The sequence below is a fragment of the Zingiber officinale genome, chromosome 5A (assembly GCF_018446385.1).
Source record: "Zingiber officinale cultivar Zhangliang chromosome 5A, Zo_v1.1, whole genome shotgun sequence".
Classification (NCBI taxonomy): Eukaryota; Viridiplantae; Streptophyta; class Magnoliopsida; order Zingiberales; family Zingiberaceae; genus Zingiber; species Zingiber officinale.
Genome location: NC_055994.1, coordinates 122,695,321 through 122,767,409, shown reverse-complemented (window position 1 = coordinate 122,767,409; position 72,089 = coordinate 122,695,321). Strand labels below are relative to the sequence as shown.

At 35.6% G+C, this 72,089-nt stretch overlaps 4 protein-coding genes and 1 pseudogene across 22 annotated transcripts in view; 3 read left to right on the top strand and 2 right to left on the bottom strand.

The window, feature by feature from the left end:
• Window positions 1–16,709: 16,709 nt before the first annotated feature.
• On the top strand, window positions 16,710–35,379 carry LOC121981543 (non-lysosomal glucosylceramidase-like). 5 transcript variants are annotated; one of them, XR_006111851.1, is made up of 21 exons: window positions 16,710–16,808; window positions 19,156–19,287; window positions 19,389–19,499; window positions 21,297–21,353; window positions 21,430–21,500; window positions 21,638–21,737; window positions 23,568–23,638; window positions 23,785–23,885; window positions 23,977–24,080; window positions 24,163–24,216; window positions 24,392–24,447; window positions 24,559–24,597; window positions 24,674–24,818; window positions 30,416–30,594; window positions 30,662–30,729; window positions 30,872–30,944; window positions 31,014–31,075; window positions 31,155–32,079; window positions 32,481–32,771; window positions 34,509–34,877; window positions 34,966–35,379. XR_006111851.1 is itself a non-coding variant. In XM_042534116.1 (20 exons), the coding sequence occupies exons 2-20, from the start codon at window positions 19,171–19,173 to the stop codon at window positions 34,783–34,785; spliced, it is 2,901 nt and encodes a 966-aa protein (XP_042390050.1). In that variant the 5' UTR covers window positions 16,710–16,808; window positions 19,156–19,170; the 3' UTR covers window positions 34,786–35,379. The 5 variants fall into 5 exon arrangements, 2 of the variants coding, with proteins under 2 accessions (XP_042390050.1, XP_042390051.1); XR_006111852.1 differs by lacking the exon at window positions 16,710–16,808 and adding an exon at window positions 16,843–16,915; XR_006111853.1 differs by lacking the exons at window positions 34,509–34,877; window positions 34,966–35,379 and adding an exon at window positions 32,400–32,480 and having other exon boundaries at window positions 32,578–32,714.
• Window positions 35,380–35,901: 522 nt separating this feature from the next.
• On the top strand, window positions 35,902–36,078 carry LOC121983409 (annotated as a pseudogene).
• Window positions 36,079–43,136: 7,058 nt separating this feature from the next.
• On the bottom strand, window positions 43,137–44,604 carry LOC121983189. 5 transcript variants are annotated; one of them, XR_006112421.1, is made up of 3 exons: window positions 44,238–44,604; window positions 43,584–44,151; window positions 43,137–43,484 (listed from the first exon to the last, which is right to left on the bottom strand). XR_006112421.1 is itself a non-coding variant. In XM_042536144.1 (3 exons), the coding sequence occupies exons 1-3, from the start codon at window positions 44,533–44,535 to the stop codon at window positions 43,737–43,739; spliced, it is 444 nt and encodes a 147-aa protein (XP_042392078.1). In that variant the 5' UTR covers window positions 44,536–44,604; the 3' UTR covers window positions 43,137–43,736. The 5 variants fall into 5 exon arrangements, 4 of the variants coding, with proteins under 4 accessions (XP_042392078.1, XP_042392079.1, XP_042392080.1 ...); XM_042536144.1 differs by having other exon boundaries at window positions 43,137–43,765; window positions 44,035–44,151; XM_042536145.1 differs by having other exon boundaries at window positions 43,137–43,756; window positions 44,035–44,151.
• Window positions 44,605–45,719: 1,115 nt separating this feature from the next.
• On the bottom strand, window positions 45,720–61,006 carry LOC121981542 (single-stranded DNA-binding protein WHY2, mitochondrial-like). Of its 3 annotated transcripts, none has more exons than XM_042534113.1 (8): window positions 60,867–61,006; window positions 51,887–51,975; window positions 51,711–51,811; window positions 51,534–51,626; window positions 51,273–51,367; window positions 51,131–51,204; window positions 49,625–49,713; window positions 45,720–46,107 (listed from the first exon to the last, which is right to left on the bottom strand). In XM_042534113.1, the coding sequence occupies exons 1-8, from the start codon at window positions 60,902–60,904 to the stop codon at window positions 45,985–45,987; spliced, it is 702 nt and encodes a 233-aa protein (XP_042390047.1). In that variant the 5' UTR covers window positions 60,905–61,006; the 3' UTR covers window positions 45,720–45,984. The 3 variants fall into 3 exon arrangements, with proteins under 3 accessions (XP_042390047.1, XP_042390049.1, XP_042390048.1); XM_042534115.1 differs by having other exon boundaries at window positions 45,720–46,085; XM_042534114.1 differs by having other exon boundaries at window positions 45,720–46,074.
• Window positions 61,007–70,603: 9,597 nt separating this feature from the next.
• The window catches only part of LOC121981541 (auxin response factor 7-like), a 12,225-nt gene continuing 10,739 nt past the window's right edge, over window positions 70,604–72,089 (top strand). For 5 of the 9 annotated variants that reach the window (XR_006111848.1, XR_006111850.1, XR_006111842.1 and 2 more), the window contains exons 1-3: window positions 70,604–70,996; window positions 71,072–71,553; window positions 71,645–71,710. The gene's annotated coding sequence lies outside the window, so the exon portion shown is untranslated. The remainder of the gene's footprint in view (window positions 70,997–71,071; window positions 71,554–71,644; window positions 71,711–72,089) is intronic. The other 4 variants (XR_006111849.1, XR_006111845.1, XR_006111844.1 and 1 more) reach the window with 3 other exon arrangements.

Here is a 72,089-nt window from a genome sequence, read left to right as displayed (position 1 = left end):
TTTTTCCCCTTTCTTCTCTTCATCACCACCACTTGCGACGGAGCCCTCCACCGGTCTCTGAGACCTGACCAGGCACCACCTCATGTGGGTGATTCCTCTGAGGGTGTCGTGATCGGATGTAGAGGTCTTCAGTCATCTCACTGGTGATGCGAAATGGCTAGGCGAGGGCTTTTGTCGGAAAAACGAAGAAGGGAAGGTAAGTACTCTCCATTATGTAGGGGTGAGATATGTGAGGTAAGGATTTGATGCTAGGATGCCGAGTAGAATATATATATTATTCTGGGATGTGAAGTTACAGAGGGATTAATAAGAAAACAAGAGAGAAGTAACACAAAAAAGGAATAGCCTAAATTAAGCTTAAACTTATTATGAAATTAAGAGCGCAAAGAAAAAGAGATGTAACTGTAACGTGACTTAAACGAAATCAATTGATTCAATATCAAAATAACTTATCCTAAATATCATCTAAGCATAGGTTTATATAGTTCTCAAAACTCTAAAAAAAAATTAAATGAAAAAAAACTCAACTAGACTCATTCCCTAAAATTTATGATAAATTAACTAACAAGACTTATTTTCTAAGATTAGGATAAATTAACTAGCAAGACTTATTCTATAAGATTTAGGATAAATTAACTAACAAGACTTGGTTTCCTAAAATTTAGGATAAAATTAAATATAATTAAAAAAATAAACTAAACTTAATTAAGGGATAACTATTTTAAAAAATCTAATTTGGATCCCCTCCTACATCAGTCGCCTGGAGTTGAAGAAAACTCGTCCTCGAGTTTAAGGTGGGTGTATCCAGCTCCAGAGCACAATGACTTAGGTGCCTTACATTAAAAATATTAGAAGTTTTTAAATGACTAGGAAATTGCAACCTATAGGTATAGTCATTAATCTTTTCTAATATCTCGCAAGGTCCAATTTTCTGATCTTTGAGCTTGTTGTATTCACCAATAGGGAAATAATCACGAGTTAATACTGCCCAAACCATATCACCAATGTCAACAAGAACCCGACATCGATGTTAATCTGGCCTGATCTTATACTCAGTGTTGCTTTCTTGAATAGCCTGGTTAACCTGCTCATGAATGACCCGAAGATGCTCAGTCATCTCCTTAACCTTAGGGTTAGCTTGTCTTAGACGTGAAATAGGGACTAAATCTAGTACCCCGGATGGGGTTTTATCGATAAACAACTTCGGAAGGATTCAAACCAGTGGTCTTATTCTTTGATCTAATGTATGCGAATTCTACTTGAGGTAAAGCTAGATTCCATTGCTTTGGTTTGGTTCCTGTGAGACATCTCAGAAGATTTCCTAAGTTTCGGTTCACTACCTCGGTCCAACCATCCGTCTGAGCATGATAGGCGATGCTGAAGTTTAGCTTTGTCCCTAGCTTTTCTCATAAAGTCTTCTAAAATTGACTAACAAATTTAGTATCATAATCTGAAGTAATAGTTTGAGGAATAATGTGTAAACACACAATCTCTTTGAAAAAGAGGATGGCAATCCGAACAGCATCCATAGTTTTTCTACATCCCACAAAGTGAGTCATCTTGGAGAATCGGTCCACTATCACTAGAATAGAATCTGCGATCCGTTGGATGCAGGATAAACCAAATACAAAATCTATGCTAACCTCACACCAAGAGGCTTCAGAAATTAATAAGGGAGTGTAAATCAACATTGGTGAGGGTTCTGTTAGATTGTTGACAAACAAATCAACTATCCACGAAATGAGCTATGTCACTGGTTAGCTGGGGCTAATAGAAGTCGAAAGAGATGAGGGCTAATTTCCTATCTCAACCGAAGTGTCCTTCATTATGCAATTCACTGATAATGTGGGGCATTAAGCAACAGTCTGAAATGCATAATCATAGTGTACGAAATCGAAAACCATTGCGTAGAATCAATCATTGCGAAGCCCATTAGTTACCTCCTGAAGTATCTTGCCGAAGGAGGGATCAACAATATATATATCTAAAAAAGATCCAAAGTCGACAACCCTAATAGTCATGGTAGTAAGTAGGGAGGAATAACGGCTTAGAGCATCTACAACACGATTGAGACTCCCAAATTGATGCTTCAGCTTGATGGTGAACTCCTGCAAGTAGTTTACCCACTTAATGTGTTGACTACTCAGCTTGTGTTAGTCGTTGATGTATTTTAAAGCCTCATAATCAGTAAATAAGATAAATTTCTTCTGCACAAGATAATGACACCAATGCTTCAAGGATTACACAATAGCGTAAAATTCCAGGTCATAAGTAATTTTTCTTGGCACCGGATAGTTTTTCACTGAAAAGGCAATAGGGTGTCCCGATTGACTTAGAACATTACCAATGTCAATGCTAAATGATTCATAGTTTACTTCGAATAGTTTGTCAAAATCGGGAAGTGTTAGAATTGGTGCTTCGGTCATCTTTTGCTTCACCAATTGAAAATTAGTCGTAGCCGCTTCAATTCACTTGAACTCACTCCCCTTGAGACACTCAGTGATAGGAGCGATTAAGGCGCTGAAATTTCAAATAAATCGATGGTAGAAAGAGGCCAATCCATGAAAACTTCAGACTTCATGAATGATTTTTTCCTTCGACCACTCTAAAATTGCATCTATATTTGATGGATTTTCACGAACACCATCAGTAGACACTATAAATCCAAGAAACGAAATTGATGTCGTGAAAAAAGAACACTTCTTGTTGTTGATGAACAAGTGTCCAACCTTTAGCTTCTCAAAAATAATGCGGAGGTGATCAAGGTGCAAAGCTCATGTTGGACTATAAATGAGGATGTCGTCAAAGCATACAACCACAAATCTTCCCATAAAAGGTCACAAGATCTGATGTATGAATCTCATGAATGAGCTAGGTGCTTGGACAGTCTGAAACTCATGACCATCCACTCGTACAACCTATGTTGTGTCTTAAAGATGGTCTTTCATTCATCTCCAGACTTGATTCAAATTTGCCGGTATCCACTCCTAAGATCGATCTTGGAGAAGATCTTTGAACCTAAAAGTTGATCTAACATGTCATCTAAGCGAGGAATCGGAAATCTATACTTCTCCGTGATTTTATTGATGGCTCTGTTATAATACACATATGCCACAAACCATCTTTCTTTGGCACGAGTAGTGTAGAGACTACACAAGGGCTCATACTCTCACGAATATAACTTCGTCTCAATAGCTCCACAACTTGTTGTTGTAGTTCTTCGGCATCTTTAGGGCTAAGATGGTATGCCGGCCGGTTAGGTAAGATTGACCCCGAGATGAGGTCAATCTGGTGTTGAATGTCTCTAAGAAAGGGAAGTTTTGGAAGAAGGTCTTTAGCCATCAAATCAATAAAGTCAAATAGGAGTTGTTGTACCTCAGCTGGTAGATCCGAGTCTAGCTCTATTTCATCGCCTTTATAAGGAAGCAAAACATAGACCATGTCTTCGTTCTTCATCTCGTTCAAAAATCTGGACATAGAAAGTAGTATAGAGTTATTGCTTACTAAATTTAAAAGGCTCGTCGATGAGCCAATACAATGTTCCTCCCTTTGATGTTGAGGGTGTAGGTGTTCTTTCGTCCATCGTGGATGATGCTATGAGCATATTGCCAAGGTCATCCCAACAATAAATGTCATTCATCTATTAAATAGAAAAAGTTAAAAGGCACCTCCTATCTATAGTTACCTTGCTCCCTTTGCTCAACCATAACAACTTGTAGGGTTTTGGATAGAGCTGTAAATTTGGGTTGTGCCCATCGGGTTGGCTTGCCCCCACCAAATAATTTAAGCAAATTGGGTTGTAATTATTGGATCGAGACACACATGAGAGGGAGGTGAATCACATGGTTCTAAAAAACTTATCTTTTTCATTTTACAAACAAGAGTACGCAGCGGAAAAAAGTAGACAGAAACAAAAAAGACACAAACACAAGAATTTTTATTTGGTTTGGAGCCTTCAATAACTCCTACTTCAAGGCCCAGGTCTCGTAGACTTATTGACAGGTAATCCACTAAATATCTCTTCCAAAATTATCAAAAGAGGGGATCGAGTATAAAAAGAGTAGAGAAGTGTAACACACTACACTTCCCATTTGTAGAAATTAAGTACATTTATTAATTTCATTACCAAACACTGTTTGTAGTTGGTCGGCTTGAGCTTGGTGTTTGGGTGGCTTCTTGGTGGCAGTCGAACGTTGCAGAGTTGTAGCAAGGCAGCAACAACAAGTCAGAGCAGTCGGAAAGTCGATTGGATGTGTAGAAGCTCGTATAGAAGTTGATAATGAAGTCTTGGACGAAACATCCTTTTACTGAGCATGGAAGGCACCTTCCATAGCTTTGAAGGCACATCTAATGTGGGGAATTTGATCTTGAACCACCCCGCTCATTATCTACGATAAAGTCTAAATTTTATCCTGTAGAAGGCACCTTCCATGAACAGTGCGAAGATGCTTTCTATATCATGGAAGGCGTCTCGGGCATTGTTCAGCCGAGGCCTTTTGGTTTTTTTTTTGCCCTGCTACAAGTGTTAATCCAATAACCTGTAAGACAATGTTAGTACAATAATAATAAAAAGTAGTAATTAGATCCTATCTCCCTGGATCTAGCCAAGGTCTCAATTTAGGTTTCTAAAATGAACCTAAATTGGACCGACGCCTACTGTCCTTTCGAACGGGGACGCGTCCTCACTTCGTCACTCTCCTCCTACAACTTACCTCTGCTTACCAGGTGTAGAGTTATCTCTGAAATCATACATCCAGACTTCAAGAATCAAACATCATAATCTATTGGAATCACACATCTAGTCTTCTCCAATCGGGAATTACACATCTCAACCTATCGGAATCGCACATTCGGTCTTCTTTAATCGGGAATCGCATATCCCGACCCTTGCCAGAATCCCATATCTGGACTTCAACCTGTTAGGAATCGAACATTCCGACTTGTCGGAATCACACATCTAATCTTCAACCAATCAGGAATTGAACATTCTGATTGGGATTAGTCAACCTTGCATACTCAATAACAAGGTTAGACTATGACAATACCTAACTTAACTCACTTGCTTATCAAAACTTAAGTTAGACTGTTAGTGTAAATTACATCAATAAAAATTTTATCAACCCAAACCCATTGTGGGCCAACCTGCCTAAGCCCGTGACCCGCGCGGGTCAGCCCGCGATGGACTTGGGTTGACCTACGGGTTGAAAATCACATGTAAGTTAAGTTTTATGTTAATTTATTATCTTTCTTTATTATAATTTTAAAATAAAAATAATTTTTTAATCAAATATGTGTATTCGTTTGTGCTCATTTACATTTAAAATATATGTTTTTTGATATATTTGATTGATGAAATTATTTTGAAGTAAAACATGAAGATATTAAACTTTTTAATTTTTTTTTAAAAATTGATGGACCCGCAAGTTGGCCAGCCTAACTCACAACACACCTTGGATTGTGTTGGATTAGTGATTTTCTAACGGGCTAAGATGACGAATCAGCCCACCCCACCCCGCCAAATGGCTGACCCGCCCCGCCATGAGTTGGCACATCTGACAGCTCTAGTTTTAGATGATGATTCGTCTTCAATTATAGCTTTTGTACAACTTCTTTAGATACAATATTTTTACAGCTTCCACTATCAATAATCATCTTGTAAACTTTGTCTGCAACTCTGTAAATTGTGTGAAAGATGTTAGTTCTTAGCCAATCATCTTCTGATTCTTCCTTGAGGACCAGTAAGCTCTTGCGTACAATGAGAGTCTCATGACTATCCTCATAAAGAATCTCGTCATCAATATCGTCATTGTAAATCAGCTCATCAATCTGTTTGGGTTCATCCTCCATGTCTTCCTCAATAGTAGGATTTTGTTTTTTCTAATTTAGGGATCTTTTACAATCTGAAGCTCGATACCCCTGTTCACCACATCAAAAACATTTGATAGAGGTCTTAGAGTTACCTTGTGACAGCTCCTAGGAAGGGCGCAACTCCTGAGGGCGAACAACTCGATTGTTTTAATTGCTCTTTTTTGTTGGTCTACGGTTTAACTATTTTTCAACAGTCAGAGCTTACTGATAAACCTCTGAAACAATCCAGAGTGAGTGGAGGCTTAAGGAATCTTGTAAGGACTATCATAATCCCCTTAAATATCGTGCTGTCATTTGCTCCTCAGTCTCAGATAGATTGTTTCTAGCAATAAGGTGATAGAATTCCTCCGTATAGTCGTTGACGATTCTAGCTCTTGCCTCAATGTATGGAGTCATTGAAATAACGTTTGTGCATAGCTAATGGGAAGAAAGTGGATTCTCATAAGGTTTTTCAATATTTCTCAATCGGTGATTTTGGATTTGCTTGTCTCTCTCGTGATCACCGAAGTTGCTCCTACTATGCTGAGGCTCGACCTTTGAACTTGATAACGATCAATTTTACTTTGACATGATCAAGTACTTCCTTGTACTAAAAAATCCTTTCTACTTCGTTAAGTCAATCAATGAAGCCTTCCGCTTGTAATGTGCAAAAAAATTCAGGAAGATCAACTTGGAAACCAAAGTCTCCATATGATTTCTCTCGACCATGGTGTTCCCGGTATGTAGTACAATGGTGATATAAATTCTCAAAAGTAGACTCAGAGTTATGATTAAAGATCTCACGATCTTCCAAATCTCATGCTGCTAGATGCTGGGTTAATTCCGTAATTTGTTTATGCAAATCTTTAATTATCATTACATCTTGGATATTACGATCACGGTGTTGGGCTTCCTCATTCGGAACCTACTTGTTGCCACCATGACCATGTCCACGATGACCCTCTATTAAATTTTAATAAGCTCTAATACCAACTAATGCCAAGTAGAATATGTATATTATTCTAGGGCATGAAGTTGCAAAGGGATTAACAAGAAAATAAGACAGAAGTAACACAAAAAAAAGGAATAGCATAAATTAAGCTTAAACCTATTATGAAATCAAGAGCATAAAGAAAAAGAGATGTAATTGTAACGTGGCTTAAACAAAACCAATTGATTCAATATCACAATAACTTATTATAAATATCATCTAAGCATAGGTTTATATAGCTCTCAAAACTCTCAAAAAAATCTAAACGGAAAAAAATAACCAACTAGACTTACTCGCTAAGATTTAAGATAAATTAACTAACAAGACTTATTATCTAAGATATAGGATAAATTAACTAACAAGACTTGGTTCCCTAAGATTTAGGAGAAATGAAATATAATTAAAAAAATAAACTAAACTTAATTACAGATAACTATTTTAAAAAAATCTAATTTGGATCCCCTCCTGCATTACCTACTTAATAGAGTTCCTGGTAGTGCGGTAACGAAAACCACATACGAGTTGTGGATATATAGAGCACCTAGTCTTATGCATTTACACGCCTGAGGTTGTCCAGCTGAGGTTAGGTTTTATAGACCTAATGAAAGAAAATTGAACTCAAGAACCATTAGCTGCCATTTTGTAGGATATTCTGAAAACACAAGAGGTTCAAGATTTTCAACTCCTTAAGTAAATTCTTTTCCGAGATGGGAAATGTCAAATTTATTGAGAATGGTGGGAGTGATAAAATTAGAGAAATATTATTTCAAGAGAACATTGATGATCCTAATATACTAATTATCGATGTAGCTAATAGTAAAATAATTACCATTCCACATATAGTTGAAGTTGTACAACTGGAAGGGGTAGTTGACCACGATATTTTCATGTCCCCTCCAATTCAATTGGAAGGTAAAATCACCTCAAATAGAGGAATTCTTTCCTATTGTTGAGAATGGCTCCCAACTACCTCAAAATCAAGTGATACTAAGGAGATCCATTAGAGAAAGAAGATCTAAAATGTCTTGTGATTATATATATCTCTAAGAGCATGAGTTTGATATTGGGTTGGAAGATGATCACATATCCTTCCAAGAAGTTAAACAATGCTCTCATCTAGAAAAATAGATCAAAACCATGAAGGAAGAGATGAAGTCTATGTGGACAATGTCGTTTAAAAACTTGTCGAATTGCCTAAAGGTGTGAAACATGTTGGTTTTAAATAGATATTTAAAACCAAATGGGATTCACATGGCAATATCGAAAAGTATATGGCACGCCTAGTCGCTAAGGGATTCACTCAAAAGGAGGATATTGATTATAAGGAGACTTTTTCATTGGTTTCAATGAAAAACTTTCTTAGGGTAATCATGACACTTGTAGCTCATTATGACCTAGAGTTACAGCAAATGGACGTTAAGACTGAGTTTCTCAATGGAAACATTGAGAAAACTATATACATAGTGCAACTGGAGAACTTTGAGTCGGGAGATTCAAAGTACCTAGTGTGTAAACTAAGGAAGTTCATTTACGGTTTAAAACAGATATCTCATCAATGGTACCGAAAGTTTAATCAAGTGATTTCTGTTGGAACCTTGACGTCCGCTAGAGGGGGGGTGAATAGCGTCTCACCCAAATCGTCACTTCCTACACTTGTTAGTACGCAGCGGAATACAAAAACAAACTAACAAATACGAAAGTTAACCTAAAACAAGAAGGAAGAAGACAACACACCAACCACAAACCCTAACACAAGGCGTTTACGTGGTTCGGAGATAAAGCTCCTACTCCACGGCTGTCCGTAAGGTGGACGATCCCGATCCGTCGGTGGATGATTCCCCGGAGAACTTCCGGCTAGCTCACGTAGCTCCTTGTGGGTGGAGAAACCTCGCCACAACCTCGTACAAGCACGCTAGATCACTTGGGCACTTGGAGACTCTAATTAGGGTTAACCACCACTAATTTCGTCAACTCAAACCAAGCTCCCAAGCTTTGGTTTTATAGCCCGCGGGTTGAAAACCCCGCCTACCAGTCGACTGCTAAAACATACAGTCGACTGCCCTCTGTGGAAATTCGACCGTTACACCCCAACGGCTCGATTTCACACATTCTGTTCGCTGCCAGTCGACTGCTAAAACATGCAGTCGACTGCTACAGTGCTGCTACAGTAACGCTACAGTAAACCCTAATTCTTATATTTTACTCCGAGTACAATCTCTCAGCACTCGTCCCTGCCCGACCAACCTAGACCTAGCCTTCTAGCCTCCTCCATCAGCCTTGCGTCCCTCGGATGCCTCCCCATCCTTCACGTCTTGCCTTCTGGAGCTTCCATCGGCCTTGTCATTGTTGTCGGGTCTTCCTTTGCCAAGAGGTCGCGCCTCCGGGACTTCATCCATTGCCAAGTCACACTTGGACTTACGTTGCCAAGACTACATGCTTGGACTTACACCGCCAAGACTCATCCTTGGACTTTCCTCCTTTGCCAAGATCACACTTGGACTTACGTTGCCAAGACTACATGATTGGACTTACACCGCCAAGACTCACCCTTGGACTTTCCTTGTTGTACCTGTATCCTGCACACTCACAATACATATCAAATACAACAATAAACCTAACTTAAACCTTTGCCCAAACATCAAAACCTAGGGTACCCAGATTGCTCCAACAATTTCTTCATATGATTTTAAGGAGAATTCAATTGATCATGATTTATATATCAAGTTCAGTAGAAGTAAGTTCATTATACTTGTTCGATATGTGGATGATATATTATTGGCAGGTAATGATAAGAGTTTGCTGGTAGAAATCAAGTCATTTTTGTCAAGTGAATTTGAAATGAAGGATCTTGGTGATGCATCTTTTATCTTTGGCATATAGAGTGTACGTGATCATTCAAGATACACACTTGGAATATTACAAAAGATCTATATAGAAATGATGCTCATTTGGTATAACATGCAGAATTGTGCTCTCAGTGACATTCTTGTGGCAAAGGGTGATAGACTTAGCTTGCAACAATATCCACATAATGATATAGGAAATGCAACAATTTTTCTATGCATTAGTAGTAGGGAGTTTGATATATGCTCAAGTATGTACACATCCGGATCTTACGTATATTGTGGGGATGTTGGATAGAAATTTGAGAAACCTTAGACCAGAGCATTGGAAAGTTGCAAGGAGGGTTATGTGATATTTGCAAAGAACGAAAGATTATATGCTCACATATTGGAGATTTGGTTATCTGGAGATCATTGGATATTCAGACTTCGATTTTACTGAGGGGGCGTTTGGTTCATTCCTAGGAATAGGAATCGGAATGGGAATCATTGTATTGTGGAATGGGAATGGGTATGAATATGGATATCACTCTTAAAAGCAATGTTTGGTTAGTTGCATATCTTCTATCGGAATAAATCAAAATTTCCTTTTTTACCCTTAAAGGAAAATAAGAGAAAAAATTAGATTTGAGATAAAGATAAATGTAAGAGAAAAATATGATGAAAGAGAATGATGAGAGAGAAAGTATGATGAGAGAGAAAGTGTGAAAGAAAGAATGAAGAGAGAAAAAGTGTAATGAGAGAAAATGAGAAAAGAGAGTATGATGGGAGAAAGCATGATGAGAGAAGATGAGAGAGAAAATATGATGTAAGAGAAAGTATGATGGGAGAGGATGAAGAGAGAGAAAATATAATGAGAAAAATTGAGGAGAGAGAGTGTGATGAGAGAGATTAAGGAGAGAGAAAGTATGGTGAGAGAGAAAGTATGATGAGAGAGAAAGTGTGATGAGAGAGAAAGTGTGATGAGAAAAAAAGAAAACAGTGAGTATGATGGGAGAGCTTGAGGAGAGAGAAAGAATGATGAGAGAGAGAGAAAGTGTGTTGAGGAAAAAGGAGGGAGTGTGACAAGAGAAATTGAGGAAAGAGAAAGTGTGATGAGAGAGAAAGTGTGCTGAGAAAAAAGAGAAAAGAGAGTGTGATGAGAGAGATTGAGGAGAGAGAAAGTGTGATGAGAGAGAAAAGAGAGTGTGATGAAAAAGATTGAGGAGAGAGAATGTGTGATGAGAGAGAAAGTGTGATGAGGAAAAAAGAAGAAAGAGAGTGCGATAGAAGAGATTGAGGAGAGAGAAAGTATGATGAGAGAGAAAGTGTAATGAGAAAAAAGGAAAGAGAGTGTGAAATGAGAGATTAAGGAGAGAGAAAGTATGTGATAAAATGATGAGAGAGAAAATATGATGAGAGAGAACAAGGAGAGAGAAGTGATATAAAAGAAAAAATAAATAAATATATTTTGATATTGGATATTAATGGAGAAAATTTTAGTTTTAAGTGAAGGGTATTTTGGGAATAAGGGAATATTTTGATTGATGAAAATAGGGTAATGGCTCATTGAAGGAGAGGTACATGGGAATGAGTCATTACCCAATTTTAAGGATTCATTCCCTTATTGGTATTCCTATTCCTATAATCCAAACATTAACAATGACAATCAATGATTCTCATTCCCATTCCCCACTCCTATTCCCCTAAACCAAACGCCCCCTGAATGCTTAGATAGCAGGAGGTCCATCTCAGGTTATGTCTTCATGATGATAGGAGGGGTTGTATCATGGAAAAGCGTTAAATAGACGCTAATAACCACTTTCACTATAGAGGCAGAGTTTATAGCCTGCTATGAAACTTCCAACCATGAGATATAGATACAGAACCTTATCACAGGTTTACAGATCATTGGGGGCATTGACAGACCATTAAGGATCAACTGTGATAATAAAGCTATAAAATTGTATTCCATGAACAACCATAGTTCATCGAAGTTTAAACACATCGACATAAAATTTCTTGCGGTTAAAGACAGAGTTTATAATGGTTAAATAATGATAGAGCATATAAAGATAAATTCCATTTTAGCAGATCCACTTACCAAGAGCTTGTCGCCTAAGGTGTTTTATCAGCATGTGTTGAACATGAGGTTCTTCCTTTTGATGAAGTACCTATTCTGTAGGAATTTGTATTTTGTATGATGCGCTATATTCATGAACATATATTTTAGCTCATTATATATATTGCAGATTTTCTATATGTGTTCATGGTTTTGACTTTCTCTGACATATGGATATCATATTTACTATTACGGTTTTGCATTTTGTTATTATAAATATGATATGAACTCCATTTAGAGTCATAAGGTTGAATCATTATTTACCACTATGATTTAGTATAAAGATTTGGTAAATATGACTTGGACCCAGTTTGGATCATAATGAGGACTTATTGAGAATATACATTTATAGATCACATTTCGTGTCATTCTTATACTACACGCCCACATTTGATCTATATCATTAATGAATTAGTACTGTGATTACTGTTGGATTTTGTTATAATTATAGTAGCTATGACTTCTTTAGTCCTGTACCAATTAATTTAATGGAGCAGATTATTTAAAGGGGTATTTAACCCATAAAGTTTTGGCATGTTGAGCTCAATTAAGGGATTGTGTGGTGTATAAGGAATCAATCAATATAACCCAAGTGGGAAATTATAAAATTAAGTCCACATGGGTGTAAAATTAAGTCCACATGGGTGGACTAAATCTAATTAAATTCACATGAGTGAGCTTATAATATCTATAAGGTGGACTTACATTTGATTAACATATACACAACTAATTATCATTAAAATAAAATAAATCTCAATTAAGTGATCTAATGCTTAATTTCATATAAAGGGAGTTTGGATTAAATGGATGTGGATTCAAAATGTAAATTCAATAACCTAGTTCATTAACATTAATGGACTGTTAATGATGAATGAACTTTAAGGTGGATAATTCATATAGGATGAGCTTGGTATATAATTGCTCATGGATTAGGGTATGTTCTTGAGCTTCTTCATTGACCTCTTCTCTTCCCCATTGAGAAGAAATACAGATTGTCGCCGCCCCGCTAACTATTATTTTGATTTGTAATGTTGCTTTAGATATTGATGATAACTAGATTTTATTATAGATGTATCCTTTAGTTTATTATTAATGTATCATAATTCTAACCCGACATCCTTTTTTACCAAACCAATTAGCTTGAATGGACCAATTAGCCCACATGACCTTTCTACCCAAGTATTATGAAATAATGGTGTCAATAAACCGTGACATGTCAAGCATGTGTCAAATTCAGCATATCTCCTCGGGGCGGTGCGGTGATTAAGATATGTAGTGTTGTCACATGAGGTTTTAGGGCCAAAACTTGGCGTGTCCGAGCATACCTCTCACCATGAATCGCCACCTGCACTAATGGCTAGTAGTCATCCATGATTTACCTCCTTTGTGTTGGCCTAGAGACGGATTGGTAAGAAAACGAGCGAATCACTTTTTACCATGTGTGTCAAACCCAACATATCCGACTCCCATTTTAGGTTGTATGAGACATAAATTGCCACACTTCAGGTCGTATTGAGCATGACTTACCCCACTTTGATTGGTATAAGCTGAATACGTAATGTCCAAAATTAATCGGTATAAGCTGAATACGTAATGTTAACTAAAAATAATAATATTTATATTATAGCAACTTTTGAATGGTGCTTGATCTAGCTAAGTATATACTTATTGGGGCTTTAGTTTGGGGGTTAACTAGAGGTTATTTTAATTTTAACGGGTCAACTCAAAAGAAAAGACCTTTAGTTTGGGGATCCACTCAGAGACCATTTTTAACCTGAGCAATTTATAATTTTTAACTTCGTCATTAGATAAAGGAGGTAAATTCCAGTACCAAGTGACCTTCTAGGTCAAAGGGGTCATTTAATTTTGTTGGAAATGAATCCTACGAGAATTAATCCTTGCTCTTGCAATGCAAATTTACTATCTGAATACCCACTCGACTACGCCGATGGAGCCTAAACATGTCATTTATCATGCCATATTTAGCCGAACCATGGACAGTATGACCTATTAACATCCGATCTGGGTCGATTTTTAGGAACTGACGACCTGGGGTTTACTCCACCATGCGCCTATGACTTGTGTACCTGCATGAACCTCCCTCCATATCCGTGGAGCCGACACTAAGAGGACCGCTAAAATAACAGATCTACTTTTTATTAACATCCGATCTGCCTGATCACTCAATTCATTCAACATATTTAACCTAATTAACTCACTTGGTTCGAGAAGATGATTACTTTATTAGCAGACTAAATGTATTTTTGTTATATTTTTAAATTTATTTCTCTAAAATAATAAATCTATATTATTTATTACTTAGAAAACAAATCTATGGCGAAAAAATTTGTAGTAAAACTTAAAAATTTTGTTTAGGAATATTCTCACCTTTATATGTGCAATTAAATCACTATCTTGTTGACGTTGATCTAACATGCACTGAATACTTATATTTTCAGTATTTGCGAAACTATGCTAAATATTAATTGTATTATGTCAACTAAATACTTATTGGAGGTGAGGTCATCACTTCCAAGTAAGCAAAGTCTTTTCTTCAACCAGTCGATACCACGATATTTGTACACGATGTATTGTTTCGTGTTATAGATATTTAATCTACGACATCATTAACCTTAAAAGAACAATATTGAGGTTATTCATGTCGGTAAATATTGAGGTATGGGAAAGTGTAAAAGAACTTGAAAGAATGATATTCAAGATTGCTAATCTACAAGGAGCTTGAACATTAAATTCTACACTTTCCTTGGATTTTTAGTTTGAGTTAATGTGCGATTTAAAAATTTTATTATGAATGTACGTGAAAATCATCTCTTTCTTTAGGTATCTCATTAGCATTTCCTACAAGGAAATGAAAGCATTGAGCAAAGGAAAAAAAATAGAAAGTAAATAAAAAAAATTGTAAACAAATTTTAAAAATGGTAAAAATAAAAAAGACGTATGTTATTATTGTTTTAGTAAAAAATGTCCACTTTTTCAAAAACAGTTAGAATATCCAAAAGGGTCCATTTCTTTATAAAGTTAAAATAACGTCAAAACATATTTCTCATCCTAATTAATTAAAGTACATGACTCTTGATTTTTTTTATAAATTTGACTCAACAACAAATATGAGATTATAATCATTCTCTCTATTTATTACTAAAATAGAAAATATTAATTATCACATGATAAAAATTAAATCTCTAATTTATTACAGATATATTAATTTTGAATACTTTCTAATTTAATTTTTCCACCAATCTTAAATATTTTTAAAATTTATTTTTTTAAACAAAAATATTTTTTTAAAAAAAAAATCTTTCCCATTTCAATTTATTTTTAATTTTTTTTCTTGCTCTTAGGTTTTTTTTTCTCTTCTCTTTTTTATCCTTTCCCTTGAGATTTTTTTTTCTCTTTTATTTCTCTTACCATCATTCCCTACGGATTTTGTTTCCACCGGGAATTATTTTTCTTCCCCGTTCCATGTTTCGTAGTACACAAAGGGTTAAATAGACATGAGGTGATTTTTTTAATTAATAAGATATGACTATAAATTCTCATGAAAATCATGGTAAAGTATGTGATCAATACTACTCAAAATCCCTATATAATCCTCGTTAATTCTCATTGTTTATAGAAGAAGTAATAGGTAGGGATGATAAAATTTGAACCCATGATATTTTGTACCCAAAATATGTTCAATTTAAATCGTTCTCAATTAATCCTCGTTACTATCCATAGAAGCAGTAATAGTTAGGGATGACAGGATTTGAACCCGTGACATATTGTACCCAAAACAAATCCGCTATCAAGCTGCGCTACATCTCTTTTTTTCAATTGTCGGGCAGTCTCATCCTACAAAATACTTGTCTTGTTTTCCATATCTTCATTTTTTCCTCCATCTATATACAATTTTCTTATAATTTCTTCTCTTCCTTTTGGTTTCATATAAGAAAATCTTATACATATCATAAATATAAGAATTATATACATTTGAAACCTAACATATGCAGAGGGAGAGGTCATAAGCGTCTATATAGTAAAATTGATTTTCGACGGAATGAAAAAAACATATATGGTAGAATCGTAACCATAGAATACGGTCCTAATCGAAATACATACATTTGTCTCATACACTATGGGAATGATGAGAAAAGATATATGTTACATCCCAGAGGAATTATAATTGGAGATACCATTGTTTCTATACAGAAATTCTTATATCAATGAAAAATATCCTACCTTTGAGTGCGGTTTGAAAACTTTGCATTATGTGTATAGTAATTGAAGTATGATTTACAAGTTTCCCATGGAATTGTTTGGAGGTTTAAAACTCACCACTTTTGGTATAAATTTCTAACTTCTCACCAACAATTTAATTCAGAAAGAACATTCCATCCTACCGTTTAGGGGAACGTTTCGCATAATGTCAAGGTTGGTGTAAAGTTTGTATTTTAAATTAATTGTCAATATTTTAAATTTATATTTAAAATAAGTTTTATCTTATTTTATAATTATTTATCTCTATAATAAAAAATTATATAAATATACAGTGATGTCATATTACTCACACCTATCGCAATCTTGTTCGAAGAAAATGCTGGATCCTGTCCGTATCCGGAGGAGTAGAGTGAGCAGGTTCATGCGGCAATTTTCACGCCACGTCTCGGAACGCAATCCTTCAGTCTTCGCCCCACGTTCACCGGAGAGATTGTGCAAATCCGGTCGTCCGATCCCAATCGAACGGCGAGCGTTAATCTCTCTTTCCGCCCCCCATTGACTCGAGCAGCGGAGCCCACGCGCTGGACGACGTCCAACCACCTCAACCCTGACGATCACCAGCCGTCGGATTCCGACACCAGGAAGATGACCCCCGCGATTGAGATGGACGGCCGAGATCTCCTCACCGCCCCCACTATTGTCGCCTTATAGAGCATCGAACGATGCAGTTGCCGTTCGGAATCGCATTCAGTCTCCGAGCGCTGATTCGCTGAGAGACTTCTCTCGCCAACATATCTCTTTCCAGGTTGGGGCTTCGAATCTTGTCTTTGTTCTCGATTCTTGTTGAGAAGTATCCTATTGGGGCATTGTCTGTCTCGATGATCTATGAGATTGTGATTGAGAATCCAATCGGTTGGTTTTTGTTTTTGTTGTTTTGTAAGGCCGCACTCCGTGTGTATCCATCGAGTGACGGATTTGCGACTTTTGGGCATCGCAATATCCTTGCTTCTCTCTTTTTTTTTCATTGTTGAATCAAGGGCCATTTGCAATGAATGCGATGGGGAATGCTATACTAGTTTCTTTTGGATCTCAGACGATGCAATGATGCAGTCTTTTCATTGTGATGATTTTTCTTTTTTTTTTTTCCTTTTACATTTTGGAATCCAATATATCGAGGAAAAGAAATCGAGTGGCGAAATTGAATGACTTGATATAGAGTTCTGCATTCCCGTTGGATGTAGTTATTAAATTTGTGAACTTATCAATTTCGAAATTGCACTTTGACCGAGGCGAGGGACCATGATGCATTCTTTGGACACAAAACTCTTTTTGTTGGAGGACTTAAGAAAGAAATATTTTTCAAATGAAGAACACCTGAAAAATGCTTGATTGGTGAGAATGCCTTACAACTGAAGAGTAATAAAACCTATTGCAATATATGAAATGAACAAAAGGATGGGTAGTAAAATGGAAACCACTTATAATTTAGGATTTATTTTGGTTTATTAGGGCCAGTACACCAGCTATAATTCATTAGGAATATCTTCTAGTACGGCCAATAATATACAATTGCTTTACCTTTTTCAAAAGAAATGAATGTAGTTATGCAGATGATTATGTGGTTATATTATTGCTTTAACAAATACATCTTGTTGCATGCTCTTGGTCTAGCAAGTATATTTTCTGAGCTTTCATAAGTTCACACTATTTAGCAGATGATTGACCACAGGATGCCACGAGACTAAGATGCATGAGATGTTTTAATTCTTTAAGTTATTTTCTCATAAACTAAGATCACAGTCTGGTACCAACACTAGCACTTCGTGTGAGATCCCATATCGAGCCATATTGACACAGCAAAACTGACACATATGACACTGTATGATTTGGTAATGGATGTTTTCTAGCCTCCTCATCCCAAAATCTGTATTTGATATGAGGTAGTAATAAAATTGTTGCCCTGGTTTAGTAAAATATGAATGATAGAATACTCATATTGTAATTAGTCCATACCAACCAATCTAACACCGGATAATACTTGCATCTAACTGTGAAGGGGGTATACTATGAATCAATTAACTAGTTTTATTGCATTCTTGTAACTATTAAAAGTTAAAAAATAACTCCAGAAATCCATCTTGCATGAGTTTGTTTAAAGCTTGTCAAAACACCTCGGCCATTAAAGCGTTGGGTTCCTTCAGAGCTTTATTCAGAATATTACGGGATGGTTTCTTAGAGCAAACATAGATCTTCTTCCTAACTCCAACTATCAAATGCAACTAACTAATTGTGTGAAGCCTCTTAATGAACATGTACTTATTTTATCTTAAAGAATTAATGTACTAGTTTCTATAATAATGAAATATGAGTAGAATAAGATCATAAATGTCTAGTTACCTTGCTTCATATCTACTATTGCAACATATTTTGTTTGAATTCCTTCCAAAAGCTAACAAAAAACTGAAGTTAAATTGTAATATTGTAAATTCTATGTTTAGTAGCAAATCCACTAATGACTCTATTTTTCTATGCATTACCAAATGAAGGCAAGTAAAATGTTTAGATGAGACAAATGGCAATGCCACTTTTAGTGAGCTAGCAAAAAAAAATTGGAATGTGGTTATGGTATGAATTGATCTGTCATGCAAAATTTTGGTTAGAAATATGAACTGATAGTGATATTATGGAATTTTAAGAGATTTGAAAATTAAACAAGTTGTTTGTTACAACTAGAAAAGAACTGGATGAGAGTATTGTGGGGGGGGCTTATGTAAGCCCAAATAAACCAACAAAATCTAAAAACAGTTTACCATTTCTAACAAGGAACCTGGGCTTTGGGCCTTGTATAGAGATGTATTGTGCCATATACTACTACCTTGTACTACTTGTACAAGTGGTAGATAGGGGCCACTTATTGCGCCAACTAGGCAGATGCACCCTTGAAATGCTTCATGCTGGTTCCCTGTTGCACCACGATATACTGAATAGACTAGTAGTATCTTGATGAGCTCGTAATGAACTTTATCATTGTTGTTGGACTAAACTGACTTCACCTTATTAGATGTGCTTTTTTCTAATTGTCTTTTAATGATGGCTGGCACAATAGTTGAGCTGAACTTTTGAAATTCTGTTAATGTGTTCATTTGGACCAGATTGGCTAGGCTAAGATGTCTGAGGATTGTAACATGAAATGTGAAATGGATCCACTATTGAGTGTCAATATATCTGAGAATGCTAATGAGAATGGTGATAAAGATCCATTATTGCATGAGTTGCGTTCGAAGGTAACAGAACCTTTGGTATATTTTTGGCTTCATAAGTACCAATCTCTTCATAATACTTTCGTTGTTATTACTCACATTCACTTTCATTATCTTTATTACAGGTAAAGGTAGACACCGGGCAACCTGCCTCATTAACTTGGCAGAGAAAAGTAAGTGACAAGGGTCAACAACTGGTAGAATTCACTCTAACCATGCGAGAGAAATTAAAACTGGTAATTCAGATATTCAATCTCTTGCTTAATTTCCTTATTGACCAATTAACCTTGATTTTATTGCTACCTCTGTTTGCAAATTTGAAGTATTGAGCCTGTTGTTAGGTTCTGAACTAGAAACATTCAACCTTTATTAACTTCACTTGTTAATTCATGAACAAGAGGGAATATAAGTTAGACTTACACATGGTATTTGTCAACTTAAAAAAAAACTTATGATAAGTTTACAGGGGAAATTATATGGAGAATTTTAGGAAAGAGAGACAATAGCATAACGCATATTGAACTAATTAAGGATATGTATGAGGATATAACAATAAAAGTGAAAACTTTTTGGTGGATTAATCGAAACGCATGATAGAGTTACATTAAGGATTAGTTCTAAGTTCCTATTTTTTTACCCTAATCATGGATTAACTCACTGGATACATCCAAGATACGGTACCGTGGTGCATGCTATTTGTAGATGATATTATTTTGGTAGATGAGACATGTGGAGTAAATGCTAAACTCGAATCTTGACGAGAAATGTTAGACGTAATATATGAAATTCTACTTTAGGCTTAGTAGAATAAAGACATAATATATGAAATTTAAGTTTACCAATATTAGATGTAATGAGATAATTGTTAAGATAGGAGATGACGAGTTGTCCGCAATTGAGAGTTTTAAGTATTTAGGATTATTTTTACAAAAGAATGGAGGGATTGAGAGATGTCTTACATAGAATACAAACGAGATAGTTGAAATAGAGGAGAGCATTAGATGTTCTTTGTAATCATAAAGTACCTCTAAGACTTCAAATTTTTTTATAAAATAACGGTGAGAGCTACTATGTTATATAGAGCTAAATGTTGGGCCATGACTCTAACACATGAGCCGAAGATGAGAGTTGTAGAGATGAGGATGTGAAGGTGAATGTACGGATATACAAGGATAGATGGGATAAAAAATAAAAATATTAGAGAGAAAGTCAGGTTGCACCTATTGAAGGAAAACTCTAGGAGACACATTTAAGATGGTACGAACATGTACTTAAATGATCAATAAATGCTCCAATTAGATGATGTGAAACTATGACAAATGTGTACATCAAATGAGGAAAAGATAGATAAAAAAGACTTGGTTAGCCACAATAAAATAAGATAAGATTTATCTAAATATAAATGATGATATAGTAGAGGATAGAGCTCAATGGCGTAAAAGAATCCATATAGTTCACCCCACTTAGTGGGATAAAATTTGGTTGTTGTTGTTGTATTCATGAACAAGAAGCTAATATGTTTAGAAGTGATCAGTGCTCTAGATGGGTTATACCAGCACTGACCTTACTATACTACAGGTCTACAACTACAATTTTCCATTAGAAGTTTGAATGTTTATAGCCTGTACAATATAATACAGTTTTGGCAACATGTCAATACCAAGACACAATGCCATGAGATAAATGTATAGTTCAGTCTGTGTTCTGGCTCATGGTCAAACCAATCTGTCAGTATCTTACAATTGATTGTGTTGTTTTGATATCTCATTTTCACAAATATTTCACAACCTGATCAGATATATGCTCTTGAATGATTTTCCGTCGCCTAGTTAATCTAGGGACAAGGAAGTCACTTTTTTTGTAATTGTTTAATTAAATATCAAATTCTTTCTTATGCCAGATTCATTAGTTTATTTCTGAAGTTGCATTTGACGCTGTACATGTTTCAACCTTTATCTTGTATTTTAGATTTACCGGGCAAATTTCCTCGAACCCATTCTCTTGCATGAATAATTATAATGTGGTCCATGCAGGCTCCCTTGGGCATCCGACTTGGGCGTCAAATCATTGAAGAAACTGCAAAAGGACAGGTGTTCTTTGTTCTTTTTACAAGGTAAATATGATCTGCCAGTGAATTTTAGAACATTTTTTGTGTAATGGATGTAGGTTGCAGCGATTGATCCTCTGAAGAAGCGCACTGGTATAACTTGCCAAGCTGTTCCTCTTGGTGGAATTGGGTAATTGAATATCTTTTCCTCCATTCTACAATATTCTAATCATCTCTACAACTGTAGAAAAGGCACTTGATATGCTAATAGTTGCATGTAACTTCATTTGTTTTCTTCCCTTGTAACTGTAAAAATTATGACTTTAGATCAGGAAGCATAGGAAGAAGCTATAAAGGTGATTTTCAACGTTGGCAGTTATTCCCAGGACTTTGTGAAGATCAAGCTGTTATTGCAAATCAATTTTCTGTGAGTGCTACATTTCCTGTTCAGTTGCATACGTAAATATGTAGGAAAACACTTGTATCTTGAATCTTGAGTATTAATCATTTTGTAGTTTGCGTAATTTAATTATATCTAAGGCTCTAGTGAGTAGATTGCTACAGGATGGACTGATACTTCATTTCACCTGTTCCCTGTTCCTCCTTATGATGATTATAGTAAAAAGATGTCATGAAATGGATTGACGAGAAAGAACAAGTAAAAAGATGTTATAAAATGGATGGAGTAAGAATGATTATGGATTAACATTGAGATAGTATGCTCTTATGATATATATAAAAAACCTCGATAATAATAGTAAAATATTTACCCTTCAAGCATGATTATATACAATAATTGTCAAAATTAGTATCAGGATTGAGATTGGATTGTCAAAGAATCCTAGTAGTGCATTGCATTGGATTGGTGGAAAAGGCAAAATCAGAATTGACAAAAAATATTAAAAAATGGAAAAGAATAAAATTATTTCATATATGGGATTAAATCTTAAGGAAAAAAATCTGTTATATGTCATTACGTAACCAATTATTAATAATCAAATATGCAAATAATGTCATATTTATTAATATAAAATAATTAATTATAAAAATATTATAACTAATAATACAACATATATTTAATATAGATTACTCACTGGTACTTTATTATTAATATAAATTTTATTATTTAGTATTCAATATTTATATGATTTAGTTGAATCCTTAACTATATTTAAACCGGGATTTAGTTGAATGAAGATTAATTGGAAGATCATTGTTGATTGAGAGATTATTGTGTTCTTTTCAAATAATAATAACTTCTCTCAAGACACACTAACCTTTCTTGATTGGTAGTGAGCTAGAGAAAGATGGACGAGACAATGAGTCTAAGAAATGATCACAAGTTGAATGAATGATCCTTGCTATGGTGGTGAATCTTAAGTTGTGGCATACATGTCACAATTTCTGAATTTGCTATATCTATATTTCACTCCTAAACTCATAAGTGCTTTAGTAAATATAAAAATAAATAGCTAACTGATCATATAAACATGAAACTAACAAATGAAGTGTAGATATGCCTATTCAACAACTTTTAGTGTACGAAATGATAGTATCTATCAATATGTAACTTAATGAAAGACTCTAATTGAGGTTTGTCTAGTTTAACATAACCGTTTTATACTAATTGTGGAATTCTTAGTAACATTTTCAACTTTTCATGCCAAATTCTAGTATTCACCTGCTTTGCACTAATTGAACAGCCAGGGCAAGATATATTGCTGTTGTCAGTTGCCATTAAAGAAATTTTTTGACCTTCTATTGCTTTGTTCTAGAGTAGCTAGGCACGATGATTGAAATTGTAAGAAAGTCCAAAATTTGATACACTAGCTCTACAAGAACTTTTTATGACAAGAGTGAAGGTACCTCTTGAAAATTGTCAGGCACTTGACTAAAATTTGAAGAAAAGAGAGAAGATGGTAGCTGTTAGTTTCTAGTTCAATTTTCCAAGATAATGAGAATGACACATTGTATGTGCAATTAAAACACTTTAAGACATATGCAATATGGTGCTGCACTTGCAAATAATCAACTGTAGAAACCATTAAAGATCTTGATGCTCTTTATCCATTCATTCTTATGTGTTTTGTAAAGCTGTATCTCAATAGGCTATATGTCTTAATTGCTACTCTGAAGTTGTTTTTTTTTTTTCAAATTGAAGGTTAAATGTTTTTCACATATACACTTCAGAGATGTGTTGCTAATAACACAGTTATCATTTGTACAGCTATTTTATTTTCAGTATCTTATTTGGTAGGCTTTTATCTCACGTTCAGATGGTAAAAAGTACTCTACTGTACTCTCTCCTGGGAATGCAGATTTGATCAAGTATGCAATTATGTCCTTCAGATTTCCTATATCCTTGTTTATTGGAATAGTTTGATTATAATAATCTCTCTTATAACATTTATTTACTCTGCTGTTCACTTCATGTTGTTCAGAAAGCTTGAAAACATTAAGTTCTTGATATGCAGAAAAAATTCCATTTCAGGAGTTGGGTCTTGGGATTGGAACCTGAAAGGGCAAAACACTACTTATCATGCCCTGTATCCAAGGGCATGGACTGTTTATGATGGTAACTAGTAATCATCAGTAATTATGTTTACTCTTTGCAATTGGTTTGCGAATTTCACATGGATTTCGTCTCTACATATTTGTCAATGCAGGAGAACCTGATCCAGATCTTAAAATAGTCTGTCGTCAGATTTCACCATTCATCCCTCACAATTACAAGCAGAGCAGCTACCCTGTTGCAGTATTTACATTCACTGTAATAAAATGAACATAACTAATAACTTATATAAAAAACTATATATCCTTATTTTACAAGCTGTTGTCTTATGAACTCCCAGTTAACCAACTTGGTCAAAACTGCAGCTGAAGTAACTTTGCTATTCTCATGGGCTGTAAGTAAACTTATTTCAAACATCTTTGGACGCTGTCTTTAGCTCTGGTCTCTACTTGTCCTGCTGATTGATCTGTTTTTATTAATTGGAGCGTATGTAACCAAATTGTTTATGATATCCTCAATGGAATTATAGAAGAATCTGATCACTTGAATGTTTTCCCTCATTTATGCAGAATTCTGTTGGTGGAATATCTGAGTTCTCTGGATATCATTCTAATTATAAGATGAAGTATGTATGTTGTCTGCAATATCTAAACCAGCTTATTCACACAATGTTTTCAAAATTAGCTACCAAACTAGGAAGTATCCATATAGTGCTTAAAATGTTTTCTTTGAACAGAGAAAAAGATCGAGTTCGCGGAGTACTTCTGCACCATAGGTACTTTTTAGATCAGAAAATTAAGACCTGAAATCTGCATTCATGAAATAACTGACACATTATGTATGTGGATCAGAACTACTAATGGTCTACCTCCAGTGACATTTGCTATAGCAGCAGAAGAGACAGCTGATGTCCATGTCTCAGAATGCCCTTTCTTCATAATAAGTGGAGGTTCTGACTCTTTTTCAGCAAGAGACATGTGGTCTACCATCAAAGAGGTTGGCTATATTAGTTAATTGGCATATGTTTTTTGTACACACCCTGCAATTTTCAGTCCTAGTCTAGTGTACTGAATATATTTACTTGCTTAGCCTCTTAGCAAAAACTTGCCTATTTAACTATTCTCATAAAACATAGAAGTAAGACTTTTGCCAAACTAATTTTTTGGTAGACCAACCTAATGGTTTCATCTTTTTTGGTTTATTTATACCATGTTAAAATATTCATTATGGTTCATTGTCCACTGTATCCTTCAACCTCCATTTATTATGAAATCGTAGAGAGTGAAATATCACGCTTGGATGCTTGTATGATGAATTTCATGGATTAAGTGTAGAGCAGCATGGAAAACTTCAAACTCATGGGTGGTCATCAAATTTGAAGGATTCAATAACCTGTGTTTGATTGTTGGAATCTTGGGTTTATTTCGGGTAGATTGGTTGAATTGATACAATTAACTTCTAGGAAGAAATATTTTCTTGTGAGCTCTAATGTCCCACTACCAAATCTTTTAAACATTGGTCCCACAGTAATTTCTAGGTGCTTTGGTTAACCAAAAATTGATTAATAATTCATTTATGATCATGGGAGAATTTTCGACATTCACCTAGTTCCAACCTATCGGAGTAATTCTAGTTGATTGGAGCATGTTGGGTAATCTCCTTTAGTCAACTTATAAGCCCCGTAAGCTTTTCTAAGGTTTGAGATTTGATTTGTTGCTAAAACATGAATTTGAAAACACCCTTTAGGTTCTATGAAGAAGTTTCTTAGATAATAGGATTCATGTAGAATCTTAATCCTATCAATATAATCAATTAAGCCAAAATAATCGAACACAAGGATCTTCGAGTCCTTCAAGCTAAATGACCATCTACAAGTTTGAAACTCTCCACATGACTCCACACTTAATATATAAAGTCCATCATCCAAGATTGATAATTTTAATTTTTAAGGATTCATAATATGCTTAAAATATTTTGTGCAAATGATCAATTACAACAACACATGCCCTAGTTAGGCGATGTGAGACCGTGACAAATACGCACATTAATCGAGGAAGAGGGAAACCAAAGAAGACTTGGTTACCAACAATAAAATATAATAAAATTTGTTTAAATGTGAATCAGGATATAATAGGAGATCAAGCTCAATAACGTAGGAGGATGATATAGTTGACCCCAAATAGTGGGATAATGGCTTGGTTGTTGTTATTAATTACAAATATCTAACTTAGATCATATTGCTAAAATATTGAAATACAAGTTAGACCTTACTATTAGGTAAGGATCACTATCCTAATATTGGTGACCTACTTATAATAGTAAGATTTCTTTATAAATAAACAAATACACAATAATGCTGTATATGTAGAGTTATAATATGTGATACTTATAATATACATAGAGAGAGGAGACTACCCTTGGGCCAATATTGCCTCTCTTTGGTTCGAAACAATCTCATCTTTCATGTTCATTGAGTTCGTCTAATGCCTTGTCATTATCTACCTGTATTGATTCTTCCACAACTTTCGGCTTTATCTTCATGATTTTTATTCCTGGACTTCTTACTCCTACCTTTAGCCTTTGTCAACCACGTCAAGTTCCTCCCATTGCTTATTCTTGTTGAGGTAGCAACACTCAGTGATGTAGTCCTTCAGTTAAGTTCACCTGGTCATAGCAAACCACTATGTCTCTTGGAGTTGGTGATATTGACAAAGTGCTTAGCTTGCACTAATCTCGAGCTTATAGTTGGAATCTTTATATACTGCCTTAGTACTTATGGTGGGTGAATTAGAGACATTTAGTGATAAGTTAGGTGAATTAGTTATAGTTTCCTCCGATTTAAGTGAATTATAGGGCTATTAATGTTCTTAAATTTGATTCTTCATTTGGATAAATTTCAACTTCAACTTGAGATTATACATTTCTTTTTTGTGAAATTTTATATGTAGGATAATATCCACTCTCTAACACTTCAAAATAGAATTTCTTTTACTCAAGATTGTATTCAACTATTAAAGCATAATAACAAACTTCCTATACTGAATTAGATTAAAATAATTTACCATCACCTTAATTTTTAGCCTAAATTAGCTAATAAATCAATGATAGATCTATGAAGGTTTTTCCCTAACACCACAATGCCTATGTAAGTTATTGAATTGGTATTGACATTTGTATTGTTGTTTTACTTATAAATTGGTAATATAGTTCATCGACAAAGTTTCTAGGAGCATTTCTTTTTGTTTTAGGTTTACATCTTATGTTGAAATCCATGTTTATTGGTGGTTGTTCAAATCAGCTAAGTTAGTTTGAATATTTTACCAAAATTTCTTAGCAACTCAATAAATTGGTTGACAAATTGTGCTTATTCGACAGGGATGATAAAATATCAATCACAATAGTTTTCAATTTAATTAAGAATTGAGAAATATATTAAGGTTCAATTGTCTATCAAAACTAAGGGCATTTGTTTATTATTATTTTAAGGAATACGACTTAATTCTTCTCTAGGTGGTAATGTGATTGTAGGAAGGATATCTATTATCCATAAAGCTACATATGTATGAAGGATAATATTAACTAAAATTATTCGTATAATAGGATCTAATCACATGAATCTAAGTTCATTCTCTTTATGAGTATTGTTGGTTCTCTCACTCCTGAAAGCTACATCTCTCCTCTTGTATATCTCATAATAGTAATGGCGTTTCACTATTTCTTCCTATTATCTCTAACTGAATATATTGAGAAGTAATGATACTTATAGAGTGTAATGGAATGATTAAGTGCAATAAAGAAATCTTTTCTTATGATGAATTTATTTTGCAAAGTAAAATGTGATGGATGATGATTAAAATAAATAAAAGCTAATCATGTTTGGTGGATGATTGTTAAATAAATTATATATCGTAATTAAAATGTGATGGATTATGATTAAAGTAAATAAAAGCTAATTATATGTTTTGTTAACCATGAATAATTGTTAAATAACTATCTATATGATAATATATTTTTCATAAATGATGCATTATGATATGTAGGAATTTTATGGTAAAACATTTAATCAATAACTTTTAATAAAGGAGCTTTTAATTTTGCTAGAAATATGGAAGACTAGTCCCTTGTTGAAATTGTCACTAGTAAATCTCCATCACTTAACAAAATGAAGTCCTTTTACAATCTACTTTGTGCATGATCAAATTAGCTAAATCTCTAAGTGCGCAAAAGGGTTTAAGACTATATATATAATGGTTTTGATGAATCCAGAAGGTATTCGGCCCACCTTTTCAATAACTCCCAAGATTATTATTATTTTTTTCTTTTTGCTACAACAATCTCTTGTTGTTCCACGGAGAACAACAAGGGTTAAGGTCTAGGCCTAATCTCGATTGCCATGAAAGTTGATCCATGGAGAACAATGGTCAGGAGTTGTGAAATCCAATATGGTCATCAAAAAGAAAGTGAGAGGCAATCCTTCTCATTATGTGGAAGGGATTTGTGAGGATTGCTATCGGCCACCACAAAATTTTGCTTAGGAGGTGGCAAGACAAAGTGACTCTCACATGAGAGGCAATTGAACAATGTTGTGAAGCAATGCAATTCTCACACAAGAGGTGGCGAAAAAGAATGACAATGACAGGAACCAGGTCCTATCTAGTGGGAAATCAAAGAAAAGGGGAAGGGGGGAGGAAATCAAAGAAAAGAGGAAAGGGATGACCACTTTGAGGAGATTGCTCTCCAATTGCCAAAAGGTTGTGAATTCATAAAGAATTAACTCATTGATTATCATTGATTGATTCCTTACCAAAAGGCTACATATATATTTATTGACATCCAAAATGTGCCTTGTAAATAACTAAAAAGACAGATTTTTATAACTATCTTTTATTCTAAATAAAATAAATTTATTTACTTATTCTAAAGAAAATAAAAGGTAATAATTATAGGTTGAAGAGTAATTAGAATTAATTGTCTTTTGGAATCCAATTATTCCACTATCCTTCAAAACAATCTTGTGCTCAAGGTTCTTTTTTTCTTTTTTCTTTTGATGATTTACAAAAAATGTTTTCTTATTATAGACCAATTGCAGTCTCTTTCTAATAGAGTTATGATAGAGAAGTATACTTCTATGTTTCTTCCTTGATACCAAATGGATATGCCTAAAATTCCTTTGATAATGAGGTGCATTGTCTCGAGTCTTCGTTGAGAGGTTATGAGCATGCTAATAGTTTCTTTCATAAGAGATTCAATTTTCTTCATTTTGCCTTGCATGAAGCCCTTATTGAGTTACGGCGAAAGAGTATTTGATGTCATTCCTTCAGTGAAAAGTAGCTAGTACACCGAAACGGCTTGTGGTATTTTTCTTTGACTAGAAGCTAGTTTGATAGTGTCACTTCAAGTAAGGGAATTACTTTGATGTTGTCAATGAGGACAAAGGTCTTGTTGCTTGGTTCTCTCGAATGAAGTAGAGATTGTTGTTAAATGCAGTGACTTAAATATAGATCTTGTGATGATTGTGATAAATGAATTCTTCTTACCATTATGATTTATGAAGGTTTCATGCAGTGACTTCAAATATAATTTTTATTTTATTTCTCTCATTTTACTCTTTTTTATATACTTATCTTCTTATTCTTTCAATTTTTTTTCTTTTTTTCTTCCATTTTTTTCATCTCTTTTTTCCACTCTTTTTTTCAATCATTTTATCTTTTTTTTTTCACAAATCCTTTTTTTGTTTTATCTATAATTTTTTTCATCTATTTTTATCACCTTTTTTCTTTATTTTGTATTTTAATCTTATTTTTTCCATTTTTTATCTCATTTTAATATTTCTTTTATTCATCATCATTTTTCTTATTTACAATTTCTTCATTTTTTTATTTTCACTCTAGGCACCACTTAGCTTGATCAATTGAGATTCAAAGCAGAGTGCTAAATTCATACAAAAATTTATCCAAATTTAGAAATATGAGTTCATTAAATATCATTTCAAATAAATTGGTCAAAGATATTTAGGATAGGTGTAAAGGCTTAGGAAGAGTAAGAATAAGGATCAAAGCACTTTACATTATATTTATAAGAATTAAGCTCCTTGAGCTTGTACATAACTGTATTAGAATAATATTGAATCTGGTTGATTTTATCCACACTATGATTGGCTTTCTTACTTGACATATTGGAGCTGCAGATGTAAACTTTCACACTGAAGGTTTTTGCAGATCATTCTGCTTGGACTGTGTTACCTACTATAGTTCAACTTGCTCACTTCTTGCATAGTTCCTTAGTTGCATTGCATTTCTCAAATATCTCTTGTTGTGCCAAATGGTCATGAAGTGCCAAGACTTGGTGAAACTTCAGGATGCCCCATTCTGACCTAAGAGAAAAGGAACAAAATCATGGAAACAACTTCTCTGCCAAAAAAGGGTAAGGATGAGTAATGGCCCATTCAGACCATGTATATTAGTAGAAACCTCCGACATCAATTAGCCCCTTTTCCTAGATATTGTTTCTGACTTCATCACACTGAGTAACTGCTTTGCTTTCTTTCACAATTCTCATGTTGGAATTTTTTCATGAATAATCATACAAAACAGCATGGATCTTTTGACCACCTTGATTCTTCGGGGATTTATCATTCTGAACCTGGATCATCAATTGGAGCAGCTGTTGCAGCTACTGTGAAGCTTGATTCACAAGCAACTCATACTGTGACATTTTCTTTAGCTTGGGCTTGCCCTGAAGTAAAGTTTCCTAGTGGAAAGACTTATCACAGGTAACTAGGTTGTTTCCTTCAGTATACGATGAACTTTAGTTGGTGCTTAGGTGATTTGTGTTAACAGGCGCTATACTAAATTTTATGGAACTGACTGTGATGCAGCAGCAAGTCTTGTGCATGATGCTATTTTTGGTATAAGTTTCTTCTCTGTTATGTTATAGTTCCATATCTGTTACGTTCTCAAAACAGCTTCTTCAAATAAATTACTGAGTTACTTATCATGGTTTGGTAAATTTTTGTTCTAATGTTCATTTTTTACTCTTTAATGCAATAGAGCATTGTTCCTGGGAGAGTCAAATTGAAGAATGGCAAAATCCTATTTTGCAGGATAAGCGGTTCCCAGCTTGGTATGTTACTTGCAAATAAAATATACTTACTGCTGCAAAATGGGTTTGACATTTATTTGTTTCTTTCAGGTATCCTGTCACTCTATTTAATGAACTATATTACCTTAATGCTGGAGGAACAATTTGGACTGGTGATTATTCACTCTTATCCTACCTGTAGCTAAATAGCATTTTTTTTTTGGATAAGTAGTTCATCACGTCCTATGACAGATGGGTCACCACCAATTCAGAGTTTAGCAACTATTGAGGAAAAGCAATTCTCCCTTGACATGTCGAATGGAGATTTTGGTGATATGGTTGATGTCACAACAAGAAAGAATACTGCAGCTGATATCCTCGATAGAATGGCATCAGTACTTGAAAAGTTGCATTCACCCATTGCATCAAATTCAGCTATAGGAACACCATTGCTTCAAGGAGAGGAAAATATTGGCCAGTTTCTCTACCTTGAAGGAATTGAATATTGCATGTGGAATACATACGACGTCCATTTCTATGCTTCCTTCTCCCTGATCATGTTGTTTCCAAAACTAGAACTGAGCATTCAGAGGGATTTTGCTGCTGCAGTAATGATGCATGATCCTGAAAAGATTAAGACCCTGCATGATGGCAAGTGGTGTGCAAGAAAAGTCCTCGGGGCTGTCCCCCACGATCTTGGCCTTTGTGACCCATGGTTTAAAGTCAATGCATATAATCTGTACGACACTGATAGATGGAAGGACTTGAACCCTAAATTTGTTCTCCAAGTATGGAGAGATACAGTAGTCACTGGTGATAAGGCATTTGCACAAGCTGTATGGCCATCAGTATATATGGCAATGGCATTCATGGATCAGTTTGATAAGGATAAAGATGGAATGATTGAAAATGAAGGATTTCCAGATCAAACATATGATGTTTGGTCTGCTACTGGTGTTAGTTCATACACCGGAGGGCTATGGGTGGCTGCTCTGCAAGCTGCTTCAGCCATGGCATGTGAAGTTGGTGACAAGGCCTCAGAAGAACTTTTCTGGGACAAGTATCTGAAAGCAAAATCCGTTTATGATAATTTGTGGAACGGTTCTTACTTCAATTATGACAACAGTGGTAGCAAGACAAGTTCATCCATCCAGGCAGATCAATTGGCTGGACATTGGTAAGTACTGATATTTGTCTCACTTAGAAGTTCCCTTTTCTTTGAGATTTTCTATTGGTTAGATATTTGATTTCTGTTTAGTTCATTGAATTTACTTGATATTGATTAAATTGAAGAATATCCCGTTTATTTCCTTGTATTTTCATGGTTAATTATGCAATGTACCTATGTTAGAACCCAAGTTGAATTTATCATTTTATTCCGTTAAGCTTCATATCGTAGCTTTAAAATGTGCCACATATGCAATAATATATATATATATATTCTGTAACTTTCTTTGTTTACCTTGCTTTACCGTATTTCGTGATGTTTGATTCCAGACAACTGTGAAGTGAGACTGCATTTTTCGTGCCTGTTTTTAAGTGTGCAATTGCGAAAAAAAATACTTGAATATGTTTCAGGTATGCTATAGTTTGCGGTCTTACCCCAATTGTTGATAAAGAGAAAGCGAAAAGTGCCTTTGAAAAAGTTTTTTCCTTCAATGTGTTAAAATACAAGGGTGGAAAGAGAGGAGCCATTAATGGGATGAGACCAGATGGCGCCATTGATATGTCGGCAATGCAGTCAAGAGAGACATGGCCCGGTGTGACATACTCAGTTGCTGCGGCTATGATCCAAGAAGGGTTGTTCGAGGAAGGATTCAAAACTGCGCAAGGAATCTATGAAGCTGCCTGGTCTCAAGAAGGACTCGGGTCAGTATCTATTATTATTCACACATTGTTTTTTTTATCCAAATATTTTAGTCGTCAATTAGGATTTAATATTTGTATTTCAATAAATTAAGTTTGATTTAATACTGGAACGGAAGTTGATTGAGTGATCATTCATCCTTCCTACACAAAAAACACTGCAAACAAAACATAGTACCTGTTTTTTGAAGCTGTTCCATTTTCATTTCTATAGGCAAATTCATAATGTACAGGACTTTCCTTGGATATTAGTGAAGTTAGGAAAAAATATTACTTACCTATCTACTTGCCTTTTTTTTAAAAAAAAAAAAAAAGGGGGTAAAAAAGCATAGGTCCTATTTGAATGTTTTTGTTTCATAATAATAGGATCTTGGATAGTTGTAATTAGTAGCCCCTAGTCTTACCATATGCCAAGGATGGGTATACTATGCAAGGTTCAAAATTTAGAACCCTGCTAGAATTTCGATCTTGGAGTGGAACGATATTCGGTATCATGCCAACATTCCGATGCATGGTGCTGGTGGTAGATTGGAAGTTGAAGTAGAAAGAAGATGAAGAGGAAGATATATTATCCATGCCAAGTGTTATCAAGTTTGAACAATTTACCATAACAATATATTTCAACCGGATCGATCATCAAGATATGAGATTCCAAACCATATACTATGTACACCTGCATTATCCCTCCACTAAAACAAGTGGCCACAACTTATTGTGTTAATACTTCACCAGAAGTTGCTAATCTGCTTTATCTAGCCTCTTTATTTTATCCCAAATACTAAATACTGCTTTATCTAGCCTCTTTATTTTTTTTTTTTACTAAATATACCTAACTATTTGCTGCTTACAACATTCCAATTTTGACTTTAGAAATTTAAGGGGTGTCCCATACTTTTTAGGTATAACTAGGAATAAATATTTAGTGAATAACTTTCATAACATCTGAACCATAGAAGACTAGGGCATTATAGCTATTTTTGCTTTCTGCCTTCTTCTGTCCCTTCAAGTAAACAAGACAGAAGAACACATTTTTCTCTTCTTTTCCATTTCTTTTTTTTTTAAATCTGTCTTTTCTCTTTACTCCTATTTTCCCTCTCTTTAAACACACATGATCTTGGTCAGCCCAAGGTTCAAAATCTCGAGTCTTGCGGAAGTTTCGTCTTGATTGGAATGATATTGTTTCGGTATCGTGTCGATATTTTGATGTATGATGCCATTGACAAATTGGAGGTTGAAGGAGAAAGTAGATGAAACATGAGGCATTTTCCATGACAAGTGATATCGAGTTTTGGAAATTTATTAAATCGATACGTTTCGACTGTTGAAATGGTGCATTGAGCAATTCTAATATCCTTAGACTCTAATCTCTATACGCCATGGCCAAAGATTCTATCTCTAAAGGAGAAACATTCCCCGGCATCTTCATGAAACTAAGGGGGGAAAATCCCAATGCAAGACCCTTTAAAGAGGGAGGAGTTTAGGTTGATTTTGTTCTAGAACCACCTGCGTGTCATAGGCCGTGTAACCCGAATGCGAACAACGATTATGGTTTAGATAGTAGATTCATATTTTCTTGCAGTGCCTTAATTTATCCCAACGTTTATAATTTGCTAGAATAGATGCCTTCAACAATGCTTATGATATGCCACCGTGCTTGAGTTGATTGTTGACATCATTGTTCTACAATGCAAATAAAACTATTGTTCTTACTTACTAAGAATGATGTGATTTTGTCATTAGGTACGCGTTCCAGACCCCTGAAGCTTGGAACAACGACGACCAATATCGTTCTCTTTGTTACATGCGCCCCTTGGCGATATGGGCGATGCAGTGGGCGTTGTCGAGACCCAAACTCCACTTCCGAGAAGCTGAAGCAGGAACCAGAGGAGAGGCTCAGCTGAAGCACCATGTCTCCTTCTCAAAAGTTGCCAAGCTGCTCAAACTTCCGGAAGAAGAAACTTCCAAAAGCATTCTTCGTGTTATCTATGAAATTACTTGCAGTCGGATGAGGTCATGATTAGAGATGGCGACAGGCTCCTCAACATGTCAAAGGATTGGATTCTTCATTGTTCATTCGATTACTTCGGTGTTAGCCTCCAAATAATACAAGTATGTTGGCAAAAGCTTCCATACATTCGTTTATTCAAATTGCAAGTATGATATGATATCGAAATGGTTGGACAAAATGTGTTCACAGGACTTTCATGAAATTCCAGCACTGCTTTAGACAAGTTTAGGATTGACACAGGTTTTTTTAGTCATCCAACAAATGAGTTGTTCCTGCTGCTCCTCTTCTTAGACTAGCTTCATCGATAATGTTCTTCAGCCCGTTGTTAGCCTTTTTGTCATCCGGAGGATCCCAGTGCAAGCCACTCGGAGATACAGAATGCAAGTTGTTGAGAGTTAGGGGTCACTTAGAATTACGGAAGGAGACCAAGAGTGGGTGGATGAAATTTGAGAGGAATTCCAGAGTGTTTTTTAATGTCAGATGTGTCATTATCAATGGAATGGGTGATTAATTATTTTGATGAATTGTTTCTTCGGACATAAGAGATCTGGAAACACTTACTTGAAATCTCATTTATTAGACATGAAATCTTCTGTTTTGAAAGTTCATTGTGGAAGAATCTTTTGAGGAATTAGTCATGGGATATTTGATATATGCATAATATCTCTTAAAAAGATATAAATTTGTGATTGCTATTTAGTAACAAAGGTTTTAAAAAAAAATCATGAAATTTAGATATTTCTACCTGAAGTAAGGAGTCATGGCATTTATGTTTGGAAGAAATTTTATTTTGAGAAATTTTAAAAAAAAACACCATCTCATTGAAAGATTTTATATATCTGTCATTTTTTAATGCATTTCAGAACGATTCATTTGTTCCCCCTCTTTCTAAATGGGAAAATTCTTCAAATATGGAATGTGAATTAAATTCATATTTTTACTATTTTATTAAGAATCTGAATTTTTATTAATTAATTTTGGTGAAGTCTAAAATAAAATAAAATTATGTTAATATCTTTTTTTCAATATAATTTTTTCAGATTATTTTTTATATAAAAATATGAACTGTTATGGTTCTCCTTAATCCCATATTTTATAATTGACAACACCACAACACTAGAAAATATATCTTTCTCGACCTTTTAGCTAAAATCAAGTGTAGTATTTATTTTTATCAGTTAATATTCAATATAAAAAATTAAATTAATTTTTTATAAGACAGAGTTCATTACAGTAGCTTGCTGTTGCAATTCTCGAGCATCCCCTTGCATTGCTTTATTGTATGAGTCTAGTGCACTCTTACCAAATTCAATTTATGGGTTTGAGACACTAATTTATGCGTATTCATATATTATATTATACATACTAAGACAGTAAACCCACACAAAGATTTATCTCAAGCATCTCCTTATATTATTGCATTATTGCTCTGCTGTTTGTGTATACTGAGATAATAAACTCACACAAAGATTTATCTTACTTTGGGTTCTCATGGTTGGTTCCGTTTTAGCCATGGATACCATTTTGGATTCATGAGTGTTTCATTGAAACAGTCAATTTTTACACTCATATAGGTGACACTTCTATCAAGAGTATCCTACCATACTCCACCTTATAAAGGTATAGAGGTCATTAAAAGCATAAGCTTATCCTCACTACATATGGTAGGACAACACAAGTTCATCCTACGATTGGGATAGAGATAATGATAATATATCTCGTGTGTTGTAACACAATTTCTGTAACTTCATTTTCCCATTGAACTAAGATCTTGGGATATCCCGTCAACAAGGTTGGGTTACTGTTACAGTCATTTTTATTTGTAGATTTTTAATCTCATTCCTCTCGATGAGCAGTATACTTAATCTCGACTTAGCCCCTTCGTAAGAGGATCTGTCAAATTATCTTTGAACTTGACATAGTTGATTGCAATCACTTTGTTTGAGATCAACTGCCTAATGGTATTGTGTCTACGACGTATATGTCGAGACTTACCATCATGCATACTACTCTGTGCCCTTCCAATCACCGATTGCCTATCACAGTGTATAAGTACGACGGGCACAGGTTTCATCCAGCTCGGATATCTTCCAAGAAATTCCGCAGTCATTCAGCTTCTTCAGCTGCTTTGTCTAATGCTATAAACTCAGATTTCATAGTTGAACGAGCTATTCATGTCTGCTTTGTGGATTTCCAAGATACCACTCCTCCACCGATTGTGAATACATACCCACTAGTAGATTTGGAATCTTTTGTATCTGATATCCATCTAAGACAGCAGGATACTTTTCGTAATGTAATCCATAGTTCATAGTATATTTCAAATATCTAAGAACTCGTATCAATGCTTTCCAATGGGTGTCGTTTGGATTACTCGTAAAACGACTCAGCTTGTTGACCGTACAGACAATATCCGGACGTGTATAGTTTGTGAGATACATCAAGTTACCTATTATCCGAGAATATTCCAATTGTGATATGGCCTCACCATGATTTTTCGCTAAGTGTTGACTTAGATCCATAGGTGTTTTCACTATAGAGAGATCATTCGCATTGAACCTTTTCAATACTGACTCTACATAATGGGATTGTGTCAAAACTATCCCATCGGATGTTCTGAGAATTTTAATTCCCGATATAACATCTGTTAGATCCATGTCTTTCATATCGAAATTCTTGATCAACATTTTCTTTGTACTCATGATTACCTCATGATTACTGTTCATTATAAGCATGTCGTATTAGAATGTACATTAAAAGCGTAGCTTTTTGTATAAATATTTATTTTGAAATGAGAATCACATTAGTCAAATGTCTGCATTTCGTTAAATGCAGTTATCCATTTAATTTATATTATAGATAACATGATGTGTGGTGTCACACAAAAGATCATGTTATCGGTTCTTTATAAATTATAAATAGTAGCTCACAACCAAAATGGATTGGGACAAACATTGGAATGGTTGTAGTGTAATTTTGTCTTAGTTTATCTTGACTATAAAATTACACTAGTACACTATCCGTGTATTGAGCAAGACCATTTGAGGTTGTTCCTTTTATACTGACTGCATAAAAGAACAGAACCTCTGTTATTATGGATGTGCGTACTCTTAATCTCGATATAATAACAAGCACATATATTTAATATTTATTTTTTTAATTTATCAAAGAGTAAGATTTATTCATTAAATCAATAGGCCCGATAAGTTGAGAAATAATATTATTTATATGGTGTGTTGTTGATTATAGAAGGAAACTGTGTCCTAGTTATCTAGGTTGATAATGTCCCCTTGAGGAGCTCATAAGGATTGTCATGTAAACCCTGCAGGTAGACTTAGTCCGACATAATAATGAAGTTGGGTGATACTACTCTTGGAGCTAGATGTTAATTAAGTGAGTTGTCAGTAACACATTTAATTAATGAACATTCGATATCTTAAACACAGGGAGATTAACGCACTCATGATAAGAAGGAGCTCATAATTTAATATAGGCTTGGTGCGGTAGTTCAATAATAACTCTTTAGTGGTATGAGTTATTATTAATGAACTTGAGTTGAGTGTTCGGGTCAAACATAGGAAGCTCAAGCTCATCAGGAGGTCAAAACCAATTCCTCCTCTAGGTCCCTGTTGTAACCTCTATAAAGCCTCGCATTCACCCATTTTGATTATCCTTCTTATCCAAGAAAGGGGTCGACCACATCCTTGCTTGGTGCCCAAGCAAGGGGCCGACCAAGCCATGCTTGGTGCCCAAGATGTGGGTCGGCCAAGCCTTGCTTGGTGTCCAAGCAAGGGGTCGACCATACCATAAAAGAAGAGAAAAGGAAGTTTTTATTTAAAATAAAATTTTATTAAAATCTTTCCTTTTATGGTTATCTACAATGGTTTAAAAGAGAGATTTTAATTTTATTAAAATCTTTCCTTTTTGTAAACAACTATTATAGAAATAAAAGGAAGATTTTGTTTAAAACCAAATTTTGTTATCTTTCCTTTTATAACTATTTACAATGGTTTAAAAGAGAGATTTTAATTTTATTAAAATCTTTCCTTTTTTCGTAAACCATCCACAATAGAAATAAAAGGAAAATTTTATTAAAACTTTCCTTTTTTACCGCTAGCAAAGAATATAAAAGATGAGGAGGGTGGTGCCCAAAGATAACCTAAGTTCTCTCTCTTTTATTCTCTTTGGTGGCCGACCTCTTCTTCTATCTATCTCTTTTTAAGCCAGTGCCCCACTTCTTCCCTTTCTTCCCTCTAGGGTCGGTGCCCATCTCACCTTGGTGGTCACGGCTTGAAGGAGAAGAAGAAGCACTTGGTGGCCGGTTGCTTAGAGGAGAAGAAGGAGGAGGTGCCTCTTCGCTTTGCATTCTTTGTGGCCGAGAGTTTGGAAAGGAAGGAGAAGGTCGGGTGTCTTTGTCTTGGTAGATCGTCGCCCACACGACGCCCAAGAGGAGGAGAGGATACAACAGAAGATCAAGAGGTCTTTAAGATGCAAAGAAAGATATAACTAGTTAATTGTTTCTGTTGTGTACTAGTTTAGTTTTCCTTTGTATGAATCCTGAAATATGAATACAAGAGGCTAGCGATCTTGTGCTTCGATTGAGATCTCTATAGTTAAACCTAGGGTTTACTGTAAGGAGTTTAAATATTCAATTTCTTTGAAATGCTTTGTCTAGGAAGTGGTGGATGCTCTCATACCTAAGAAGGTCGAGTGCCTCACCAACGACTTGGAAGTCAATCCTTGAAATAAATATTTAATCAACTTCTGTAATATGGTTTAACTTCTGATGAACACATGGGTTGAACTTGGATTAATAATATTAAGTTTCGTTTGTAATCCAAGTTTAACTTCTAAAAAACACATGGGTTGTTAGGAAAAGTTCTATGCTTGTATAAATTTTTGTACAGGGGAAACAGAACGGAATTCCGACAGCACTCAACATGTCATCTACGTATAGACAGATCATTACATGACCTTCAGGTGTGCTTTTGACATAAATGCATTTGTCACATTTATTTAGTTAAATCTTTCGTGTCATTGTTTAGGCGCTTGTTTAAGTCCGTACAACAACTTAACAAATTGACACACCTTTTCCTCTTTTCCTAGAGCTACGAACTCCTCGGGTTGCTCCATATAGTTTTCTTCTTCCAACTCACCATTTAATAACACAGTCTTAACATCCATTTGGTGTATTTCAAGGTCATACAGTGATGCGATGACTATCAGCACTCGTATGGATATAATCGTTGTCACCGGTGAATAGGTATCAAAGTAGTCAAGGTCTTCCTTTTGCTTGTACCCTTTGGCTACAAGTCTGGCCTTATATTTGTCAATTGATCCATCAACTTTATACTTGCATTTTAGTATTCACTTACAACCTAATGGTTTGGTACCAGAAGGAAGGTCTACTAGTTCCCAAGTATGGTTATTCATGATGGACTCGATTTCACTATTGACGGCTTCTTTCCACATTGGGACGTCCGAACTAGATAGAGCTTTGCTTAATGTTCTTGGATCCATTTCATACATAAAAGTCATGAAGTCTTGCCCGAACGATTTCTCAACTCTAGCTTGTTTGCTCCGATGTGGCTCTTCGCTTTGATTGTCAATAGTTCTTTTACGACAACTAAGTTCAGAAACGTCATTTTCATTAGGACTTCCGTTGTTATCACTTTGAACGTTTCTCTTCTTATTTGGAAATATGTTTTCAAAGAATATCGCATTCCGAGATTCTATGGTTGTTCCTACATGAATATCAGGAATGTCTTACTTGTGAACTATGAATCAATATGCACTACTGTTATGGGTATATCAGACAAATATCGCATCGAACGTTTTAGGTCTGATCTTTACTTGCTTTGGCTTAAGTACTTCAACCTTTGCTAAGCACCCTCATACCTTTAGGTATTTGTACGATGGTTCGCCGCCTTTCCATAGTTCATATGGTGTTTTATCGTTTTTCTTGTGAGGGATTTTATTGAGAATGTGGTTTACTGATAGTATAACTTCCTCCCACAAGTTCTGGGGTAAGCTTGAATTTATCAACAAAGCATTCATCATTGCTTTTAGTGTCCGATTTTTACGTTCGACAATACCATTTGATTGAAGCGAGTAAGGCATCGTTGTTTGATGGATAATGTCAGATTCTGAACAAAACTCATTAAACAGTACACTATATTCTCCTCCTCTATCGCTACGAATTATTTTAATTCGTTTATCAAGTTGATTTTCAACTTCTGTTTTATAAGTTCTGAAAGTTTCTAATGCTTCATCTTTACTTCTTAAAAGAAAGACATAACAGAATCTCGTGCAGTCATCGATAAAAGTAATAAAATACTTTTTACCTCCTCTAGTATGCACGAATTTTAAGTCACATAGATCACTATGTATTAACTCTAGAGGAGTCGTTGACATTTCCACCGAATGAAAAGGTAGTCTCGTCATTTTTGCTTCTACACACACTTCACATTTGTATGTTTCGTCAACATTGACGTTTGGTAATAAATTTAACTTGACGAGACATTTCAAAGTATTATTATTGACATGCCCAAGTCGATCATGCCACAAATTAAAATACTCAACAACATAGTTGGAAGTTTTTATTTTATTATTATCAAATTCATGGTGTACAGTCATTACAACCATTTTGAACAGACTCTGTTCTAAATACCCTTTACCTACGAATACACCATTTTTCATAAGTACAAAGTTGTTTGACTGTAACACTAGTCTGAAACCACCCTTAACAATTGTTGATCCAGAAACTAGGTTTTCCTGATATCGGGAACATGGAGCACATCAATGAGCGTTAGCTCTTTCCCAGACATCATTTTCAGAACAACTTTCCTGAGTCCGACAATCGGGGATGTCATGGAATTGGCCATATAGAGTTTTCTTCCACTTATCGGAGTATACTTGGAGAACATCGTCTTATTAGAACAGATATGACGGGTTGCTCCAGGATCGATCCACCACTACTTCGGGTTATCCACCACCGTGTTAGCTTCAAACATGACCGCAGTGAGATCCAATTCCATGTCGTCAGAAGTTATGACTTGGTTCGCAACATCCTTCTGACTCTTGGTTGGTTTCTTTGGGCATTTGCAATCCTTGGACATGTGTCATGGCTTTCCGCAGTTGTAATATGTGCCCTTGAATTTCTTGCCTTGAGCATTCTTTTTGGATTTCTTCGGCTTTTTGTCTTTTGGCTCAGCTAGGTTGGACATCTCGTCGACTACCTGCTTCATTCCTCTAGAGTCAGACATCTTTCGATTATCTTTCTCTATTCGTAGCCTTAGGATTAGGTCTTCAAGTCTCATCTTCTTTTGCTTGTGTTTTAGGTAATTTTTGAAATCCTTCCACAACGGAGGGAGTTTCTCGATTACCGCAGCTACTTTGAACAACTCGTTCAGCTTCATGCCTTCGGCATCTAGATCATGCATTATCAGTTGCATGTCTTGGACTTGAGATATTACGCTCTTGGAATCCAGCATTTTGAAATCCAAAAATCGACCGACGATGAATTTCTTCAACCCGACGTTTTCGGTTTTGTATTTCTTTTCAAGTGACTCTCATAGAGATTTTGCCGTCTCTATTGAACAATACACGTTATATAATGCGTTGCCCAATGCGTTGAGAACGTAGTTACAACACAGGAAATCTCCGTGCGACCACGCATCGCATACAGCCTTACTATTGGAATTACCTTCCATAGCGACTGGCGGGTCTTCATGCAAAAACTGTACGAGGTTTAATGTTGTCAGGTAGAACAACATCTTCTGTTGTCATCTTTTGAAGTCGGCTCCATTAAACTTTTCCGACTTCTCTCCGGTTGGAATGGCGGTTGGAACGTTATTGATTCCAGCCAACAGTTTGCACGAAGCAAATTCGTCTTAAAAATGTTGGGTCCTTTATTGCTGATGCAAACTGAGTGCAGGCAGAATGATAGCATACCACCGTTTTCGGCTAAGTCGAGGTTAGAGTTAGACTCTATCTCTTTAAGACGAATTTGCCCCGCACACGGTGCTCACGGAATACGGCAATCGTCTCCCAAGATACAACAACTTTTATCTTGCGATAGCAGCATTGCAAATCGCAAGACCTCCGAACCGAGGAAGCTTCTTGAACTCTCCAATGCAAGATTGCAATGCTTGCTTTGCTTGAAAGGAAGTGAGTAAATGAATAAGTATGTTGTTGGATCGTAAATTCGACAGAGGAGGGGGGGAGTGAATATCGATTAAAAACTTGAGCGAGTAAATACGCAGCGGAATAGGTGAAAAACACAACAAAGCTAACACAGAATTAATTTACTTAGTTCGGAGCTTATGTCGACTCCTACTCCAAGGTCCACACTCATCGAGTACTTTCGTTGGATAATCCACTAGCAATTCGTAAAATATTACAAGTTTAAGTACAAATGCTATTAAGGAAATAATACCGACAATAATTAGAAAAAGAAAACAGTAGCACTTTGTTGGAGGAGCGTTGCAGGAGCACAAGAGAGCGGATCATTCGTTGTTGTTTTTTGGCTCTGACCTTTACCCTCCTTATATAGGAGATTCGGGGCGCCTGGATCCCTTCGGACGCCCTGAATGTGACGTAGTCGAGCCAACCAAGGCGCTCCACGTGGCGAAGCTCGTTGGGGATAAATTTTGCATTCCGAGAGCCCGGATCCCTTCCAGGCGCCCGGACCTCCACTTTTTAGCAACCTGCAAAAAAGAGTTAGTCCGAAGTAAAATGCAAACTACCCTGTAAAATAAAATGTTAGCACAGTTAAAGAATAGAGTAGTAATTAGATTCCGTCTCACCGCGACCGGAATCTAGCCAAGATCTCAACTTAAAGTTCCGAAATAGTTCTGAGTTGGATCGGCGCTTAAGTTCCCTTCCCGGAAATGCGTCCTCATAGTCACTCCCCTCCCGTGACTTATCTCAACTTACCCACCAGACGTCCGATCAACCCTTCAACCCGTCTCAGCAGGCACTACATACACTAACATTTATAAATGACTTACATTATGCCATTATCTATTTCTCTCAAGACAAAACAAACTAAAATCAAGAAGCATCCCAATGAATGAAGAATGCAGAGAAAAACTAATAACCACAAATTATCTAATCTACTAGACCACATTACACTAGATATAGTTGTGTTCAATGATTGCACTAACACGATAGGGGTTATGGCCCAAAGGAGAAACAACTAGCCATATATAGTCATTATCGATCAGCAATCGACAAAGAAGAATAAAGAATAAATACCCAAGCCATCGGTTCCATCCTGTTGTTGTTCAACCTGGTCATCCGTTTCCACTTCAGCAGCCTCTGACACCTCTAGATTTTGGTCGCCATTTTCTGCATGGCCCGCTTTTACCTCATCTGCTCAACAACCAGCGTATCCATGACACACATCGCAAAGAAAAGGAACCAGTGAGTACTCTATGAAAGGATAACAGCATAATTACCAGAATCTTCCACCAAGGCGCTCCCAGCTACCTCACCGTCGCCCGATCCGGGCTCGGCGGCGGCTAGGGAGGGGATCTCGGTCGAGAACTCCTGCTTCTTGTCTGGCGCACCATCAGCGTGGTGAGAGGGCTCCAGATCATCAAGTTTTCGTTTGCGGTTCGCGGCGGCAGGTACGATCTCGTCAGGCGTGGCGTCAGATTCACAGAGTTGCGGCGATTCCGCTCCTCCGGAGGCCTTAATTCCTTCTCCTACTTCTTCTACAACGGACGGCGCCACCTCCACTTCGGACTCCGCCATCGGTGGTTGAACACGGAGGAGTTAAGTTCCAGTAGGATTTTGGAAAGGATCGAGAAAACAGAGGTACAGTGGACTGTCTTGCTCCAGGTGTATATATATATATAAATGGCAGAGGTCAATGGGCTTGGGCTTACACGGTTGAAATGGGCTCGAAAGAGAACCGAATAATTTGTTTTATATTTATTTTAAGAGTTTTTTTATTTGTAAATTTATTTATAAGAAATTTATTAATGGATATCATTTATAAATTTTTTTATTAATATTATTTATAAACATGATTTATGACTAATTTATTATTTTCTAATATAAACATTAAAAACCAAACACATATACATTGAAGGAACATAAATAAACGCTAGGAGTTCACTTTTGAGCTCAAATTGGTTCACTTTCTCTGTCCTTAAATTGGTTCACTTTTGAGCTCAAATAGAGGATAGTCTTGCTGCGATCTTTTTTTTTTAGGCTCTAGGAGTTCATCTATGCTTCCTTCTGTATAGGTTGATAAACGCTTGTTCACTGCAGGTGTCCGGCTTCATTACATCATATCACTTAAACTGCTGCAGTCTTGCCATCACCAATGAATTCCTCACATCTCTAGCCCGTCTTCTCTAGCCCGTCTTCTATGGCAAAGTTGCGTTTGCACTTTCCAACTGCAATTTCCTTGCCACTGCTGCCAAATTCGTCTAGAGTTTCCATATATAGTATTTTAAAAGTGTTACATAGGATGTAATATCCTGATGTAGATTTCTTCCTTGATGTTCTAGAAGCCCGCTTGCTCTCGGTTGACGTTTTGCTTTGTCAAGCAAGTTATCTGTCAAAAGCGGACTTACACTGTAAATACCATCATTAAGGTTTTACGTTCACTTAAGCTCTTAGTTTACATTTTCTACTGTATATATGCTATACTGTCAAACACTGATCCACCAAAAGTATTCGTTGGGCCTACTTTGCTCAATCAATATGATGGGTCATCCCATCTATCAAAAACTTGAGTTGAAGATCTTTAAACTTTGCTAGCATTTGATGATTAAAGAGTGGAAATATTTTTGTGTAACTTCTCACAGAGCATTTTGTGGTGGCAAATGCAACCACATTATTTAGATGACGAATACCAAACTAGTTCATCCTCGAAGCATTTCTAAGATCAGTTTCTTTTCCTTTAAGCTACATGTTAGTCCATGAAATTCATAGAGAAATTGATGCTTCAATCACCAATACCAGTGCGTCAGCAAATCAAAGTTACTACAGGTAAAAAAAACCATTGAACCGTAAGTTATTGCCTTCATTTTAGGGAAAGTTGCACCAAAACATACAATTTCCATGCCTTTGTGATTTAACCTACTGATGTTCAATATAAATTCTTGTGGACCATATCGAGCGTCCAACAAGTTCAAAACATGAGCCTGATTTGTTGTAACTAACAGATCATCTGGAAAACCAAGATCTAAGTTAGTTTTCCCATTTGGAAGCAGGATCTAGCCGCCTCTCAAATTGCTTGTGCAGGTTTGATGCAGTGCCAGGCAATTGCGATCTCCTGGCCTGTGACCAGCCTATAATATGTGGCAATATATACTAAAGGACAAAAGAGAACAATGATACGAGTTAAATATATATGACAAGGAACAATAATTTGTTTGATGACAGGCAAAGAACAATTTTTTACCAACAAGTGAAATTTCAGTATGGTGGCCATCCATGTTTGAAATACTGTATAGGTATATATATGAGTGCGTGTACATAAAACATGCAGATGGACCATTAGGAAAGAAGAGTTAGCCCTATCGTAAATTAGGTGCAATGTGTTAGTTATATAGAAAACTCAATTATATACCTCATGTTAAAGGAAAAACATAGCAGCAATAAAGATACAGTTTTTTGACATCGCATATGGAAATTGGAATGGTTGAGGTGGTCAATGTTGTTGAAAAATAAGAGATCATAAACCAGTGTTTAGAATCTTACGAAATAAAACAGATCTAAAAGGAATGGCCAATGATATTATAGAATAGCATCAAGTTGTGTTGGTTCCAACAATTTGGGGTGGGTTGACTAAAATCTCTAAAGTAGAGATGCATATGAAAAAATAAGTTAAATCTCTAAGTATTCCTAAAAGGAAAAGCTATATACTGCATGAGTCTCTAGGTTCAGATGCATAAATATGTTTGATCGGGCTATATTTATATCATATATTCACTTGTATTGTAACTGTGCAATTAAATCTAATGTCAAACTTTTCATTGTGTTAATCTTTTTCCCTCATTCCATGCCTAATTAATTCAAATAATAGAGCAATTATGCTCAGTTGTTTCCAATTTAGTTCTGTGTAGTCCTTCAAGTTGGCAATGTGTGATTTCTACTTTTTATTTCTACATTTTTAAGAGGTGAGCGAACCTGAAGTTATGTTTGTCTATTGTATCTTAAGGCGCTCATATAAGCAACATCAATGATGATCGATTGCTAACAAGGTTAAGGTGATTAAATGATGCCACACCATTGAGATCGTTTAAACATCATTAATATAAAACATAGTAAATACTGATCTCTGTATATTTTTTTTTCTTAGGCTAGTCTGTAAAGATAACTTGAAGGGGAGATCCGTACAACGATAAAATTGTTGCTTTATGACAAAAAAGTTACGAGTTAGAATCCTAAAAATAGTTTATTGCAAAAAATAAAATAAGATTACATACAATAGATCCTTTTTTAAGACCCGTATGACTAGAGTTTCATATACTGAATTATCCTTTAGTATGTAAAGATCACTTATTTGTGGATCACTTTCATAATAAACTAAGTTCCTCAAAAAATGGTCAGGTATTTTCATAAGAAATTGTTGGGGTATGTTTTAAAAAATTTAATAGTGAGATAAATTTAATATTTATAAGTTAATCTTGGAATATATTTTTGTAAATGCCACTATTCTCAAAGACCACTAAGACAGTTTGACAAAGACAGAAGCACCTCAGTAACCACATTTTGACGAGACCAGATCTCCTGGTCCATATTCTTGTAGATCAGGGGATGAACTACATAGAATTAGATCAAGGGATGAACTACATAGAATTGCGATCAGATCGTGATCACAATCCGACCGCAATTGATTACAATCTCTCCTTAAGTTCAGCATCCCCCAAGTTATAGTTTGAGTTAGGACGGATGGCTAGAGACCGCTAGTGGTGGGCAAGTGACCAGGCTGCTAGGTGCCGAGCAAGGGTGGCTTTCGGACCGCCTCTAGCCACCTGTCCCGACCCAAATTATAACCTGGAGGGGACAATGAACCCAACGAGAGATTGCAATCAATTGCGGTCGGATCGCAGTCATGATCTGACCGCAATTCTATGTAGTCCATTCCTTGGTCCATAAAAATATGGACCATTCTTCCCACTTCTTGAAGCTTCTTATGGCCTAGATCCCTTATATAAACCTATCACCAAACACTTCGAATGAGTCCATCTGGCTACTCTAATTTGATCACAACAATACAGTACAATTTACTTGGTTATTTATGGTTTTTAATTATGTTAATAAGAAAATTTCGTTAATGCATGTATCTTATTTAGGATGTGTTTATAGTTATATCAGTAGGGACAAGTGTTAGTAATTCTTTTCCCAGAATCCGTCAGTTATTCTGCTAAAAACAAAAATTCCAATTCAAAAGCATAGAATTGGAAACCAAAACTAGATCTATGAAATGTTGGGCATATGCATAGGTTAACAACAAAAGGGGAAGGAAGGTTGAATCACAAGCAAGGTTCAAAATATTGCTGTGTTGGAGTTGTCTTAGGCCAGAACGATAAGGATTCAGAATAGTATCACTCAGTATAATTTGGCATACTTTCAAGCATTACAAAATCAAGTTAAATGTTTTTTAATCCTACAATCCTATTCCACTTGATTTTTTCCTGCAAATATATGTCTATAGCAATTAGAAGACGTGAAAGCGGTGTCGAGTTGCCAAGATAGAAGGAGAAGAGACAGTGAAGACATAGTAGACGGAAGATGGAACACGAACTCAAAACCAGTAAGGTGGAGGTCACAAGTTATTACTACACAAGTCCATTAAAACCATTTGTATTGGTTGCCAATCAAAATGATATTTTTTAACCGTGCCAAGTGATATTGATTGGCACTTGAAGCCATGATCAAAAGTGCTGTTAAACATCCAAGTTAAGGAATTACTTCATTCATTTCTTGCAATCCGGCTAGTTCTTTTCTTTCTTGTGATTATTACCACCGTTGTTAAAATTGCAATCTAGAACTTCAGATCTTAGGATCCAAACTAACCTAAACGAACGAACCAAATCCTAATTGTGATCTAAATTGAGTTAGGATCTTATGAACCTACAATCCGATCCTATGCCTAGTTATTGCTCCTACACAGGATCCTGGTAATGACAACATTGATTTGATAGAATATATTTTCATTCAATTACACATTTTAAAGATTGACATTAACTATAGCAAAGGACTTTTTTCGTGTCATAATTTGAGAATTTCTTCAACCATATAAGATTTCTTCTAACACCAAATTAGATATATCTCATTAACTTATCATTATCATGCACCTTATATTTATAATACACTTACTATACGTTGTTATTTGCAATATAAAGATAGAACATTGTAAAATTGCATTTAGTTTCATATATTTGTTTATGCTTCATTATATTGGAATGATATTTTTTACATGTCCATAGTAAAACTACATATTGACACTTATACAAGATATGATTAATTATAAATGTCTAGTTCTAAAGTAATTTGATTAAACTGCAGGATCTTACAATCCTCCAATCTGAATGTATGGACCTCTTTCCATTCCTTCGTAGGATCTTGATCCTAACTAACTTGATTACAACATTAAGAAGATAACTTGCTAATTTAAATTTCAAGAGCAAGGAATCCTACATAAGCCTATTTGTGGTGCAGACTACTGCTATCATCTCAAATATGGAAATACTATCCGGCCAATATCCTTTGTATCTCAAGAATTGGCCTATGGTAACAAATTAAATGCAAGGCAATAGGAAAATACGAGGAATGACAAAAAAATTCTTAAAAAAAAACTATCATACAACAAGAATCTTACAGTTAATATTGTGCGAATGACAGCGAACTCAGCTTTAGTAACTGAAATAGAAAGCCGCTCATTTGTATTCTGGATTTTGTTTGCAACCACTGTGCAAGTTATGAATAAATTTGGAGAATATGGTTTACTAATAAAAAAATAGCAGCCAGCAAAGACAATTATTTGGAGTAACTATCAACAAGTGTGGCCCATATTATTTCCATCAGACATATTTCTAAAACGATAGATAATATAAGAAGATATCATATTGCAACAAGTACAATTGGCCCAAAAGCTCCTGTCCATTATAACCACTCAAACTTTTATCATATGAATTACATCTTCAATCAATCTTTCATGTGTTGTTGCATAATGGCCCAACATGACCAACATATTTACACCGATTTCCTCTTCATTCAACTTATTTGACTTTTTAAAAAAAAAAAAAATTTGAAACATATTTCATATATTCACTATATAGTTCACTTAGCTAGAACCTTTAGTTTCACAACTTTTTGGCACAATTCAAGTTGTGTTTAATCAATCTAAACCCTCATCAATTAGCACAACTTGAATACAATTAATAAGCTCATCTGTTGTAAAAGATTATATAATATTAAGCTACCCTTTGATGTAAACTTGATAAACCAAAAGTAGTTCTACGATATTTAGTGTATTATTATTCATGCATTTTAACCCCATCAATAAATTACTAAATGCTATTTTCTTTCCTAAAACCAATAACAATGTGCAATAACGTTATTAATATCATAAGATCTACCCACATGAATAAAATCATATAAATCCTACTCATTTTATCAATATTCCTCCATTAAATGCTTTACTAAAATTAAAAATATTATGCGTAAAACTAAAGTAATTTCCAAAAGTTTATGTTTTCCACTTATTTCTCCTCAATCACCTTTTTCAAAGGCTTGATAGTACAATTCATTGACTTAATCCACATATAACTAGTACAACATTGTAGTCCACTTCTATTCTTATAAATAAACACTAAAGTGCTTTTGCCTCATCTATCAAGCATTTTCTTAGTCCTAAAAGTTAAGCTGAATAACATAGTTGATGAAAAGAAATTAGATCTAAAATAATGTGATTATGAATCTTGGGTTTTGTAGTCAGAACAAAGAATATAGTGGATAGACTGACTGACTTAATTGAACTTGCAAAAATTATGATTTTATATCAATTGCCTATATATTGTCTCAACAAATAGATAACTTTCTTAATATTGTAAGGGCCAAACTAAACCAATTTAAGGATAATTTGAAGCCTGTTTGTGTGGTATAAACTATAAACAATAAAGGTTTATTCCCCTTAATTTGAAAATAATTAAATATTACATTCAATCTATGAAACTAGAAGTAAATGAAATTAATCTCTTTTAAAACAATCTCCCCAAAATTGTCAAAATAACAAAACAAAGAGTAGCCAAAGTCAAAAGAAATATCCTGATCTTTCAATCATTCAATTCGAAATTCACAGAATAAACAATTTCCAATCTCTTACTCAAGTTTAGGAAATATCCCTTGTCATTGGCCGAGGGGGAAACTTGTAGTGATTTCCTCACTTGACCTTCAAGACTGCAAAATTCAATTGCTAAATGATAGAATGAAAATATTACATCAACGGGTATAATCAATCCCCAAACCTTGATTTCAATGAAGGATCATGTAAGAATTCACATGATTCATCAGGACCCAAAGCAATTAAGTTTCCAGCTTCAGTAGGTGATAAAGCAAAGACCTGTAAACAATAAATCATCCAATTAAGCTGTTTTGTCAAAGATGTGTGATTCTGAAACAAGATCATATGAAATCCAGGAAAATGTTGTAAACAATAGAAGCAAATATAACATAATGCAGAAATACTTCAACAAAACTTCAGAAGGAATAAGGACTGTGTTCGTTACCTGCCTCCTTTTCCAATCATACTTCTGCAGTGCAATTGCAGGATAAAATTTCAGCACAACACAGCCTCTCTTAAAAACTCTAGAACTCCTTGACTGGCACAGAATTAGGTTAGTTTTAACACTGAATTAATGCCTACACAGCAACACCAAGAAGCACTCAAACATTCAAAAGAATACATCCACTTCACGGATAGTTGGTAGAACTGGTTCCAACGACAATGCAGCTTTTCCTTTGAAAACTGTGTACTTTGCATATCTTCTAAATGAGGTGCTCCCAGCTACATTTTAAAAAAAAGTCCATGAAATACTGTTGTTTAGGTTACAAATACAATTAAACTTCTATCCGACACAACCATCAGTTACAAGATCAGGTCCAGATGTAGAAATTTCATGCGTAATCAACCATAGTGGTGCCTTTACTTCAGCAGCTCTACCCAAGGTTCTGGAAAGTTGATAGAAAAAATTAATAGATAGACTGAGAGACAAAGAGACCACTATGCAGGAAATTCTAGATCAATCTCCAACAGTTAATCATTTTTCATAACTAGCAACTATCACCTGCAACCTTCAGTCAATTTGAAATTGACATTTGTTTCATAAGAGCCTCACAATTTAGAACATCTTACTTCCCAAAGACCATCTAATGCTGCAATATCTTGTCCGATTGATGTATTTCTGCTAAAACATCTCACCACATATCTGTGGCTCGGTTTCATTGACAAATTTTAATCAAATAAATACTCATACACTATAAATCAATCACTATATAGCTAGCAGAATGAGAAAATTTTAAGATTTTATGATCAGACTCACGTCTTTGTCAAAGTATACTGAAGCTATCTAATCAATATTTCTGTTTACAAAAATATATGTATTTATACACTATAAGATACATAATATATTACCAATATTAAGGGCACCCACATTGGGGTGTAAAATGAGCATTATAATACCCATTTAACACCCCCTCTCAATTGTAAGTGGGCATCATAGAGTGATAGAGAGAGGGGGAGGCGTTCAAAGGCATTAACACCTTTGAACGCCCCTCTCTCATCTTTTTTTTTTTTTAACTGTAAAAATTTTTATATTATTTTTTTAAAATAGTAATTTTTTTTAAAAGTACTATTATTATTAAAAATAATAATAATAATAATAATTTAAATATTTTAAAATATATTTATGTAATATTATATAATTTTAAGATGATCGAGTGGACGGTGGGATTCATAAATAATGAGTGTTAATGTTAAAAAAAATGTGAGTGAAAGAGATATGTTGTTATAATGAATATGTGACCGTGGACCCATGCTTTTTGATGAGATGATGGGTGTTATAATAGTGATGCATTGTGGATGCTCTAAGGGATGAAAAGAGTTTATGATGCCAAGATATATGACTATATGCATGCCTGCATAGATGGCACCATAGGTCACCTAGTCCATGTGCTTTGTATTTAAAGACTAGCCACTTAAACCTTTCCTTTAACAACTATCTCAACATTAATATGCTATCTTTGTTGGATATCTGAAACAACTTAAAGGGACCTTCTACAAAACTATTATCTAAAAGGAAACAATATCCAATGTATTTTACGTACACTCGGTTACAGAATCAAAAGTGATACAACTCTGGATCAGCTCCAAGCCAATGAAACGGGACTGCAAGTCGAGATGTACGTCCCGAACCAAGAGGAGCATGAAGGGGACTTGCACGTGCCAGCTGAGCCGATAACAAAAACAGAGGTCAAGCAAGTTCAACGTGTTATGCAAGCATTGACAGCTCATATCTTGGAAGGGCAGGCTATGGAGTTACAGTCGATGCCATGCCGAATGATCAACTTCATACAAGTCGAACCTAAATTGGGCCAATTAGCTGCGGAAGAATGGAATATCATGATGCAACATGTTCCTAGTCAAATACCATACTAGAATGATGGGAAAACACACCATTTTGGTTGGAATTGGTGTGTCATTGAATGCCACCTACATTTTGGACGAATTCCCAAGTGGGGAATAGCTAGAAGGAGTTTGCATGAAGACTTGCATTCATTATCTTCTCTTTCCATGCCTTGGAAACTACGATTTTTAGTTCTATATAATGTCTTGAGTAGATATCAAAGAGGGCAGCAAACATTCTATTTTGAGAGAGTTTTCCTCCTTGTTGTTCTTCAGCAACTCTGTAGGGATTACGGGTGAGCACTTGTAATTTCTCAGCACTCTTATAATATCGGTTCTTGGTTCTGTTATAACTACTGGGTCGATATTCTCCATTTTCTCATAATATTGGTTCTTGATTCTCTATAATCAACGGGTCAATATTCCATCCCTCGAAACCTCCTTTGGACGATCCCGGAACTGAGTTCCAAATCTTATTGTTGCTGGGTCTCGCGGCATTGTTCGTCGGGGTTCGCATCATCTTTGGTATCAGAGCTTGGCTCCAAATCAGGTTTATCTATCTATCGTAGTGTTTATATTTTTATCACATCAGTCCATACTCATCTTGTTATCTTCATCTACTTTCTAGTTGTTTCAAAAAAAAAAAAAAAAAAAAAAAAAGAAGAAGAGGAAAAACAAAAAGAACAAAAAAAAAACACAAAAAAAAAAGAGTGAACAGAAAAGAAAAGGAAGAACAAAGATCGTTTGATTTGTTGGACTGCATCTCGTGATATACATCTAGTGCCATCTGTGGCTGCCGTGATTCCATTTCCATTTGCATTTTTTTTCTACTCTACTTACCATCTCCATTGTGCTGCTTTGATTTGCTTTATTCTATTTTGCTTTATCATATCATCATTTCTGTTTACTTCATATCGTCTTTCCATCATTGCTTGATTGACATCGTAACCTTGATCCAATTGAGCCTAGAATCGGTGTTCTGAGTTTGTTGGGTTGAACAAGTGATTGCTTATTTGACTTGCTTAGTTTCTCTAGAACTTTTTGGAGGAAAACAAGTGAGCAGAGAGAACTCAATTTTCTGAGTGAAACACGAGTATTTTTTCCAACTGAGTGCAACACGTGAGGGAGTGAGTGAGGATTCCCCTTTGTTTGTAATATTTCATTTGCAGCTCACTATGTCTCAAGAGCACGGTGGCAGGATTGATCCGAGTGATGGAGGAGCGGCTGATCAGATTACGATCATGCGGGCTATGCAGCAACAATTTGAGCGCATGAATGTCGTGTTCAATGAGATTCGAGATCGGCTGGATAGGCATGAGGATCGGCTCGAACAACTTCAGCAAGAGCCATTACCTAGGCCTCGGAGACCCGACCCGCGGCCACATTTTGCTCCAAATGTCCCAGATGATGACTATGATGATGGGGCGAGCAATGAAGTAGACTCCAATGCTACTTGGAGGAGGGCTAGGGCTATCAGACGCGAAAGACCAAGGCATGCTCAAAGGCAACACCGAGAAAGGGAAGCCGTAGATCGTAACATGGGCACCATCAAGCTGTCCATTCCTCCATTTCAAGGTAAAAATGGCCCTGATGTTTATATTGAATGGGAGAGGAAAGTTGAGCTAGTATTCGATTGTCACAATTATTCGGAGGAGAAAAAAGTGAAGCTTGCTGCGGTGGCTTTTACCGACTATGCCATTATATGGTGGGATCAGCTGACCCTGAGTAGACGTCGAAACCGTGAGCTTCCCATCGACAATTAGGAGGGTATGAAAGCCGTTATGAGAAGAAGGTTTGTTCCATCTCACTATTATCGGGACTTACATTTGAAATTGCAAAGTCTGAAGCAGGGGTCCATGACTGTGGAAGACTACCACAAGGAGATGGAGATAGCCTTGATTCGGGCTAACATTGAGGAGGACCGAGAGGCGACCATGGCTCGGTTCATTTGTGGCCTGAACCGTGAGATTGCCAATATTGTTGAGCTGCATCACTACGTGGAGCTTGACGATGTGGTACACATGGCAATGAAAGTTGAAAGACAACTCAAGAAAGGAGTGCGATCATCTTCCAAGTATGAGGCTGCGAGTTCATCCCCTTGGAAGCAGAAGTGGGGATCATCAAAACCAACTGAGAAAGCAGTTTCAAAATCAAAGGGAGAGACGAATGTAGCCAAGACACAACCTAGCAACAAAGATAGGGGTAACTCATCTTCCCAACCTCAAAGAAATCGTGACATCAAATGTTTTCGTTGTTTAGGATCAGGTCATATTGCTTCTCAATGCCCAAACAAGCGATCAATGATCATATTGGATAATGGGGAGATCGAAATTGAAGAGGAAGATGAAGGAAATGAGTCCACTCCATCAGTTGAAGATACTAGTGATGTGGAGCTTGCTGTTGATGGCCAAGCTCTTGTTGTGCTAAGAGCTCTCCATATGCAAGCCAAAGAAGACGATGATGGGCTGCAAAGGGAGAACATCTTCTACACCCGCTGCCATGTGAAAGATCGAGTATGCGGTTTGATTATTGATGGTGGCAGCTGTGTTAATGTTGCAAGCAAGTTAATGGTGGACAAGCTTGGTCTGCCTACCTTGAAGCATCCAAAGCCGTATAAACTCCAATGGCTCAATGACAGTGGAGAAATGAAGGTAACCAAGCAGGTCCTTATTTCATTTACGATTGGAAGGTACACGGATGAGGTTCTGTGTGATGTTGTACCCATGCAAGCTAGCCATTTGCTTCTTGGAAGGCCATGGCAATTTGATAGACGGACCATGCATGATGGGTACAAGAACCGCTACAGCTTCAGCAAGGATGGTAGGAACATTACACTTGCACCTTTGACACCTCGTCAAGTATTTAAGGAACAGATCCAGATCAAAAAGTCTATTGCAGCAAGAGGAAAAAGTGTGGCTGAGATAGAAAAAGAAAATGAGAGTGAAAATGAGAAAAAAGATAGTGGAATGAGAATGAAAAAAGAGAGTGGAAAAAAAGAAAAGATTGAGAGTTCAGCCTTGAAAAAGAAAGAAGAAAGAAAAATGAGCTTCTATGCAAAAGAAAGAGAGATCAAAAGTGCTTATAACTCCGATAGACCGATGATCTTGTTTCTATACAGGGAGGCCTATCTTTCTTTGGCTAACCATAATGTTTCTTTGCCTAGTGCTGTGATGTCTCTTTTGCAGGATTTCAAGGATGTCTTTTCCGAAGATACGCCACCTGGGTTACCACCCAAAAGAGGAATCGAGCATCAGATTGATCTCATTTCGGGAGCTTCCATTCCAAACCGACCAGCTTATCGAAGTAGTCCAGAAGAGACCAAAGAGCTTCAAAGGCAAGTTGAAGAACTTATGACTAAAGGACATGTTCGTGAAAGCATGAGTCCCTATGCTGTGCCTGTGCTGCTGGTTCCAAAGAAAGATGGGACATGGAGGATGTGCGTGGATTGTCGAGCTGTAAACAAAATAACGGTAAAGTATCGTCACCCTATTCCTCGCTTAGATGACATGCTTGATGAATTACATGGATCCACTATATTTTCTAAGATTGATTTGAAGAGTGGGTATCATCAAATTCGAATTAAGGAAGGGGATGAGTGGAAAACAGCTTTTAAGACAAAACAGGGGTTATATGAATGGTTAGTGATGTCATTTGGATTGACAAATGCTCCTAGCACATTTATGCGTCTCATGAATCATGTGCTACGTGCATTTATTGGAAAATTTGTTGTTGTTTATTTTGATGACATTCTGATCTATAGCAAGAGTTTGCATGACCATATTGATAATTTGAAATGTGTGCTTGAAGCTTTGAGGCATGAAAAATTGTTTGCTAACCTTAAGAAATGCAGCTTTTGCGTAGATAGGGTTGTTTTTCTTGGATTTGTTGTTAGTTCCAGAGGCGTGGAAGTTGATGAGGAGAAGGTGAAAGCTATCAGGGAATGGCCTACCCCTAGCACCATCACTGAAGTAAAGAGTTTCCATGGTTTAGTCGGGTTCTATAGGAGGTTTGTGCCAAATTTCAGCACCATAGCTACCCCTTTCACGGAAATCATCAAGAAGAATATTGGATTCAAGTGGGGAGACTCACAAGAGAAAGCCTTCAGCGCATTAAAAGAAAAGCTAAGTACTGCTCCTTTACTACTTCTACCCGATTTTACTAAGGCTTTTGAAATCGAATGTGATGCTTCTGGTATTGGTTTAGGTGCCATTCTTATGCAAGAAAAGAGGCCAATTGCATACTTCAGTGAGAAGCTCAATGGTGCAGCATTGAACTACTCAACATATGACAAGGAACTCTATGCATTGGTGCGAGCTTTGGAGACATGGCAACATTACTTGTGGTCCAAGGAGTTCATCATTCACACGGACCATGAGTCACTAAAGCATTTGAAAGGCCAAGGTAAATTGAATCGTAGACATGCTCGTTGGATTGAATTCATTGAAATGTTTCCTTATGTGATCCAATACAAGCAAGGAAAAGAGAATGTGGTAGCAGATGCTTTGTCACGCAGGTACGCCCTTATCTCTACCTTAGGGTCAAAGTTTCTTGAATTTGAGCACCTGAAGGAATTGTATGTGAATGATGCTGACCTTGCTGATATCTTTAAAGCATGCGAAAAGGGTACATTTGATAAGTTCTATATGCATGATGGTTACTTGTTTCGAGAAAATAGACTTTGCGTTCCCCAAAGTTCTATGCGTGAATTGCTTGTTAGGGAGTCACATGGGGTTGGATTAATGGGGCATTTTGGAACTGTGAAAACCTTGGACATTTTAAAAAAACATTTTTTCTGGCCTCATATGAAAAGAGATGTTGAAAGGATTTGCATTAGGTGCATTGCATGTAAGAAAGTCAAGTCTAAGGTGCAACCACATGGACTTTATATGCCTTTGCCTGTGCCTAGCCACCCTTGGACTGATGTGTCAATGGATTTTGTGTTAGGTTTGCCTAGAACTAGGAATGGCCGAGATACTATTCTTGTGGTTGTGGACCGATTTTCGAAAATGGCACACTTTATCCCTTGCCATAAAACTGATGATGCTACACATGTGGCAAATTTATTCTTTAGGGAGGTGGTCCGTTTGCATGGGGTCCCTCGAACAATTGTTAGTGATCGAGATGTGAAGTTCCTCAGCCATTGTTGGCGAGTCTTGTGGGGAAAACTGGGGACAAAGTTGTTATTCTCTACCACTTGTCACCCACAGACTGATGGGCAAACCGAGGTAGTTAATCGAACCTTGGGAAATTTGTTGCGTTCTGCCATTGGGAAGAACTTGAAAGCATGGGAAGATTGCATACCATTCATTGAATTTGCATACAATAAGGTTACACATTCTTCTACTAAGTATTCACCTTTTGAGATTGTCTATGGTTTTAATCCATTAACTCCATTAGATTTAATTCCATTACCTGTGGATAAGATTGCTAGCCTTGAAGGTCAAGCAAAGGCTGATTTGGTGAAAAGGATCCATGACAAGGCAAGACAACACATGCTGAGGAGGAATGAGCAGATTGCAACCCGTGCCAACAAGGGATGAAAGCCGATTACTTTTCAACCTGGAGACTGGGTCTGGGTTCATTTTCGAAAGGAGTGATTTCCGAAACGAAGCCAATCCAAGCTGAACCCACGTGGTGATGGACCATTTCAAGTACTGGCGAAAATCAACAACAATGCATACAAGTTGGATCTTCCAGGTGAGTACCAAGTGAGTTCAACCTTTAATATTTCTGATCTTTCCCCTTTTGTTTCAGATTCGAGGACGAATCCTTTTGAGGAAGGGGGGGATGATACAACTCTGGATCAGCTCCAAGCCAATGAAACGGGACTGCAAGTCGAGATGTACGTCCCGAACCAAGAGGAGCATGAAGGGGACTTGCACGTGCCAGCTGAGCCGATAACAAAAACAGAGGTCAAACAAGTTCAACGTGTTGTGCAAGCATTGACAGCTCATATCTTGGAAGGGCAGGCTATGGAGTTACAGTCGATGCCATGCCGAATGATCAACTTCATACAAGTCGAACCTAAATTGGGCCAATCAGCTGCGGAAGAATGGAATATCATGATGCAACATGTTCCTAGTCAAATACCATACTAGAATGATGGGAAAACACACCATTTTGGTTGGAATTGGTGTGTCATTGAATGTCACCTACATTTTGGACGAATTCCCAAGTGGGGAACAGCTAGAAGGAGTTTGCATGAAGACTTGCATTCATTATCTTCTCTTTCCATGCCTTGGAAACTACCATTTTTAGTTCTATATAATGTCTTGAGTAGATATCAAAGAGGGCAGCAAACATTCTATTTTGAGAGAGTTTTCCTCCTTGTTGTTCTTCAGCAACTCTGTAGGGATTACGGGTGAGCACTTGTAATTTCTCAGCACTCTTATAATATCGGTTCTTGGTTCTGTTATAACTACTGGGTCGATATTCTCCATTTTCTCATAATATTGGTTCTTGATTCTCTATAATCAACGGGTCAATATTCCATCCCTCGAAACCTCCTTTGGACGATCCCGGAACTGAGTTCCAAATCTTATTGTTGCTGGGTCTCGCGGCATTGTTCGTCGGGGTTCGCATCAAAAAGTTAAAGGCAGGACACTTGAATCTTTCCTTTAACGACTATCTCAACATTAATGTGCTAATGTTGTGCCCCAATTTAGTTGGAAAAAATACAATCTATACAAAGATTTATCATTGGTCATAAAGGTTTAAAACCTCAAATACCCTGACCAAGTTTATGTTGGTTGACCATCTTGATATTCCTTTGTCGAACAATAAGTATATTGCATATGCTTCCACCACGCATGACTTTCATTGCATTTCAATAGCTACCTCCGTATGAACAGTTTTCTGGACATAAAAACTCAGTGTATCAAAACAAAGTTTTTTGAGAGGCAAGATATGATATCCAATCTACACCTCAAACTCAATGACTTCAACAAAATGAGCGATGAAAGATGTTGAAGAACTTCAATGACTTCCACATTAGTGTCCGTTGCACATTGAGAAAGTGCATAACCAAGACGAACTGCAGAAGTGAAACTGCTCTTTGTATTTGACCTTGCAAGTAAAGCATATTTGATTTTCATGCAACATTAAATGCTTATCCTAAATATCAAAGTGCCCGCATCCAAAAGCCTAGATCAGCATTCAAATCACCCCAATCAGCAAACGAACTTCATCCTCCAAGCAGAACAGCTTACCACAACCAAGAATTCATACAAGAAAAATGAGGGGAAACAAGTCAAGTAAAGTTAACGAGCTACGATCATCTTCAACCCAATGATTGGACGCGCTACGAGAAGTCAGCCCGGAGGCTCTTGGCGCGGTTCGGCGTGGACTGAGATGGCGAGCGAGAAGATCGAAAGCTTGTCGGAAAAGGAAACGAATCGATCGAGAGAGAGAGAGAAGAAGAAGGGGAGTGGCTACTTGCCTGGAGGCGAGGAAGCGTGGGAGTCCGGAGAGCGCCATGGTGCGAATTAGGGCAGCGGGTGGCAATCGGTTTAAGAAGCGCCCAGGAAAGCAGACAGCAGGGTTTGGGCGTTGGGAACGGGGAAATGTAATAATTGCAACGGGTCCTCGCTGTTTTAAGAAATTGCACATTATATGTATTTTAAATATTTTAAAATTTAACTTTAGTGTTTTTAGTTTTTTTTTGAAAAAAAAAATCTAGATTTTTATTTATACAGTGAGGCAGGGTAAGAGTTATATAGTTAAGTCAAGTTCTTTGGTTTGTGAAAATTCTATTAAGTTTGGTCAATATTTGAAATTTCATCTTTGATCAATCTTGATTTATCCCAAGAAAATCTTTTTTTATATATAATCTAGGTGTTTAAATTTTACCCAATTAATCTTGAAAATAGATTATTTTTTTCATACTTTGTCATAGACACAAACTCTACCATATTCATCCATACTAAAATATTGATTGTATTATAGATTAAAGAAATGAATTTTTACCTCAGATTATGATGTAATGGTAAAAGAAGAGATAAATCTGTCAATGAGAGTTCAAATCTCATCATGACATATTACACCTCAAAGTTTAAGGACGAGGAGGAGGAGGAGGACGGAGTCAGAAACGCATTGCACCTCAGAGTTTAAGGGCGAGGAGCAGGGTGGAGTCAGAAAGGCATGGGCCAGGGCTACTATAGCTCCTGCCCAGGGTCCAAAAACCTTATATATATGTTAAGTATAAAACAAAAAAAATGTAATCTTATTTCTCAACTCTTTATTTTCCTCGTATACAGCCTTCCCTCTTCCCTTCTTTCCACTTTTTCCTAGCCACTGCCCTAGTTTTTCTTCTCCTTTTGGCGACCACAGTAGTCACTTTCTCCCATTTTGTGCTCTCCTTGTGTTGATACTGTAAGTATCCCGTGGTAGTTTTGATGTGATCAACTAAATTAAGTTAGGTCATACGTATTTGATCCTTGTGTCTAAGTGTGCAGAAGCTTAGAAACACAAAAAGTTGAATGGAAGACGTAGCTAGCGAGAAGGATGACATAAAAAAAGAGGTGATGGGCTCTGTGCATCCGAGGGACGAGATACTATATAATAGTACACCAATGGACGAGAAGACGTGTGCGGTGTCCGAGAGACGAGAAGTTAGAGATGAAGTCTGCTCGAGGAGAAGATCGAAGTTAGATTCAGGTGAGCTCAACTCCGAGTAGCCAGAGTATCACCCACATAAGATGAGATTAGCTTATGGGAGATGATCTGCCTTCTGCCTTATGGAAGGCGCCTTCCATAGCTAGAAAGGAGCCTTTGATAAACAGTGTGAATACGCCTTCCCTAGCTGTTACTCGAGGATTAAACTTTATCCTCAGGAGATAGAATTTATCCGATAGAAGGCCTTGGACCACCTTAAAGGCGTCTACAAGTTGTGGATAATATTTTCCAAGGGCTATAAAAAGACCCCTAGACCTGGAAAATATTCAACAACTCTCATATTGATTTTCTAATTTATTTCTAAGAGTCCAACGAGTGTAAGAGACATCTTCGCCTTCAAAGAAGGAGATTTTCTAGTGCTTTTAATTTATCTTCGATTAACAACCACCTAGGTTGTAACCAAGTAACTTTTCGTCTTTGTTATTTTATTAGTTGTTCGACTGCTTTAATTCAATTATGTTTCTAATCTAAGTTGAAAGATCAAGAAAGAGTGTTTTTATTTGAAGGGGTAATTCACCCCCTTCTTGTCGGTCTACCTACACCAACAAGTGGTATCAGAGTCTAATCGCTTCAAAAGGACTAATCGTCGACTGAAGTACAAAGACGAAGGTCGAACCCAACATCTATCCGCATAAGTTTGAGGGGGAGTTCGCAATATGGAAGAAACGTATGGAAGTATTCTTTAAAACTAATTTTGAATTATTGTTAATAATTAAATATAATTTTGTAGCCCCCAAAGACCAATAAGGATTTGGAAAGGAGGAATACCAGTGAACCAAGAAAGAATAAGTTGACTTTATAGCAAATTGACAAGTCGAGTTCCACTTGCTGAGCGTACTTCCACCCTAAGAAGTCAATCAAATTGGAACCTATGAATCAGCAAAAGATCTTTGGGAGAAGTTGCCATCACTAGATTAACAAACCTCGGAGAAAAGGTAACTAATCGGGGCATGCAAAGGTAAGCTTTAAATACGTTCTTGAGAACACCCGAATGGACATCAATAGTAGATTCCTACTATATATCTAAAGATCTCGAAGTAAGTACATTAGAAAACATTTTTTCTTCTTTTGAATTACATGAGTCTCGGTGTACAAGACAAAGAAAGGGACCAAGTCAGAACCTAGCATTATAAGCCCAGAAGAGCAGACTAGATTCAGACTCATCAATTATCGAAGACGAAGCAACCTTCATGGTAGAAAATTTTCTAAGTTTTTAAAATCTAATAAATTTAAAAAACCGCACACTAAGAAATTTGTTCCTGGAAAATGGAAAGTAAGGTGCTATAATTGTCAAAAAGAATGACACATCAAGGATGACTGCTTGAAACTAAAGAACAAGGAGAAGAATAAAGGACCAAGCAAATCGAAGCACAAAAAACTGAAAGCAACGTGGGACGAGTCATCATCGGAGTCCGAATTAGAGAAATATGTAGGACTAGCACTCATGGCGAGTCACTAAGAGGAGAGCATCGATGAGGGGGAAGCTACATCTGAGGAAAGCTACTACGAAGGGGGGCATCAAGCTTCAAACATAATATGGTAAGTGAAGTATGTCTTCGACCCCTGATCAACTTTATTCAGGAATAACATTAATGACTAAGTCTTTATGTAAACTAAAATTTAAAAATAATAATTTAAAGAAGGAAAATATAGATTTAAAAAGAAAATTAGCTATGCATGCCCACTAGAATGGTTTGACAAACTCAAAAATGAAAATAATAAATTAAGAGAACAAATAGAATCCTTTAAAAATGACTATGCATGTTCAACTCTGAAATCTGAATGAAATTTAAATTTTAGAAATTACAAATGACTAAACTAGTATATCAGGAACCATAATGGTCAAATTAGAAAAATCCTTAAAAATTATGTTCTATCAAAATTTCTGATTAATCTAGTAGAAAATAATTTATATTTGATTCTTAAATCATACCTAGTATAATTTAAAGTTAATCTTATGCATGTTTTGAATTTTAATGTGTTTTATCTTATACATTGTTTAAATAAATTATTTAAATGCTTACTATTCATTTTTCGAGTTGGAAATTTTTTTCTATGCTATCTAATGAATTAATCTAAAAATGAAAAAAAAAATTGTTAAAGTATTCTCTATGAATTTCTTTTAACGAAAATGGTATTTTAAAAATTAAAATTACTTTGTAAACTCGTTTTTTGGAAACTTTTATTTTTTTTGAGATAAAACGTAATGTTTTCTATCATATTTTTTTTAACATTGTTCAAATTTATCTAAATTATTATGAATTATTTTCTAAAAAGATAATTTTTAATATTAAAAATTCATGAAAATAGAAATTTAGGAACTTTCATTTTTCTAGTATTCAACAATTTGTTTTTCATATCCAGAAAATTTTATAAGAAATTTCAGATTTGAAAAATATTTTTAAATTTTTTTAAAAAAAATTTGATTATTCTGACAAAATAAATTAATTCTGTTTATTAAACTAATTCTTTTTCATGTAAAAATTTTTCTACATGCATAAATTATTTTGTTTATATTTGACAAAAAGTTACAAAAATTTTCAAACTGAAAACTATTTTTAAATTTTTTTTTGTCAAATAAAAGATTATTTAGTAAAAATAGAATATTTTTAAAAATTATTTTTGAAAAATATTATCTTACAAATAATTCCTATAATGTACTTCTTGAAAGATATTTTAAAATTTTCTACCAATTTATTTTTTTAATTTTTTTAATATGATTAAAAGGGGAGAAATAGGTAAAAACCAAGAGGGAGTACAAATATACAAGTTAAGGGGAGTATAAAATTTTGTTTTTATCAACTTGCTTGCATTGCAATATTTATTTTATTCTAATTGCAACTTATTTTATTCTAATTGAAACTTTTTTACTTCTTTATATAATCATATTATTACTGTTGGGTTGTAAGGTTGCAAACATAGTGTCACATTGAAAACACATGGGAAAGATTATGCGTTTATAAGAGAAAAATATCTCCATTGGCATGAGACCTTTTGGAGAGAGCCCAAGAGCAAAATCATGAGGGCTTAGGCCAAAAGTGGACAATATCATGCCATTGTGGAGATATCTAAATTCTTTTCAATCCAACAATTGGTATCAGAGCCTGAACTGCCAGAAGGTTTAACCACCAACTGTGCATAAGAGTTATGGTATGATTGAGCCATATGGGTATAATATTAATCTCGAACAAAGAAAGTGAAGGCTCCTATGTTCGGATCAAAAGGATCAGACACTAGACAAGAAGTCCTAGTTGTGACTAGGCAAGGAAGGCCTAGTAGGTCGGGTGGACCGAGGGACAGGAAGATTTGGTAGGTCGAGGATCGGACGTAGGAAGCCTGTGGTCCTTTATTTTAGGGGGGGATTGTTGGAGTTGCAAGGTTACAAACATAGTCCCACATTGAAAACACATGGGAAAGATCATGAGTTTATAAGAGAAAAGATATCTTCATTGTCATGAGCCATTTTTGGGAGAGCCCAAGAGCAAAATCATGCGGACTTATGCCCAAAGTGGGCAATATCATGTCATTGTGGAGATATCTAAATTCTTTTCAATCCAATAATTACTTTATGTTTAACGTGCTAGTTTTGATGTAGTCAACTAAGTTAAGTTAGGTTCTATGTATTTGATCCTTGTGTTTAAGTGTGTAAGAGCTTAGGAATATAAGAAGTTGAGCGGAAGACGTAGCTAGTGAGAAGGATAGCACGGAAAAATGAGTCGACGAGCTTGGATGCTATGGAAAAGTACACCGATGGACGATAAAGATGTACGTAGTGTACCGATGGACGATAAAGATGTACGCGGTGTTTGAGGGACGATAAGTTAGGGGGGAAGTCTATTCGAAGAGAAGACCCGAGTTGAGTTCGGGTGAGCTCAACTCCGAGTAGCTGGAGCATCACCCACACAAGAAGAGATTATCTTATAGGAGCTAATCTGCCTTATGGAAGGTGCCTTTCATGGCTTGGAAGACACCTTCGATAAACAGTGTGAAGGCGCCTTCCAGTCCATGGAAGGCGTCTTCCCTAGCCATTACCCGAGGATAAAATTTTATCCTTGGGAGATAGAATTTATCCGATGGAAGGCGCCTTGGACCACCTTAAATGCAGCTTCAAGTTGCGGATAACATTTTTCAGGAGCTATAAAAAGACCTCTAGACCTAGAAAATATTCAACAACTCTCGTATTGATTTCCTAGTTTATTTCTGAGCGTCCAATGAGTGTAAGAGGTTTCTCCATCTTTAAAGAAGGAGATTTTCTAGTGGTTTTAATTTGTCTTGGATTAACAACTACCTATGCTGTAACAAAATAACTTTTTGCCTCTGTTATTTTATTAGTTGTTCAACTGCTTTAATTCAATTATGTTTCTAATTTGAGTTGAAAGATCAATAAAGGATATTTTTATTTGACAGGGTAATTCATCCATTCTTGCAATCTACTTGCGCCAATAGATACAGGAGCCGCTGAAGTACGTCTAAGCTAACTAACGTTGCTAATGCTAACAAAGAAGATAAAGTTTTCTCCTTCTTCTCATAGCAGTAGTTTTCCTCATCCTCTTCTTTTCCGCTTGTTGAGTGTAGCAAGGAGTAATGACCTTTTTTTCTAGGACTTTATTTCCGCAACTGCAGACTTCTCCTCTTCTCTTTACCTCCTTGTTTTCTAGGGTTTTTGTTTGTCCAATAAGACCAACTCTGTGTTGCCTTTCCCTATTATTTTTTTTGTGTGTCATGGTCAAGCTCATTAGAATTACATGAGGATTTTGAACAAAGACGGTAAATAATTTCCTTCTTCCTCTTCTCTTCTTTTGTCAGAACAACAACATCTTCCCTTTATTTTCCTAGCGATCAACCCTTCATGAGCACTCCTTTTTCCCCTTGTCCAACCACAACAATATAAGGAGTAAGTTGTCATTTATTTCAAGCAATGTTAGCCATAGATATCTCCTACATTTGCAATTTTGTTTCGTTAATCGATAAAGAGTTTATGTACTCGTGTCTTTAATTGCACAAATAATGTTCTAAACAATTGAATTATTGTGTTTTTTTTTAATAAATTTGTAGGGTATGTGTAAGATCTTATATAAGTGGATTTCGAATTGAAAAAAAAAATCTCCATATCAAATTTTATTATTCTTTGCTCATTACTTATTGTATTTATTCATAATTATTTATCATCATAAAATAACTCTCTAGATATTAAAAAATATAAAAAAATAGCTCAAAGCTTAAGAGGTTCATTGAATAAATATTTTAGTAAAGAATCACATGACATAACGGAAAGCTTAGTTCAGATTTTAACTAATGAATCAAATGCAAATGAAGATTTTGTTGAAAACAAGAATGATGAAAATGAAGAATTTGCAAGAAACGAAAGTAATGAGAATGAGAAATTTTTAAAAAATGAGAATAAAGAGAGTACAAATTTTAATGATTTGGATAAAATTGAAATTGGCAAAACTAAATATATTGATAATTGTTGTAATGAGCAGCATACAAACGAATATCAATGTTTGACACCTAGATATGATTTGAATATATTTAATCCAAGAGTTTGAGATAATCTTGATACACAAATGAGAGATTTACTTGTGGAAAGAGGTCCTAAAAGAGAAGATATTCTTAAGTTTCCTTTAGATAATGAATTTTGATACTTTTCTCATACTTACTATGTTCAAATGTTATCAAATGGTGAGACTAATGATCGAAAATGGTTAGTGTACTCGAAGGGGTTGGACAAAATATTTTGTATTTGTTGTAAGTTGTTTAATGTAATACACACCAAAAGTAATTTAGCAAGATGAGTTAATGACTAGAAATATTTATTTTACAAGCTTAAACAACATGAAAATAGTGTTGAACACCTACTAATCTGAGAGCTTTTGTTGAACTACAAATAAAATTAAAGGAAACATTGACAATTGATAAGGAAATGCAAGAACAAATTAAAAAGGACACAAAATATTGGAAACATGATATGATAAGAATAGTTGTTGTTGTCAAATGTCTTGCTATACATAATTTGACATTTCATGATATACATGACAAAATTTATGAAAATGGTAATGATAATTTTTTAGATCTACTTGAAATGATTGTAGATTTTGATCCAATAATACAAGATAATTTTTGACTCATTCAAGATAAAAAGCTTCATTATTATTATCTTAGTCATAAAATTTAAAATGAGTTAATATTTATTCTAGCTTCAAAGTTAAGAATACAATAATTTAAAAAGTAAAAGCGACAAAATGTTTTTCAGTAATTTGTGATTATACATCGGATGCAAGTCATAAAGAACAAATGACTCTCATATTAATATGTGTAGATGTTTCAAACACTCTAATTAAAATAGAAGAGTGCTTAAAATTTTAAATGAAGAAAATACAACTAATTTAGGTATTTTCAATTAATTGCAAGTTGTTTTACAATATTTAGAACTTGATTTTGATAATGTGAGTGGATAAGATTATGATAATAGATCTAATATGAAAGGAAAAAAATCAAGTTGCGCAAAGGAGATTGCTTGACGTTAATCTTAGAGCATTTTATATGCCATGTGTTTCTCATTCTTCTAAATTAGTTGTTTGTGACATGACAAATTCTTGTGCTAAAGCAAAATCATTTTTGGGAACATGTTAATATATGTATATTGTGTTATCTAATTCAACAAAAAGATAAAATATTTTGCTTAAATATATTGATAGATTAACTTTAAAATGATTGTCAACTACAAAATGAGAAAGTCATATTTAAACAATCAAAGCAATACTATCTCAAGTTTCTTAAATCAGAGAAGCTTTGTTCAAATTAGTAAAAATAAGTGAAGACAAAAATTAAGTAGAGATGCTAAAACTTTAGCATATGGTGAACTTTTAAGTTTTGAATTTATATTATGCTTTATTATTTGACATGATATTTACATAACATTAACTTAGTCAGCAAAAAATTATAGTCAGAAGATATGCGTCTTGTTGTTGCTGTAAAATAATTATCTAATTTTGTTTCCTTTTTTGAAAAATATAGAGAAAATGATTTTCTTTCTGCCATGGTTGAAGCAAAAAAATAGCATCTGATATAGAAATTGAGCCTGTATTTCCTACAAAATGTAAAATTTATAGAAAAAGGCATTTTGATGATATTGCTAACACTAAAAGGGAAAAATCAATCATCAAAAGAATCTTTTAAAATTTATCTTAGTGGTCAATATTGTTCTTGGGCAATTGAAGAGTAGATTTGAACAATTGTAATATTTTGAATATATATTTGAGTTCTTATATGATATTGCAAAATTAGTTTCATTGGATAATGATAAATTGATGAGTTCTTATGTGAATCTTGAAAATACTCTAAGAAATGATGTCACTTCTGATATTAATGCAAAACATATATTTTTAGAACTATAAGTTTTGCAAGTAATGTTATTAAGTGAATCTTATGAAACAAATAAAAAATAACCATTCATTTAAATATTAGAGTTCTTAAAAACAATGAATATGTTTTCAAATGTGATGATTGTTTTATTGGATATTATTGACTAAACACATGACAATAGTATCTGTCAAATTTTTTTTTTCAAAATTAAAATTAATAAAATTTTATTTATGGATCGTAATGACTCAAGACAGGTTAAATGGATTATTAATTTTGTGCATTGGAAAAAATTGTTTGAAAAACATTGAATATAATGTTATTATGGATGATTTCACTTTAAAAGTGAATCACACGCACACTTTAAATAAGTTACCTTTGTATTTTTTTAGGTGTATATATTCTATAATGAATAATGCAAAAATTTATTTTTTAAAAAAGTAATGCTCAGAAGATAAAATTGGGTCATAATTTATAGTTTCATCCAAGACCTTTACACTCTGTTTGGGAGGTGAGGGAAGGGGAGAAAAAGGTAAATAAAGGGAAAGGGAATATTGACCCTTGTTTTGAATGGAGTGAATTAAAGAGGGGAAGGGGAGAGAACGGTAAACCTTCCTCTTGTATGCTCGGGAACTAGTGCAATTTCTGACACCCCGATTTGGGATGTAAAGAAGGGGAAGGGGAACTCAGACATATTTTGTTCCAATTTTATCCATAATGCTGATAGTTACTCGTGACTTCCTCTGCATGGCAACATGTCGAGGTGACAGTGGCTCCAGTTGTGTGCAAAGACTATAACAATAGTGTCTATTCTGACGAACTCGACAACTGTGATGAAGCTCGCTTACAGAGAGAGCAACAGGCAATCACACGGATAATGAAGCACGGGAAAGAGAGGGAGAGCTGCTATGGGGTTATCGGAGCTCAACTGGAGGGCAATGTGGAGGCAACACGCCAACGGTGGGGAGGCTGCGAGAGTTGGTACATGAGTAGGAGAGGAAGAGTTTAATTAAAACTAAGATTTTAATTTTCTAAATTTAAGGTTAAATTTCAATCAACTGCTCATTTAAAAAAGATACTTTTTTTTATAACTTTATATATTTAACATTTTCCTTTCTTCCTAACCCATGTAACCTTTGTTCCCTTTCCCTCCCTCGCAAATAAACCTTCCTTCACTCGTCCAAACAGAGCTTAAACAGCGACCGGCTCTGCTGGTTGGCCGGTCTGAGGATGATCCGGTGGATCGCAGGAACGCAGGATCCCGGAGGAGGGGAAGCGGAGAATCCGTCGAACTATCAGGAGGCAGCGTCGACGGATGGTGCGGGGTAGGGTCACGTAGCGACGCGCCGTAGTAAAAGGACAGGGAACTCGGCCTCCGCCTTGTCAAAGCTGGTGTGATTGTTTTGGCCCAATTTTTCTTTCTCCACTCGATTCCTTCATCTTCTTGATCGGAAAGCTGTAGGTTTTGTCGGCAGATGGTAATTGAAGGGCCTCTCATTGGGATTGTCGAGTGTTTCTGTGTTTTTTTAAGAGGTAATTTCTTTTCTCCCATTCAAGGCTTTGATTTCTGGACGATTTGATCTGGCTGTAATGGTTTTTTTTTTTCAGAAAAGATTTCTGGTCGAGGATTTGAGCTCTCAGAGTAAAAACTTCCGCGCGTTCCGTCTATTCGCGTTCCTTGCCTCGGATCTGTTGACTGTTGTTCGGCTGGGAATTATTGCAAAGGCGACACCTTGCTTGCTCGTGCAGCGCTATCAGTGAATCCGGAGGCGGCAAAAATGAAGAACTTTTGCGACGCCAGCGGGCGTTAAAGGACAAAGCTGCACTCGTCTCAACTCTCAAGGGAAGCAGCGAAAAGAAGAAGAGGTGTTTCTATCAGCATTTCTAGGTTTCCTTTTCAGTTTTTGCTAGGAAAAAACCCGTCGAAATTGGCGACAAGGAGGAAGTCCAAACGGTAGCAGTTCAGATGCTATTTTAGGAAGCTGCCGCATTCTTATGGAGTAATCTGGGTCCGATTTGATGTTTGTTAGGAATTTCTGTGTGACTATAGTTTCTTGAGCTGCTCCGCCGTTAATGCGACGGTAATCAATGTGCGTGCATATAAGTTTCTCCTTCACTTGGTAGTGCAGCACTTGCTGTATTTTTGCTGCCCCTCTGAATTGCCTTTGTTTTCTTTCCAAGAGAAATTTTAGGTTGGTTTCATGGCTTTGGCTCCTCCAAATAGTTCATCTGCAGTTTTTGGCTCAGGTTAGAGCTCTTTTTCTGCTTTTTTTTTCGACGAGCATTTGATTCTATTTCATTTCCCCCTCTTCTTTTGGTTGCTCTCCTTTTGCTTGATTAACTCTTTTTTTTTTTCTAATTTTTTTGTTGGTACGACAATAGATTAGAACTTCAAGATTTTACTTTATTGGGTTTGAATCGTGAATCTCCTAAAATTTTGTCTATCAGCTTTTGATCAATCTATTTAGGGGTTATCATTTGTCACTTATTGGTGCTTTTAATTTGTTCATATATGCCTGATGCTGTAGACATTCTTTGAAAAGTATCCATTTTTAAAACTTTACTGAATTAATATTTAGATATTGTCTCTGGTCAGTAGCCATCTTTTCTTTTCAATCTTTTACTC

Coding starts and splice junctions, on each gene's coding strand:
- LOC121981543 (XM_042534116.1), top strand. CDS start 19,171: ATGTCTGAGGATTGTAACATGAAATGTGAAATGGATCCACTATTGAGT. Junction 30,595..30,661: donor AGTGGAAAGACTTATCACAG/GTAACTAGGTTG, acceptor TTGTGTTAACAG/GCGCTATACTAAATTTTATG. Junction 32,772..34,508: donor TGGTCTCAAGAAGGACTCGG/GTCAGTATCTAT, acceptor TTTTGTCATTAG/GTACGCGTTCCAGACCCCTG.
- LOC121983189 (XM_042536143.1), bottom strand. CDS start 44,535: ATGGCGGAGTCCGAAGTGGAGGTGGCGCCGTCCGTTGTAGAAGAAGTA. Junction 44,152..44,237: donor CGCCTTGGTGGAAGATTCTG/GTAATTATGCTG, acceptor GTTGTTGAGCAG/ATGAGGTAAAAGCGGGCCAT.
- LOC121981542 (XM_042534113.1), bottom strand. CDS start 60,904: ATGGCGCTCTCCGGACTCCCACGCTTCCTCGCCTCCAG. Junction 51,812..51,886: donor ACCTGATCTTGTAACTGATG/GTTGTGTCGGAT, acceptor TTTAAAATGTAG/CTGGGAGCACCTCATTTAGA. Junction 51,205..51,272: donor GATCCTTCATTGAAATCAAG/GTTTGGGGATTG, acceptor TGAATTTTGCAG/TCTTGAAGGTCAAGTGAGGA.